Genomic DNA, 72,089 nt, shown 5'->3' with positions numbered 1-72,089 from the left:
ACTTGCTCAAAATGTATCATCCTAGTGATAACTTGTAATCATTTTTCTAAGATTTTATTTAAGATTTTTGCATCTATATTCATTTTTTGTCTGTTTTAACTGTTCCTGGTTTAGATGTCAGCACCATATTGGTTTCATAGAAAGAGTTAAACAGAGTTCCATCTTCCACTATTTTTCTAAAGAGTTTATATAGAATTGGAAACAATTGTTCCTTAAATATTTGGTAGAATTCACTTGTGAATCCATCAGGCCCTGGAGATTTTTTTTGTTAGGGAGTTCAATGATGGCTTGTTGAATTTCTTTTCCTGAGATAGAGTTGTTTATGTATTTAATCTCTTCTTCATTTGACCTGGAAAACTTATATTTTTGTAAATATTCATCTGTTTCACTTAGATTGTCAAATATACTGGCATAGATTTGGGAAAAATAATTCCCAAATTGTTACTTTAATTTCCTCCTCATTGTTGTTGAGTTCACCTATTTCATTTATAATACTAGCGAAATGTTTGTTTTTTCTTGTTTTACATGAAATTGACCAGAGGTTTATCAATTTTATTGGTTTTTTTTTCATAAAACCAACTTTTGGTTTTACTTATTAATTCAATAGATTTTTAAATTTCTATTTTATGAATTTCTCCTTCAATTTTTAGAATTTCTAATTTGCTATTTAATTGGGATTTTTAATTTGTTCTTTCTCTAATGTTTTAGTTTTATATTTAGTTCATTGATTTCTTCTTTAATTTATTCATGTAAGCATTTAAAGTTATATCTATCACCTGACAGCCACTTTGAGTGAATCCCATGGGTTTTGGTATGTTGTTTTATTATTGTCATTTTCTAGGATTAAAATAATTAATTATTTCTATAATTTGTTATTTGATTCACTCATTTTTTAAAATGAGGTTGTTCAGTTTCCCATTAATTGTTGGTCTATATCTCCCTGGCCCAATATGGCATTATGACTTTTATTTCATTGTGATCTGAGAAAGATGTATTCACTATTTCTGCCTTTCTTTTTATTTTAGGTTTTTGCAAGGCAAATGGGGTTAAGTGGCTTGCCCAAGGCCACACAGCTAGGTCATTATTAAATGTCTGAGGCCAGATTTGAACTCAGGTACTCCTGACTCCAGGGGCAGTTGATCATTAGGTTTTTATGCCCTTAGTATATGGTCAATTTTTTAAAAATTTTTTTTTTTGTAAGGCAACCGGGGTTAAGTGGCTTGCCCAAGGCCACACAGCTAGGTAATGATTAAGTGCCTGAGATCAGATTTGAACCCAGGTACTCCTGACTCCAGGGTTGATGCTTTATCTACTACGCCACCTAGCTGTCCCCAATGGTCAATTGTTTTATAAGTGCCATTCACTGCAGAGCAAAAGGTATATTTCTTTCTGTCCCTATTCAATTTCCTCAATAATTCTATCATATCTAGTTTTTCTAACAATCTATTTATCTCCTTAACTTCTATCTTGTTTATGATTCGATTTATCTAGATCTGAGAGTGGGAGGTTGTGGTCTCCCACTAGCAGCGTTTTGCAGTCTATGTCTTCTTGTAGTTCTTTTAGCTTCTCCTCTAAGAATTTGGATGGTATCCCATTGGGTGCATATATATTCAGTACTGAAATCAATTTATGATCTATGGTAACTTTTAGGAGCATATAGTTTCCTTCCTTATCTCTTTTAATGCTATCTAATTTTGCAGTTGCTTTGTCTGAGTTAGGGATTTTTTCACTTCAGCTGAAGTAAAATATATTTTACTCCAACCTTTTACCTTTACTCTATATGTATTGTAGAATTCTGGCATTTAATCTACTCTGCTATTCACTTATGTTTTAAAGAAGAGTTCATCCCATTCACATTCAAAGTTATAATTACTAACTTTTTTATTGCCGTCCTTGCAATCTTCCTTCTGTTTGTATTTTCCCCTCCCCCCTTTATCTGTATTCCCAAGTATTTTATTTCCAAATACCACCCCCTTCAGTGTGTTTGCCCTCCTATGTCCACCCCCTTCCCCTTTTTTTCCTCTTTCCCTTTTCCATTTTCCTTTCCCTTACTTCTGTTAGTTCCCCTTTTTTCTCCCCCCTCCCTTACTCTGTCCCCCCTCCCCTTTTCCCCTTTTAATTCTTGAAAGGTTAGATGCTTTTTAAGTTACCTGAGTATGTATGTAAGTTAACTTTCAGCCAAGTCTGATGAGAAGAAGATTCAGGTGTTTGTCATCTCCTCCCTTCTTCCTCTCTATTACCATATCTATTTTGTACCTCTTATTCTAATGGGATTTACTCCATTCAATCCCCTCCCTCTTCCCATCTCCTTCCTGTCCCCCTTTTTAAGGAGGAGGTGTTTTTAAATCATTCTGTCTGTGTCATAGAAAATTCTGAGTATCTGTCACTTCTAGCTATATACATTCTATCTAACAGAGTTACAATTCTTGAGTTATTAGAGTTTTTCTCCCATGTAGGGTTATCGTCAGTTTCATCCCACTGGAAAGCAGTCTCATGGATAAGTCATGAGTGTCCATAAATTCTGGCTAGGTATATTCTCTCTCTTAGAGTTACAGTTCACAGTCTGTATTTTTTTCCCCACAGCTGCTACTGCTAATTTTATTTCCCCCATTCCTCCTCACTCCCTTTTATTCTATTCTCTCTCTCCTTTCACTTTGACCCTCCTTAAAAGTATGCTATGGGGAGCCAAGTGGTGAAGAGGACAGAGCACTTACCCTGGGGCCAGGAGGACCTAAGACCAAGTCATGCCCCAGACACCCAATAACCACTGTGGCCCTAGGCAAGCACCCAACCCCACCATCTTGCAATAAACAAAAATGTATGCTGTATCTGACTAGCCTTTCTCACAATCTACCCTCCCTTCCCCTGTTGACTTTCTCCCATCCCTTCCTCTCCTTTTTCCTCTAGGGTAAGATCAATTTCTATACCCTATTGAGTCTGTATGTTATTTTCTCTTTGAACCACTTATTTTTTTTTTGGTTTCCTTTTTTTTCAAGGCAATGGGGTTAAGTGACTTGCCCAAGGTCACACAGCTTTTTAATTATTTTTAAGTGTTTGAGGCTGGATTTGAACTCAGGGGCTCCTGACTCTAGGGCTGGTGCTCTATACACTGTGCCACCTAGCCACCACTTTGAACCACTTCTGATGAGAATGAAGACTCCCTTATAATCATAAGCTTTTTCTTGACTCTTTCACATGAGAAATTTTATCCCCATTTTGCCTCTCCATTTCCTTTCTTCCAGTATATTCCTTTTTGACCCACTGACTCCATCTTTATAATATTTATACTTCCATATTCATCTCTACTTTCTATCTTGTCTAAATATGTTCTTTTTAACTATTCTAATAAATGAGATGGTTCATATGAGTGTTATCTGTATCATCTTCCCATGCAAGAATACATGCAATTCAACATCATTCAATCCTGTATAATTTACCCTTCTCATCCACCTTTTCTATGTTTTACCTGAGTCCTGCACTTGAAGATTAAACTTTTGGTTCAGCTCTGGTCATTTTAATGAGAAAGTCTGAAATTATCCAATTTCATTGAATGTCCATCTTTTCCCCTGGAATAAGATGCTCAGTCTTGCTGGATAGTTGATTCTTGGTTCTATTCCAAGCACTTTTTCCTTTCAGAATATCATATTCCAAACTCTAGGGTCCTTAATGTAGATGCCACTAAGTCCTGTGCAATCCTGACTGTAGCTCCACAATACTTGAATTGTTTCTTTCTGGCTGCTTGTAATATTTTCTCTTTGACTTCAAAGCTCTAAAATTTGGCTTTAATATACTGGGTGTCATTTTGGGGGCTCTATTTCAGGAAGAGTTCAGTGTATTCCTTCAATTTCTATGTTACCCTCTGCTTCTAGGATATCAGGGCACCTTTCATGTAGAAATTCTTCAAAAATGAAACCAAGGCTCTTTTCTTGGTCATGACTTTCAGGTATCCCAATAATTTTTAAATTGTCTTTTCTGATATGTTTTCCAGATCAGTTATTTTTTTCCAATGAGATATTTCACAGTTTCTTCTAGTTTTTCATTGTTTTGTTTTTATTTTATTGTTTCTTGATTTCTCACAAAGTTATTGGGGTCCTTTAGCTCTTCTCTCATTCTGGCAGGGTATTCCTACTGATCATCCAAGTGGTGTTCACTTTTCCCAGGGTTGGGAGATCTAGAAACTGTTTCTGCTGCCATAAGCCCAGATGCCCCAAGGGAACCAGGAATCGCTTGGGCTGTTCCTGGAAGGCTGGAGCTCATTAGTTCTGACCCAGAGTGATCCTGGCTGTACTGCTACCCCTTCTGACACCAATGGAACAAAGCTTTCCCATGGATGTTCCAAGTTACCTTGAGTTGGAGAATTGCTTCATTGGGTCTTTAGATTAGTTCTGCCTCTCCAAAATTTAGTTAGAATCATAATTTTGAGTCATTTGGAGTTTCTTTGTAGTGAGTCTCTGGAAAATCCTGCCTTCACACTGCCATTTTGGTGCTACCTCCTGATATCATATTTTAAGAAAATAAAATTGTCCCTATATCTTAGATCTAGACAGAAAGTAGAAACTGAAAAATATAACCTGGCCATATCCCAAAAGAAATTACAAAATAAAACTTGACAAGAATATTATAATCAAAATACAAAGGTCCTAGGATCTTGGAAAAAATAGTTCATTCATCCAGAAAGAAGTAATTAAAGTTTCATAGTGTCACAGTCAGGAACATTCAGATTCAACAGTGTCCATAATGAAAAGATGGAAGAGAGGGTTTGGAGTTTGATATTATGGAAGACAAAGAATCTAATATTGCAATCTACCCTGCAAGACTAAATATAATCCTACAGTCGAAAAAATAGACACACAATGAAATTGAGAATTTTCAAGTATTTCTGAAGAAAAGAAAAAAAGAATACAAAATTTGATATTCAAATGCAAGAATCAATAGAAACCTAAAAAAGGAAACACTAGTAAGACATGATAAGTGATTAAAGGTTAAACTCTATTTATTGGATGATGATAAATATAATCCCCAAGAACATTATCACATTATAATAGTAAGGAGTCTGTTTACACAGAGAGCATGAGCATAAATCTGTTATGATTTGAAGATCTCAAAAAAAAAATGAAAGTATAAGTAAGAGGGATGCACTGGATGAAGGAAAAAGGGAAAGGAAGGCAAAGGAAATTTGTTTTCATATTAAAGTGTTTATTTAATGGAGCAAAAAATAGTTGAAGCTGAGCAATAAGTATTAAAGTCACATTATTGACTAAAATGGCTCAATAAGCGAAATATATATTTACAAACAAAATTGGGTATAAGAATTAATTTCATTCAATAGAGTAGTAGAAGGAAAAGGAGCTAAGAAAAGGGGTGGATAAGAGAGTGGAAGTTTGAAGCATGTAGTTCTTAGAGGCAAAACGTGCTTGAAGAGGGATAAATACAGAAAAATAATTATGAGAATATAAAGGATAGAAATGCATAGATAGTGATCCTAAATGTGAATAAGATGATAGCACTGGTTTAAAAAGTCAGAACAGGAGTTCAAATTCAGCCTCAGACACTTGACTCATACACTCTAGCTGAGTGATCTTAGGCAAGTCATTTATCCCTTATTGCTTCATATTCATGTTCATCTCCAGTTATCCTGACTCATATCTGGTCAATGGAACCAGAAGGCTCTGGAGGAGAAAGTGAGACTGGTGACTTATCACAGCACCCCACTCAAATAAAATCCACTTGCTTATCATGGCATCTCCTCTCTGATGTCATGGTCTTCTTTGAAAATGAAGGACAAAAACATTTTGAATGGAATGAACAACAATAAAATGGAAAAAAGAGAGAGGAATGGATTACAAACAATTGATTGAATCAGAATCCAATAATATTTTCTTAATAAGAGACACTGGAAATAGGAACCAGGAAAATTCAGCTGAGCTAAAATAAAAGGGTAAAGAAGAATTTTTTTTTATATTTCAGCCAAAATTATAAAGGAAAGAATAGCAATCATGACTTCATACTAAGCAAAAAGTGTTTAAGCCACACTTGACTAAAGTAAAAAAAAATAGATAAACCTTTGGTTAACTTGATTTTTCAGAAAGAAAAAAAATGTAATTATTGGTATCAAAAATGAAAAAGGTGAAAGCACAACTAATCAAGATGAAATAAAAACAATTTTAGGAGTTATTTTCCCTATTATATATCAATACAGTTGACAGTCTAAATGAAATGGATTAATATTAACAAAAATATATTATATTCATATTACAAATTACCCAAATTAACAACAAGGAAACATATTAATTAAAAAACTGATCTTAGAATGGAAACTGAACAAAATTTAAATGGGCTCCCTATGAACAATACCTCAGAACTAGATGGATTTTAGAAGTGAATTCTACCAAATATTTAAAGAATAATTAATCTTAAATATTATACATTATTAAAAATTATAGTCTTACAAGATTTATTTTATGAAATATATAGGTATTATAGATAAACTAAAAAAGGAAACTCCAAATAGAGCCTATAACAGTGCTTGAAACATGACAAGCATTATAAAAATGAATTAATTTAATATATGTATGTATTATAAATATTAATAATTATATTTTATGTAACATCATATTAAATATAATATACTGCATAGACCTACTTCATAAGTATTATATGTTTATGCTTATAGTATGTATATGTTTATCTGAGTTCATATATGTGTGTGTGCACATGTGTGTGTGTGCATGCGTGTGTATGTTTATATTTGTAAAAATAGATCAACTTAGAGAGTAATACCTTGTGAAACTTCTACAGTTCACAGTGAGGAGGGGAAAGATGAAAACAAAATTGTAGGTATTTTTCAAAAGAAAGATATTGTCTAACCAAATAATTGCATATCATGGAATATTTCAACAGTGAGATAGAGTTACACTTCATTATTATACTGCTGTTCCCAAAATCAATTCTATGTCTGTATGAATCTTGCATAAATATTTCTTTTGCTTTGATGTCCATCCTCATTTAAAATATGTATAGTATCATGGCCTTTGGAGAGATGTAAAACAGCAACCCAGTTTTTGTTGGAGTTGGGGGTGGGTATGTAACAAAGACTGATGATGAGTACTGGTTAATTCTAAATTAGATCTTTCTTCAGAGGCATTCTTGTTCTAATACCCATATAGACACAATGAAAAACCCAGCAATGTTACCAAATAAATTAATGAACATAGCTCTATAATTGGGTATGTGGGGAATAATTAGTATATGAATGGGAATAAGAAGGAAGGAAATGAAAAGATAGAGATGATGCAAATATTTTGTCAAAAGAGTTCATATGTTCTAGCAGCTGCTGAAAATTGCTATCTCTGTATTTTAATGTATGGTCTCTTGCCTTTTCAGTGGTTGACTGAGATTTCTCTTCCCACATTCCAGATTCAGAAATATAGTATGGTAGTAATTGTAACCAATAAATCCAGGTGCTGACAATTGTGTTTACTGAGTGAAATTAAATTTAATCAAATCATTAATTAAATCTTCCAAGTCAATATATCATCTTTTAACAAAGAAGACTACTTTTACTGCATGGATTATCATAGTTTAGTGGGCATAAGCTTTCTCAGACCTCCTTCCCACATCCTTCCCTAACTTGTCATATACTCCCTTTTCGTTTTGACTGCAATGGAGCAATAATTTTTGCAGTTGGTTTCCTGTTTAGAGAGACTAAATAAGCAGAATTTGCCATAAAGGGAGCCTACATTGTTGCTGTACATTTTAGATAATTTTACATGCAGTATTTAAAAACATTTAACACAAACCAAAAGTGAAATAGAATGTGGCAGTAACATTTTAAAAGCAAGATACAAAGTGTATCTTCACATTTATTTAATGAATGAAAAAAATAAAAATATTTAAAATGTTAATATCTACTCCATGAAACAAATGCTTTTTAATCAAGTGTTGAAGTCAATGTATACTAAATGTCAATCAATATGTCCATTGTTATTTAATGCATATAAATAAATATATGTAAACCCATGAGACACATACAAAAACACAGAAAAATTAGTATAATTTTAAACTTTCAATATTAAAATATAAACATCCAAAATGGTTTCTTTTGTGTTTACTGTATTTATATTTTATTATTTGTATTTAATTTAAATTGCATATGTGTGTATTTGGTTTATTTGGCTTAATATGCAGAGTAGTTCATAAAAATTAATGTCATTCTCTTGTTATCTCCCCCATTAGTGATCCTTCAAAAGTAGTGCTGTTTTCTTGAAAAAAATAATAGATAATAGAAAGTAGATAATTGGATTTTAAACTGGAGGGACTTTTGAATATCACAATTCAATAATAATTCAGGATAGTAAATGAATGAAAACTGTTCTTAATATAAAGAAAAATCAGTAACCAGTCTTTTGTCATAAAGCAATTGATTGTAAGAAGCTGAGATAAGTGCTAAGGACACATGCAAAAGAGAGATTCTTTGTCATCAAGAAGCTTATATTCTTCTCAAGGGAATATCATGTGATCATATAAGTAAATATTCCACTGTTGCAAAATAAAGGCATAATTATGATGATTCAAGAACTAGTGAGCAATCAGGAAATACCTTTAGACAGAATTAACTTGTTTTGAATACACTGAAGGGAAACTGGATGAGGATACTTTAAGAATAGAAGTGGAAGACAGAATAGCGTGTGAAAGGGAAAAGTTAGCAAAACAATTTTAATGGTGAATAGAATTCATGGGATAGGGAAAGAGTCTGTTTTGATGATTCTGTGGATGTAGAGAACTTCTAGGTGATGAAACTAATTCCATGACACCATGTTTTACAACTTATTCCCTTCATGATTTGTCTTAAATTTAGCTGATTTCCCCAAGGTCACATAGTCAGCATGTGTTAGAGGAAGTAAATGAATCTAGTTTCTAAAAATTTATTCCATCCACCATAACATTATCTTTCATGAGAAATTCAAAAGAAGCAATAATGTGTAATATGTAATCACCATGGCAAGATGAACTAAAGTAGATTAAAAGGGGGTCTTAAAAAGTCAAAAATCAAAGTATTTCATAATAAAGGAAATAAAGAGTGACTGAAGTTTCATATGCAGGAGTATAATATAGTTAGAATTATTCTTTATTAATTTCAATTTGGCAGCTGTGATAGATTGGAAAGGGAAGAGACTGGAAACAGGAAATCATTGAGAGCCAATTTCAGTAGCAGGGTCAGCAGGGTAATGACTTGAAGAAGGTTGGTGGAATCAGTCAGTCCTTGCAAATGACTGGATATAAGAGAGAGAGTTAAAAATAGGAATGATTAAATTGAAAACATGGTGACAGAGATGGTTTTCCTCCTAGGGAAACAGGCAAATAAAAAATTGGATGAACTTGGGAGAAAAGATTTTAAGTAGTTGTTGACATGTTGAACTTAATATGACTCTATGGGGTTGTCAGGTAAAGGGATTCAGGAAAGGGATTCAACAGATAACTGGAAATAAACCTGCAAGACTTTTATGACTGTAGGAAAGGTTGAAGTTTTTTTTAGTAGCTCTGCCTCAAAAGTACAATTCATACACAAGTCAAGATATCCTGTGATATCATCACTCCTCTTTGATATTGAAGGATGAATAATAAGGACAACATCCAACATTGTGATGAATATTCTTTTATTTTACAATGAAAAAAGAAAGATGAATCATGAATTCCTGAATAAATTTTCTTAAAATGCTATACCACCATAAAAATATTTCATGTTATTTCAAAAATATTTCAAAGTTCTTCCAAATTACCTTTCAGAACATTTAATATAAGTTTTCTAAAAATGTATAACAAGAACAAAAGTAAAATCTTGACATCAGAGGTTGTCTTAACAATTTTATGAATTCTGTTCATCAAAGTCTTAATTTTAATTTACATTTGTTGGCAGATGTCAATGGAAATACTGCACATACTATAGCTTATCCAATAGATTATTTAATTCACAATAAATAAAAAAATTCAAATCAAAATAGATTGTTATAAAAATTATATTGATATTAACTTTCAAAAATAGAGGACTGTACATTGTAGAATCTTCTTCCTTCCCTAAAATTATTTAAAGAAAAGTAGAAAATCACGTATCAGAAAAAGTTTAATAAAACCTGTCCAGAGACAAAGGAAAGGAGTTGATGAGGCCTATAGATTCCTTAAACACTATGAAGTACATTGATTTCTAAGTGTGAGATAACACTTTTTTTGTCCTTAAATTTTCATGGTATAAGGAATTTAAAAGAAAAGTAATGCTTTTATTTATCATAGAACTGTAATGTTAGATTTGAAAGAGACTTTAGAAATCCTCTCGTCTAAGTCCTTCATTTTACATTTGATGAGGAAACTGACTCACAGAGGTTAAAAGAATTAAGGTCTGCCAGCTAGTTAAAGTAGTTCTAAACATCACATTATGTCCCTATACTAATGGTGTAGCTTCTCTATTTTCGACAAGAAGGATTAATTCTTGTTTTTTAATTTTTTAAATTTATTTTAAGGTAATGCGGTTAAGTGACTTGCCCAAGGACAAACAGGCAATTATTAAGTGTCTGAGGCTGGACTTGAACTCAGGTCCTCCTTATTCCTGGACCAATGGTCTATCCACAGCACCACCTAGCTGCTCCAGGATTAATTCTTCTTAAGTAACAATTAGCTGCAGATTTACACAAGTCACTGTGGAGACTTAATATAAAGATTTTAGCATGAAGAGTAACAGAAGGATACAAATTATTTCTCAAAAGACAGTATAGGAGTGCTGGGCAATATTTTCAACAATCTGAATCTAAAATAAACATTAGAAAAATACTTGGAAAAAATGCCATCCTTATTATGCAAAATCAAAAGCTTCCACAAAAGAATACTGCTTAAACTAAGAGGATTAGTTAGAGAGAAAGGAGAAGCAAAATGTAATCTACCTGGCTTCCAGAATAGAGTAGGTATTGTTTTATAAATGAATATAAAATTTTAAAAAATGTAAACCTTTCTGTTACAAGACATAACACAAAAAAACTAATAGAGGAGTCACAAGCAAAACAAGTAGAGCTAAATAAAGTTCTAATGAATTTTTCAATGAGTAAGTTGAATAGCAAATCATAAATAAGTTAATATGTAAAAAGGAAGTAATTTTGAGACAATATTCAAGCATTGGGTAAGGGTAGAATATAGTGAAATCATAACTTACAGGAAAATCATTTTTTTGGAAATGCAAGTTCACAAAAATAGAGAAGATGAAGACTGATGAAATAAGCAAGAGAAATTTAGAGAATCAAAAAAATTAACATCAAAGAACCACAAAAAGAGAAATCTATGCAATTAAGATAGATGGACAGATAGATAGATAGGTAGTATAGGTGTGAGTTTTATAAAGAAATGACAGGAAGTCATGGCGGGGGTGGCTGGATCTGGTTGGACATAATTAGCCTTCTCCAATTTGACAAGACCTAGGGTTACATATATATAGGTCAAGATGCTTTATCAAGACTGGTAGCCTGAGAATATTACAAAGTTGACATTGTCAGTTGGTTAAAGCTAATTGAATATGAGCAATTCTCAACAATCTTCAGCATGTTAAATTGATTCATCACCAAGGAGAAGATTAGAGGACATGGGAAAACAATCAGATAAGTACACAGATGAAAAGTTTATTTTTTTAAATTTTTTTATTAAAGATAGTGAGTTTTACAATTTTCCCCCCAATCTTACTTCCCTCTGCCCCCCCGAAAGCAATCTGTCAGTCTTTACTATGTTTCCATGTTGTACATTGATCCAAATTGAGTGTGATGAGAGACAAATCATATCCTCAAGGAAGAGACAAAAAGTCTAAGAAATAACAAGATCCAACAATAAGATATGTTTTTTCTAAACTAAAGGGAATCTTATTGTTGGATCTTGTTATTTCTTAGACTTTTTGTCTCTTCCTTGAGGATATGATTTGTCTCTCATCACACTCCACGGCTTCAAACTCCACGGCTCTTTATCTGGATACAGATGGCACTCTCCTTTGCAGACAGCCCAAAATTATTCTCAACTGTTGCACTGATGGAATGAGCAAGTCCTTCAAGGTTGGACACCACCCCCATGTTGCTGTTAGGGTATACAATGTTTTTCTGGTTCTTCTCATCTCACTCAGCATCAGCTCATGCAAATCCCTCCAGGCATCCCTGAAATCCCATCCCTCCTGTTTTCTAATAGAACCATAGTGTTCCATGACATACATATACCACAGTTTGCTAAGCCATTCCCCAGTTGAATGACATTTACTTGATTTCCAATTCTTTGCCACCACAATCAGTGCTGCTATAAAAATTTTTGTACAAGTAATGTTTTTACCCTTTTTCATGATCTCTTTAAGGTATAGACCCAGTAATGGTATTGCTGGGTCAAAGGGTATGCTGATTTTTGTTGCCCTTTGGGCATAGTTCCAAATTTCTCTCTACAAAGGTTGAATGAGTTCACAGCTCCACCAACAGTGTAATGGTGCCCCAGATTTCCCACAACCCTTCCAACAATGATCATTATCCTTTCTGTCATATTGGCCAGTCTGAGAAGTATGAGGTGGCACCTCAGAGAAGCTTTAATTTGGATTTCTCTAATAATTAATGATGTAGAGCAATTTTTCATATGGCTATGAATTGCTTTGATCTCCTCACAGATGAATAGTTTCTAAATAGACAATTTACTTCCTTTTACTGCCTCCTCCCCACTTCACATCACTTGCCTGTTATTCCATTGACAAGTAAAAAAATAGTTAAGATAAAGAAAAGTGATCAAATGTATATGGAATAATAGAAGGAAAGTTGGGAAGAAAACATAAAATAAATGACAAAAGAAGTGCATAAAAATATAACCTAATTCTCAGGAATATTACTGCCAATAGTACCTCTTTGACTTAAAATTGAGAAACTATCAATTTGTTGGAACTAATTTTTCCCTTTCACTGAAAGACCAATAACTATTGAAATATACTTGAGCAGGCATTATCAATATTCACTTTGTTATTGCCATGTAACACTTTCAAACTTGACTACATGTCTAAGTAATGGAAGATGAAATGCTTTCACATTGTCTCCAAACCCACCTAATAGGGGAATGCCACTAAACACAGATAATACATTTTAATAGAGGGAAATCATGCTTAGTAGCCTGCTAAAAATTAATAAAATATCCTAAACATGGAACTGTTCCTCAATATCAAGTGATAACAATCTAGTATAACTAACTTTAATTAAGAAACAATACCACTGGTGATAAAAAGGAAGTAGGGTCACTTTGCTATATTTCCAAATTTGCTATTAGCATACATTAAGTGTGAAAAGTTGTTTAAGTTCCTTAAACAATTTCAGACCTTCCTATTTTCGCTATCAAAACATGTGTTTATTCATAATCTTATATATATATGGGCATTTTATTTCTATATTTTTACCTTTTCAGAGCATATACATAGTATTGGGATTTCTGGATTAAAGGGGATGGACATTTTAGCTATCTGACTTTGTAATTTTACATTATTCCAAATTTCTTTCTGGAATAGTTCACCAATTCACAGTTCCACCCATGGGATTTTAATATGTCTGTCTTTCCACAATCCCTTCCCTATTGATTGCTGCTATCTTCTGTTATTTTTGTCAATTTACTGGTCTCACAGTTGCTATTTTAGTATTTATTATTAATAATTAGAAACTATCTTTCATATATTGTTAATAGTTTTCAGTTCTTTTATTGATGCTTTTTAAATCTCCTTTGAACATTTAACTATTAGGGAATGACTGTGTCTCATATATATTACATTGTGTCTTTTATATATATATGCATATATATATAACACATACACGTGTCTTTCATATATATATATATATATATATATATATATATATATATATATCAATGTAACTTAGATATTAGACTCCTTCTCCTATCCTAGTTCATTTAATTTTGATAGTGTAAAATCCTTTAATTTCATGAAATATATTTAATTTTGTAAATGTCTAGAACAATTGTTTATTTAATAATTCATCTCTTAGAGTTGTGAAGGATATATGAAAAGATACACTTCTATTTTTCAATAACATATTATTAATCAGTTCTTTTTTTTGAGCTTCTTGTTGGCATATGACATAAAAAAAATTGTCTAATGGATTACTTACCTAATACACATCACTTCTTGAAAATGAAGTTTGATTCTTCCCTTTCATACAGCACAGATATGTCCTTTGCTTCTAGTTGATTAAAAACTTTATTTTGCTATTATAGATGCTGTTAAAGTTATCCACTGTGAGAAATAATTTCAGAATCACAGAATTTCAAAGTGGTAGGGAAACATCAAAAGTCATCTTATCTCGTATCTGAAAGATATGTCCAATACAGGATTTCTGACATATTGTCATGGAGCCTGTGCCTGAAGAACTCTAATGAGGGAGAATCTTACTCCACTGTTGAAAAACTCTAATTATCAGTGAGGGTTTTTTTTTCTAAAATTTCTACCTATTACTGTGACTTCTATTGCCTGATGTCCAACAATATGATAATCTTTCAAATACTTGAAAATTTCGATTACATACCCCAAAACTTGAATCCTAAAAGACTAAACATTCCTAGTCCCTTCTGATGCTCATTGTTAGACAAAATATCAAGACTGTCATTATTGTGGTTGCTTTCCCCAGTATACTCTCTAGGTTGCTAATGACCTTCCTGGACTGTGGCATCCAGAATTTATAACATTTCTACAGATATATCTGGCCTATTTTCTTCTCCTTATTCCCAGAAACTTTATCTCTATTAACACAGTTCAAGATAGGATAACATTTTTGACTACTATATTACATTAGAGAATCAGAAAAAAAAAACAAGTTTGATGCAACCACAAATGTCCCCCATGGAAGATTCTTTTGATCTAAGGACCATAAAAAGTTAGTGTAGTAGATAGAGTGCTAAGCATTAATTCAGGAAGACCTGAGTTAAAATCCAACTTTAGACACTTAATAGCTGTGTAACAATGGGTAAGTCACTTCACTACAGTGTACCTCAGTTTCTTCCATCATAAGTTGGAGATTATAACTACAGCTGCATTGTAAGGTCATTGTGAAGATAAAATGTGGTAATATTTGGGAAAAAAGCACTTAGCACAATGTTTATCACATAATAGACACTAGATAAATGATTATTCTACTTCATCCCCTATGCCATTTTAGTTTTGGTAGCACCTCCAAATTTAAATTTAACATCCAGTTATGTCTAAAATGCTGTGCGTAGGCACAATTCATGACAAGGTAAAGAAAAGGGAAATCGGGATGGTATAATCAATGGAATAACATATTAATGGTCCTGACTAGTGGCTAGCCATGGCACCTTGAATAAGTCAGTTAATATCTCTAGGACTAACTTTTTGGGAAATAAAATGAAGGGTTGTGCACTCTCTCTCTCTGTCTCTCTCTCTCACTCACTTTCTTATATATACAAAAACACACACACACACACACACACCAATGGACACATTCATATATATACTTATATATAAATATTTACACACATATTTATATATATATGCATAAAATAGTTATATACATATGAAAGGATATATAAATACCTTTACACACACACACACACACACACACACACACACACACACACACACACACAAATATCAATCCCTGAGTCAACAAGTTCATTAGAAATGGAATCAGGAAATGTGGGTTTAAATTCTGCCTCAAATATTTGCTTTTGAGGTGACCCTGGTGAAGTCTAATAAACTCCATGTGCTTCAATTTTCACAATAAATCTATTGTTAAAAATATGGTTTAAAAGATAAGGATTTGAAAGAATCAAAAGTGGCAGCTTTCCTTTAGTATGCCATTTACTAAAATGATAGATGTTAAATAATAATAATATTAATAATAATAATAATGATATAATTAGAATTTTAAGACTAATAGCAATAAAACTCCTAAATAGACTCTAAAATGTTTCTCATATCATTTTAATTGAGTTAATTGTCTCATTTCTGTTAAACTGACTATGGATTTAAATCTCATGAGCTTTTCATATTTCATTATAATGTTAAAAGTAAATGTGTTTGCAAACTCTTAAAAATAGACTATTATTATATCACTAGATTATTTAACCCTTTTCCATTAAGAAGAAAAAGTCAAGAATTAAATATTTTAGACTCTCTCCTTGAAGTAATATGTTTGGGATTTATTCTTCAGATCAGAATTAGACTGCAGCTTTAAAAATAAGTATCCATTTTTATTTTTTCTCAAAATTCTTTCCAATAAAGAAATCATTCTCAAAGGATTTAGTGATTTTCATTCTTGTCAATGTTCATTCCAGTTTTATGCCCCCTTAATACTTTTTTGTTCATGGACCAGACAAATGTATCACTACTCTTAGAGGTACTAACATCTAGAATTTTCTCTATGCTGATCCTCATACAAGTTTCCCTCAGTAGCATTTTAAATGATCTATTCTTTTTTTTTTACAAAGTTCAGCAGAATCCTTTTCAAATGGGAAATTGTTCTAACTTGCCAAAAAGGATTTTAGTTTTTAATCAATACACTTTGTTAGCAGGATGTGTTCTGTTTCTATTAGATTTCAGTTTGTTTCTAGGTATAATTATTAAACAAACATTCATTCCCAACTCAACAGATTGCTATTTGGAACAATCTGCACACATATTTTTTATTTAATCTTTTCTTTCAACCCTACTTCCATCTCCACCAAGATAAAAGAGAGAAAAAATTTCAATACTGAAATTTTTTTCCCTTAGACATTTCTTTTGTAGAGAATGGGGAATGTGTTTTGAAGGTTACTTCAACATTTACACTATTTTTGTAGAAAATTACCAAAGACAGTTATCTACCTTAAACAAAATTAAATGGCTAGGAAAATTAATGAAATCTTAAGATTTATTAAAAAAGTTAAAATGAGTTGGTGTGTTGGCTCATGGCTAAGGAAGTTTAGGCTTACAGATCTCTCTTTAGAATTTTAGAGTTCTAAGCTTCAGTGGTGGAGGAATGTAGGATGTTTGACTTCCACAGAAAATAAGAGGAGCATGTTAGTTTAATATATATATGTACATACATTACAAAGACTGGGGTCTGCCTGTGGCTATTGTGGCTATTTGTAGGTATGTAAGTGTAAGACAAAAGGAGAGACAAAAGAATTGACCCTCAACCTGATCAGACATGAGATTAGCCCAGATCTACTCTATTTGGTCCTGATTTGACCCAGAGTCCCTGGCCTCTGCAAGTGCACCAGCTTAATGAAGTCCATATATATTACTATACACTATACTATGACCAGGGTAGGGAAACCATATAACTAGAGAAGGGTATGAGGTGGGAAAATAGATTTTAGATTGTTACTCTGATGATTCAAACCAATGACTGACTCAGAGGGGAGGAGAAAGTCTTTCAAACTTCATATGAGATTAGACATTGTCACAATTCGAGGCCTTTCCCTCTAGGGGAAATAGTACTTTTCAGCAGAAAATTTAATTAATTAATTAAAAAACTATTTTAATCACTCTGGAATTTTTTATAATTATGAACCATATATAAAAAGTGGGTTTTGTTGATTTAATATTCTCAGTACAATTTGAATGCTCTTATCTGCAGGTTCTGCAGAAACTTAGGAATGAAGTCTAGGCTCTAATGTAAGAACCTTTGATACTAGTCTGATGATTCTGCCCTAAAGTCTCTCTTTTGGAAAAGAAAAAAAGTTGCAGACATTAATTCTTCTCAGTTAAGTGAAAAAAGAGAAAGGAAGCTACAGCTGGAAAAGAATATGGGAAGAGAGAGAGAGAGAGAGAGGCAGACAGACAGAAATACAGTGAGAAAGAGAAGCAGATAGAGAAATACAGGGAAAGCACCTGCCTTCAAAAAATTAATTTTCTAACAGAGGAAGAGAGGAGAATAACACATAGAAGGGGACTAGTGGTCAATGAGGGGTACTTTGGTCTGAAAAGTTTCAGGGAGGGGTCATGAATAGAATCATAGGACAATTAATTGATTCATCTTGTGAGGAATTGTAGTGTTGATTTTCCCAGAGCCTGAAGAGGAAAAGGAGGTTGCAGCAGCCTATTCTGGGGCAGAATAACACATAACATGAAAATGGTGTTAAGAGGAACAGTTGAAGCTAATCAGGTCAGTTTTCATCAATGAAACGTTCAGGGTTGCAAGTTGGGCATTGGAATGCTGGGTCAAGAAACTACTGAGTTTCTGAATGGATGAAAATTCTTATGTTACAGATCTCAGTTTGTTGTGGATGAGATTCGGGATCACCAAATGAAGATTGAGTCAGTGAGAAGTGAATGAATTCATGTAAATTAAAACTGCTCAGCATTCATTATAGAAGTCTTATAAAGTGAAAGATATTTTTATGGTTTTTTTTTTTTTTTGCAAGGCAATGGGGTTAATGGCTTGCCCAAGGCCACACAGTAAGGTAATCATTAAGTGTCTGAGGCGGATTTGAACTCAGGTACTCCTGACTCCAGGGCTGGTCCTTTATCCACTGCGCCACCTAGCTGCCCCCTCAAAGTAAAAGATTAAAAACTTTTTTCTTCCTTGAAAAACATCAAGCACTTTGAGGACAGGCCAGGGGAAGTTAGAGAAAAAGTATAGACTGCCATTAGGGATGCCTTAGCTCGGCTACATAGTACAGGGGTCCATTGGTGCTCCATAGGGCCTAGACCTGGAGCACATGGCCTAAGAAAGAGAGTCATCCTTGCAAGGTGGAGGTAAAGTCCAGGAAAGAGAGAGAGAGAGAGAGAGAGAGAGAGAGAGAGAGAGAGAGAGAGAGAGAGAGAGAGAAAATTGAGGAGGGGCTGATCCTTCTCTTAAATGTACTTCTTTGATGGGTTGGACAAAGGGTGGCACTTGGGGAATGATTTAGCACCTGACTCTAGGTGTTCTCCAATGGGCAAGCTACATACTTGTCTTTCCTGCCCCAAGGTGCATGACCTCTAAGTTCAACATGTCATTTCTTGTCATGCCAGAATAAGTTTAAGCCATCAATGGCCAAGGTAAGGTAGCGGGAAACGTGAAGTTGGAGGAAGGGAAATGCTGTAGGAAATGTGAACAATCCAATGCCACTTCCATCCTGGAATGGAGTCATTTTGAACAACAGATTTCTTACAGAACCTTCCCTGCATCAAGTTCTCTTCAAATATTGGCTAACAGTAATTTCTTGTACTTCCCCTTAGCTGGAGATATCAGATCCTTATGGATTCTGAAATAAGTTAGGGGAATAGACTAGGCAAATGAAGAAGGTATTTTCCTTATGGTGGGTCTTAGTGACTTGTTCAGATTTTAGTCTTCATATGAACAAATCAGGCCTTCTGAATGTCCCTTTTCCTGCTACAACTCATCATATCATTATCTTTTCCCAGATGATTTGGAAACTGATTGATTGCAATTTATTAAGATTTGTATTTTAATTCTAGGTTTGTACTATATCATATTTAAGACTAGAACAAACTCTTAAAAGTCACCTAATCAAAATAAAGGAAACTGATGTTCATAGAGATAAAATAATGTATTTAAGATTAGACAGGTAATGATTCATCAAGGCAGAATTGGAACTCAAGTCGACTCAGGTTCAGCACTCTTTTATGAAAGGAGGGTAGTAAAAATTGGGGAAGTCATAAACTTACAAATGGATGAATGCTGAATACTAATTTTTTACTTCCAGGATGAGTCAAGATGGCAGCATTAAGCTGACATGCTCCCAGTGCTTTTCTCTATAGCAGCTAAATGAAGCCTCTGCACAGACATTAAAGTAATGGATCCCAACAACAACAACAACAAAAAAGACAAGACTCAAAGAAGTTTTCAGTGGTAGAATTGTGGAGGATCTTCAGGGAAAGTCTGTCTCTTTGGGGGAAAGAGGGAAGTAAAGTGCAAAGAGGTTGGATAGTGGGAATATCAGTGGCAGGCTGTTAGTCACAGTGCAGTCCAGATCCTAACAGCTTGACAATAGTATATCTCCTGGCAGCTAGATAGCAAGCCAGCAGGGAGGGTCTCAACTCCAAAAAAAAGTCAGAACCCTGGGAACAACAGACCAAAAGACAGGACTGGGATGGGAACAAACCACAGGATCTGCAGAACCTGTACATAAAGGAAGAAACAAACCTCAGTAAAGGCAAGATTCTAAATAGGCAACATCTAGGGATCAGACCCCAGTCCCAGCATTGAAAACTTGGGTCTATACTCCCTACATTCCAGGATGAGAGCCCAGACATTTTGAGATGAACAAAAAAGCTAAAAGAATGCTCACTACAGAAAACTCCTATGCAGATAAAGATAAAAATAATGCCACCTCAGAAGAAGAAAACAGTGAAAAATTGCTCAAAGGAGAAGTGTCAAAGTATCTATGAATTGCACCCAAATTCAAAAGCTCATAGAAGAGCTTTAAAAAAAAACAAAGAATAATATAAAAGGAAAAAAAGAAATGATAGTAATGCAGGAAAATGATGAAAAATTGAGCAAAGGAATAAACTCCTCTTTTTGGGTTTTTAAAAAATATTAATAGTATTTTATTTTTTCCTCAATTACATTTCAAAACAATTTAGCATTCTTTTCTTTTTTGCTCTTCTAATTTGTTTATTTTTTGTTTTTTTATTAAAGATATTATTTTAGTTTTACAATTTTCCCCCCAATCTTACTTCCCTCCCTCCACCCACCCATGGAAAGCAATCTGTCAGTCATTACTTTGTTTCCATGTTGTACATTGATCCAAATTGAGTGTGATGAGAGTGAAATCATATCCTTAAGGAAGAAACAAGAAGTCTAAGAGGTAACCAGATCAGACAATAAGATATCTGTTTTTTTCCTAAATTAAATGGAATAGTCCTTGAACTTTGTTCAAACTCCATGGCTCTTTTATCTGGATACAGATGACACCCTCCTTTGTAGACAGCCCAAAATTGTTCCCAATTATTGCACTGATGGAATGAGCGAATCCTTCAAGGTTGAACATTACCCTTATGTTGCTGTTAGGGTATATAGGGATTTTCTGGTTCTGCTCATCTCATTCAGCATCAGTTCATGTAAATCCCACTAGGCTTCCCTGAAAGCCCATCTCTCCTGGTTTCTAATAGAACAATAGTTTTCCATGACATACATATACCACAGTTTGCTAAGCCATTCCCCAATTGAAGGACATTTACTTGATTTCCAATTCTTTGCCGTCACAAATAGGGCTGCTATAAATATTTTTCTACAAGTAATGTTTTTACCCTTTTTCATCATCTCTTCAGGGTATAGACCCAGCAGTGGTATTCCTGGGTCAAAGGGTATGCTCATTTTTTGTTGCCCTTTGGGCATAGTTCCAAATAGCTCTCCAGAAAAGTTGGATGAGTTCACAGCTCCACCAACAGTGTAATAGTGTCCCAGATTTCCCACAACCCTTCCAACAATCATAATTATCCTTTCTGGTCATGTTGGCCAATCTGAGAGGTGTGAGGTGGTACCTCAGAGAAGCTTTAAATTGGATTTCTCTAATAATTAATGATTTAGAGCAATTTTTCATATGGCTATAGACTGCTTTGTTCTCCTCATCTGTAAATTGCCTTTGCATATCCTTTGACCATTTGTCAATTAGGGAATGGCTTTTTGTTTTAAAAATATGACTCAGTTCTCTGTATATTTTAGAGATGAGTCCTTTGTCAGAATCATTAGTTGTAAAGATTGTTTCCTAATTTACTACATTTCTTCTGATATTAGTTACAGTGGTTTTATCTGTGCAAAAACTTTTTAAAGTAATGTAATCAAAATCATCTAGTTCATTTTTGGTGATGTTCTCCAACTTTTCCTTAGTCATAAACTGCTCCCCTTTCCATATATCTGACAGGTAAACTAGTCCTTGATCTTCTAATTTGTCTATAGTATTGTTTTTTTTTATGTCTAAGTCCTGTAACCATTTGGATCTTATCTTGGTAAAGGGTGTTAGGTGTTGGTCTAATCTAAGTTTCTTCCATACTAACTTTCAATTATCCTAGCAATTTTTATCAAAGAGGGAGTTTTTATCCCAATAGCTGGAGTCTTTGGATTTATCAACAGCAGATTACTATAATCGTCTCCTGCTTTTGCACCTAGTCTATTCCACTGGTCCACCACTCTATTTATTAGCCAGTACCAAATGGTTTTGATGACTGATGCTTTATAATATAATTTTAGATCAGGTAGGGCTAAGCCACCTTCTTTTGCACTTTTTTTTCATTAAGCTCCTGGAAATTCTTGACTTTTTATTTCTCTATATGAATGTACTTATAATTTTTTCTAACTCATTAAAGTAATTTTGTGGAATTTTGATTGGTAGGGCACTAAACAAGTAGTTTAACTTTGGTAGAATTGTCATTTTTATTATATTAGCTCTACCTATCCATGAGCAGTTGATATTTGCCCAGTTATTTAAATCTGATTTAATTTGTGTGTGAAGTGTTTTATAATTGTTTTCAAAACGTTTCTGAGTCTGTCTTGGCAAGTAGACTACCAGGTATTTTATACTATCTGAGGTTACTTTGAATGAGATTTGTCTTTCTAGCTCTTCCTGCTGTTTCTTGGTAGACATATATAGAAAAGTTGAGGATTTATGAGGGTTTATTTTATAACCTGCAACTTTGCTAAAATTGCTAATTGTTTCCAGTAGTTTTTTGGATGATTTCTTGGGATTTTCTAGGTAGACCATCATGTCATCTGCAAAGAGTGAGAGTTTTGTCTCTTCCTTCACAATTCTAATTCCTTCAATTTCATTTTCTTCTCTAATTGCTAAAGCTAACATTTCTAATACAATATTGAATAGTAGTGGTGATAATGGGCACCCTTGTTTCACCCCTGATCTTATTGGGAATGCCTCTAGCCTCTTCCCATTGAATATAATGCTTGTTGATGGTTTCAGATAGATACTGCTAATTATTCTAAGGAACAGTCCATTTATTCCTACACTCTCTAGTGTCTTTAGTAGGAATGGATGCTGTGTTTTGTCAGAAGCTTTTTCGGCATCTGTTGATATGATCATATAATTTCTGATAGTTTTGTTGTTAATATAATTGAGTATACTAACAGTTTTCCTTATATTGAAGCAAACCTGCATTCCTGGGATAAATCCTACTTGATCATAATGTATTATCCTAGTGATAACTTGTTGTAAGTGTTTTGCTAAGATTATATTGATGATTTTTGAATAAACTCCTTTAAAAGTAAAAATAACAAACTGGAAAAAAGAATTTAACTCTTCAAAAAAGAAAATTAACCAACTGGAAAAGAACCACAAAAACTAATTGAAGAAAATAAAATCCTAAAAATTAGAATTGGACAAATAGAAGCCTATGAGATTACAATATTCTAAGAAATAAAGCAAAAAGTCTAAAAAATTTAAGAAAATGCAAAATACCTTTTAGGAAATGCAAACAACCTGAGAAATAGATCCAGGATAGATAATTTTATGAATTATTGAACTACCAGAAAGCCTAGATTAAAAAAAAAAGAACCTAGATAACATCTTCCAGGATATTATCAGGCTAAATTGTCCAAATCTACTAGAAAAAGAAGATTAAAATAGCCATTGAAAGAATACACACAGAAATCCTCCAGAAAGAAACCCCACAATAAAAACTGCCAGAATTCTCAAATAAAAGAGAAAATACTGCAAGCAGTAAAAAAATAGCAATTTGAATATAACCAGACAGGTATTATCAGCTTCAAAGCTGAAGGATGGGAGGACCTGGAAAACAACATATCAGAGGGTAAAGGACTGTGGATTAGAACCTAGAATTTACTACCCTGCCAAATTCAGCATATAATATCAAGGGAAAAGATGAATATTCAACAAAATAGAAGAGTTCCAAAATTCCCTGATTAAAAATCCCAGAACTGAACAGAGAATTCAATCTCCAAATGCCAGACTAAAAAAAAAAATCACAAAAAACATAAAGGAAAAGGGGAAGAAAAAAAAAGAAAGGAAAACAAAAAACTAAATGCTACTCAAGAATATAAAATTGGAATCAACTCTCTAAGAGAATATATAATGTAATTCTTGAGAATTGCATTTTTCTTAGAATAGTCAAAGAGTTGAAAATAATTGAAGAAAGTAGATTTAGAGGATATGGATATGATTGGTTCTTGTCTTTTCATTGAAGAGGACCAAGATGACATCACTATATTTGAGACAAAAAATCCATATGAAAAGTAAGGATATTTAATTTAAACTTATGTGTCTCATTTTCCTTCATTCATAAAGCTTAGCGCTTTCTCTGATGAGGGAATTCTCATATAGCCTGGAAACACTGTCTACCATACCTTACAATCAAGTGTAAAGTAAATATTTTATCAACATGACTGTTCATCAGTGAGGGAAGGATGGTGGAAAGGGAGGGTGGAAGAAAATTTTGTAATTTAGAAATGTGCATAGGCATATGGAGGAATGTAAAAAGTACTTTCATAACATGTATTTGGAAAATAAAACATTAATAAAAATAAATTATTAAAAATAAAGGTGAAGCACACAAGAACCTTTAAAAAACAACAAAAAATCAAGTGTAAAGTTTTTGAGAGATGTTTAAAGTTTCTCAGAACTTAGAGCACTTAAAGAATCTATAATTAATTAAATCAGAAGTGACTTTAGTGTCAGAGAGTGGGAACATACTGAGAAAGGTTGGAATTAATTCCTAATTCAGTTAACAAGTTACCCTGGTTGGAGAGCAAAAAAGTGGAAATGTGGGAGAGAATAAACTTGGGGGGTACAAATAATTCATGAAATGATTTGGCCTTAGATGATATTTTGACTCATGAGGATTATTTATCCTTGGAGGGTTTTGGAAAAGGGGGTAAGGTATAGAATGATTATAACTTGATATGATTCATAACTTTTGAGAAGTATATTACAAATGAGACAGAGGAGAGGGTACTTCATGTCTATGATGCAGTGTTGCTTATTAAACAGTCAATCAATCAATCTGTGATTGTACTTTGATTGATAGTCCTTTGAGCTTATCAAGCAATCAAGTAATTAATTAATCAAGCTTTGACTGGTGGTAATTTGATTGGTGATTCTTACTGATAGCACTTGATTGATATTTCATTTATTTATAAGTAACATCAAGTGAAGAATCACAAAGACCTATTATATTAGAGGGAAGGAAGGAAGGTTGTTAATATTTGAGGAAATTCTATTCAATAGCTTTGACCCAGGGAGGGAATAACACAATCTCATATGAGTTTAAAAAAAAAATCTATGCTACTGTACAGGGAAATGGTGGGGGGGAAAGGGAAAGAAAAGGAAAGAAGGGACTGATAGAAGGGAAGGTAAAGGTATAAATGAAAATGAACTGAATATTAAATTTCAAAAGAAAAGTTAAAGGGGAATGAGAACAAAACAACATGGAGGGAAATGCAGAATTCATAATATAACTATAAATGTGAATGGGATGAACTCTTCCATAAAAATGGAAGTGGATAGCAGAATGAAATAAAAACCAGAACCCTACAATATTTTGTTTACAAGAAACACATTTGAACCTGACAGAAACACAGAGAGTAAAGGTAAAATAGTGGAGCAAAATATATTTACATATTTACAGCTTCAGCTGATGTAAAAAAGGCAGGGATAACGATTCTGATTTCAGATAAAGTAAAACCAAAAATAGAGCTCATTGGAGGAAACTACACTTACTTAAAAGGTACCATAGATAATGAAGTTGTATCATTATTAAAAATCTATGCACATAGCATCCAAATCCATAGAGGAAAAGTTGAGTAAATTATAAGGAGACATAGCCAACAAAACTTTAAAAATGGGGGGGGAGGCTTCAATCTCTCTCTCTCTCTCTCTCTCAGAACTAGATAAATCTAATCACAAAATAAACAAGAAGGAAGTTAAAAGGTGAATAAGATCTTAGCAAACAGATATTATAGACCTCTGGAAAAAATTTGATGGGGATAGAAAATAATATACATTTTTCTCCACAGCATATGGCACCTATATCAAAAATTGACCATGTACTAAGGCATAAAAACCTTTTAATCAAATGGAGAAAGGCAGAAATAATAAATGCATGCTTTTCAGATAATGATGCAATAAAAATTACATGAAATAAAGGGTCATGGACAGATAAACCAAAAGTTAATTGGAACCTGAATAACTTGATTTTAAATAATGAGTGGATCAAATAGCAAAACAGAAATAATCAATAATTACATCCAAGAATTTGATAACAATGAGACACCATACCAAATTTTATGGAATGCAGGCAAAGCAGGTTTGAGGGGAAATTTTATATCTTTAAATGCTTATATGAATAAAAGATAGAAAAAAGAGATCAATGAATTGGGTATGCAACTAAAAAAAAGCTAGTACAAGAACAACTTAATGATTCCAAATTAAATATCAAATTAGAAATACTGAAAGTCAAGGAAGAGATTAATAAAATTAATAGTAAAAATTTGATCTCATAAAATAAAATAAATAAAACAGATTTGCTTTTATGAAAAAACCAATTAAATAGATAAAATTTTTGTTAATCTGATTTTTAAAAAACAAGATAACCAAATTACTTGTACCAAAAATTAAAAAGGTGAACTAACCACCAATGAGGAAGAAATTACAGATAATTTTGATCTATTTTGCTGACCTGTATGCCAATAAATTTGATAACTGAGAGAAATGGATGAATACTTACAAAAATAAAAACTGCCCAGATTAACAGAAGAGAAAATAAACTACTTAAATGGTTCCATTTCAGAAAAAAATAAATTGAAGAAACCATCAATAAATTCCCTAAGAAAAAGTCTCTAGAACTATATAGATTTACAAGTGAATTCTACCAAACATTTAAGGGACAATTAATTCCTATTGTACATAAACTATTTTAAAAAAATAGGAGTTCTGCCAAACTCCTTTTATGATGTCAAAATTGTGCTGATACCTAAACCAGGAAGAATCAAAACAGACAGAAAAAATAATGCCTAATCTCCCCCATGAACATTGATGCAAAATTCTTAAATAAAATTTTATCAAAGAGATTACAAGCTATCTCTAAGATAATACAACATGGTCAGGTGGGGTTTATGCCAGATATGGCAGGCATGGTATACTATAAGGAAAAATATTCAACATAATTGAACATATCAATAACAAAACCAAAAAAAATTATATAATTATCTCAATAGATGCTGAAAAAGCCTGTGATAAAATACATTCATTCCTATTAAGAACAATAGAAAGTATCGGAATAAATGGAGTTTTCCTTAAAATAATGAGTAGTATCTATCTAAAACCATTAACAAATATTATATGAAACGGGGATAAACTTGGAGCAACTCCAATAAGATCAGGGGTGAAACTATTATCTCCATTAGTATTCATTATAGTATTAGAAAGTTTAGTTTTAGCAATAAGAGAAGAAAAAGAAATGGAAGGAATTAGAATTATCCATGAGGAAGCAAAGTTTTCATTCTTTGCAGATGATATAATGGTATACTTAGAGAAACTGAGAAAATCATCTTAAAAACTCCTTGAAACAATTAATAAATAATACATAAGTCAGAAGATTTTCCATGGCAAGGCCTTATAGTTTAACTACAGAGATTTACTGACCCACCATTCATCCCTGATATATTGGTAGAGGAGATGAGCAGGGATTGATCTTATGCATATATTTAAAATAGCTTGAGCAATTTAAAAAACTGCCGAATGTCCTTGATGAGTCTTGGACAGACTCTCAAGGCTGTAATACTGCCTATCTTTTCAAGAACTAGTCATTTCTGAATGGAAACACCATAATTTGGGGGGTTTGGGAGGGGTAGCTTCTCCTCAGACAACCTGGAAAATTTGGTTTTATTCCACCAAAAAGCTGGCAAAAATATTTTCTATATTCTCAAGCTATATAAGATCTAATTAGATCTTATCCTAACTGGAGTCTTACCCACAGAGAGGACGCTCTGCCTGGGACCTTTCTGATTGGGACTCTGGAGGCTGTACCCTGAGACTCCCCAACCAATGTTGATTCATATGTTGAAACTCCCTCAAATCAGTGATGTTTTCTCATAATGTTTATGTTTATGTAGGCTTTGTTCTTCTTTTTATTATATTAAGACTTACAGTTACTTTTGCTATGAAACTGATTTATTTCTATATGTTTTGTAATCACTTTATTAAATATATTTTTAAAAAAATATTTTTAATTTTACAATTTTTCCCTAATCTTGCTTCCCTCTCCCTATCTCCCACTGTTATTCTTTAGATTGTTTCCATGGAATACACTGATATAATTTGGATGTGATGAGAGAGAAGGCAATCTGTTAGTCTTTACTTTGTTTCCATGGAATACACTGATCTAATTTGAATGTGATGAGAGAGAAATCATATCCTTAAGGAAGAAAAAGTATAAGAGATAGCAAAATTACATAATAACATAACTTTTTTCTAAATTAAAGGTAATAGTGTTTGGTTTTTGTTCAAACTCCACAATTCTTTCTCTGGATATAGATGGTATTCTCCATTGAAGATACCACAAAATTGTGCCTGCTTGTTGCATTTATGGAATGAGCAAATCCATTAAGGTTGATCATCACATCCATTAAATATATATTTTTTTAGTTTTGTTGGTGTGCATGTCATTTTGCAGGAGTGAATAGAAGCCAAACTCATTAATCAAACAAATTCAGCAAAGTATCAGGATATAAATTAAACCTTCATAAGTCATCAGCATTTCTATATATGAACAACAAAATCCAAGATCAAGACATCCAAAAGAGAAATTACATTTAAAATAACTGAATACAACACTAAATACTTGGGAATATACCTCCCAAAGCAAACCCCCAAACTTTTGAACACAATTACAAAGCACTTTTCAAAAAAATAAGTCAGACATAAATAATTGAAAATAAATCAATTGCTCATGGTTAGGTCAACTTAATATAATAAAAATGATAATTCTATCTAAATTAAATTGCTTATTCATTGCCATACTAATCTATCAAATAATCATTTTACCCAGCTAGAAAAAATAGTAACAACATTCATCTGGACTAACAATAATAGCAAAGGGAACTGATGAAAAAATGTATAGGAAGATGATATGGATCTACCTGGTACTGGTTAAGAGATAGAATAATGGATTAGTGGATTAGGATAGGTTTAAAAGAAACCACAGCAATCTATTATTTGACAAACCTAAAGACTTTAGCTTCTGGGATAAGAACACACTTGGGAAAACTGGAAAATAGTATGGCACAATCTAGGCATAGACCCATATCTTAGAACTTATAGTAAAATAAGGTCAATTAGCAGATCAAACAATACTATCTGTTAGATCTATTGAAATGGGAGAAATTTATAATCAAGCAAGAAATAGAGTACATTATGAATTGCAAAATGATGATTTTGACTATATTAAATTAAAAATGTTTTTACAGTAATAAAATCAATGCCCCCCAAATTAGAAGGAAAGCAGAAAGCTGGAAAACAATTTTTCACAGTTAGGGGTCCTAATAAATGTCTCATATGTAGAGGATTGCATCAGATTTATAAGATTACAGATTATTCTCCAATTAATAAATGGTCAAAGGATATAAACAGTTTTCAAATGAAGAAATGAAAGATAAATTTTAAATTCATATGAAAATATGCTCCTAATCATTGCACTAATCATTACTGATTGGTGAAATGAGAATTGAAACTACTATGAGATATTGATCACCTCACACCTATCAGATTGGCTGAGATGACAAAAAGGGAAAGCATTCAATGTTGGAGAGGTTGTGGGAGGATTGAGTCTTTAATGCATTATTGGTGGAGTTGTAAACTGATTTAACCATTCTGGAGAACAATATGGAACTATGACCAAAGGGCAATAAAATCAATTATACCCTATATATACAGAAGAAATCATAAAAAAATGGGAAAAGTCCCCCATGTTCCAAAATATTATAGAAGCTTTTCTTTGTAGTGGCAAAGAATTAAAAATTGAAGGTATGCTTATCAACTGACAAATGCCTGAACAAGTTATCGTATTTGAATGTTATAGAATATTTTGGCTTTATAAGAAAACAAATAGACTCTAGAGGAGCATAGAATGAATTACAGGAACTGATGCTGAGTGATGGGAGCAGAATTGAGTGAATATTATACTCATTTACAACAATACTGTGAGTTGAACAGCCTTGATGGATGCAACTCCTCTCAGCAGTTCATAGAGCTAGGACAACCCTAGGAGATTGGATAGGGATAATGTTATCCCTCTCCAGAGGAAGAAAAAAGAAACAAAAGAAACCCCTTCAGAATCACTTTTTAAAAATTTCTCTTATGTATTTGTTTTCTACTTCATTCTCTTAATTCTAATTCCTCATACAGAAAATGACTAATCTGTAAGCATGTTAAACCCAAACGTGTATGTACAATATTCACCTGACTGTTCATATTTGAAGGGAGGGAAATGGGAAGGAAGTGTGAAAGGAAATTATGTAACAAAAATATGCATTCATATATGTAGATGAATTTTGAAAAACTTTCATAGAATGTTATTGGAAAACTATAACTAAATATCAATTAAAAACAGAAAACTACCTTTGCATATAGGTGGAAAAATAAAATAATTTTAAAATAAAAGATAACAGCATGATATAGATTACAATAAAATATTATGTAGATGGAGTTATATCTAAGATTAGTATTTCATGAGAGAAAACTCTGGACTTTTGTGAAATAGTCTGCAACTATAGGTATTCCACAAATAACTAATCATTCACAATTTGCTTTGGGATAAAAGAACAAATGACTCATTTCACGCATGTTTTAGAACTGTTTCATATACTTAAAGCTTCAGTTTATCTCTCTAGGAATATGAATTTTAGCAAGTGATTGTCTATGATAAAACATTCATAGATCATTATATAGATCTTATATCTATCTTGCAGTGTATAATTCCTGGATTTGAGATAGGATCTAAGAGAATAATGAGGTCTTGTGAATATCTGATTATACCATTCTCTCTTTATAGCTGAATTTTTAAAAACAGTCCACTACCAGTAGTGATGAATAAAATTTTATTCATGAGAGTCAGTATCTTCCAAATATTTTACTATTTTTCCCATCATCCTAGATTCATTAGTGATGTACATACGAATACTGAGTTTTATTCCTTTATTCTTTGTACAGCTAGGACCCCTCCCCATTTGAACTTTAAAATTTTTTTAAAGTATTTTATAAAATATTATCTCAATTGATTCTCTCAACAACCTCAAGAGGTAAGTGCTGCTACTGCCAATAATTTACAGCTGAGAAAAACTGAAGCAAACAGATGTTGAGACTTGCCCAGTGTTACCCAACTAGTAAATGTTTGAGGTCAAGCTGAATTTTACACTAACTAAAATTTGTTTCTTGCATGAACTGTAAGTCATTTAATATATCTAACATTCAGTGCCCTCATCTATAAGATAAACAAATTTGTAATATTTAACTTGCGGTAATATAAAAAACATATCTGTCTCCCTTAAAATGCTAAAAATATATATAATGATTTTTATACATAAAATGCATGAATGATGTTATATAAGTGTCAGGATCAAGATTAATCAAATCTGTACAAACTAGGAAATACTTACATTAAATATTCAAGAAAAGTATTCCTTTACATTTTTATATTTTTTCCATATCATTGAAATCAGAACTAATTTTCTATACTGTACTCTCTACCTTTAAAAAATTCATAAAATGTAAAAATAAAGGCATAAAAGCTTAAAGACTTTGATTCCCAGTCTTTTCCTTCCAAATCCCTATTTAATAAAAAAGAAAATCACTTCTGATTGTGACATCATAATTTTAAAACAAATTTCTGCTGCAATAAAGTTTCTTTTCTCTGTTTTTAAAATAACTAATCAAACTTACTCTAGGTTTTACTTTAATGATCCAATGCCTTTCTAAAAAAAAGTAGTAAAAAGAAGCAAAAGTGAGGATTATGGAGGAAAGTGTTTCTCTGTTACTAGCACATTAAAAACAATGTTCTCAGACAACCCTGCTAGTGGAATGTATAGTACCATAGAGTTGATGATATTCATAATTAACTTCCATCTCATAAGAAATAAGGATTCATTTGAAAATCTTTGTTTTGAAAATTTTCTGCTTTGAATTTGTAAAACAAATCTATTTTGTTAGGGTAGAAAATATATCATAAATCACTGGTTATAGATGGAAGCATGAATTTTGATTGACAGCTGAATAAAACATTTTCAGTGATAAATAAAAAATTCAATTTGTGACTTTTTTGTAATGGTAATATATGATTAAGTTATGAAATACATTTTAATTGATAAAAGTGGTGTGAATAAAAGCAGATCAAGTACATAATCTTAATATATATATTTATTCATATAGAACACATAGATACACATAAACAAAATGTATGAATATATGTATATATAATGCTAAAATGAAAAAAGTGAAAGCAGGAAATAGAATATAACTTTCAGGAAACAAAAAATCAGAGTAGAAGCTCATTCTTTAAATATATTAGGAACAAGAAAAATATTGATTCAGCCTAAACAAAACAAAATTGGATTTTATTGTTTTTGTAACCTTTATGCAAAAAGTCAATTGAGCTGGCATCCAAAATATATACCAAAAGACATGTGATAGTAGAAAAATGGATACTCTAGGGGAACGTATTAATTTAAAGAATAGGCATATTAAAATCAGACAATTTCCTGTCTTGATATCCTAGAAGTCTAAACTATTATTAATTCTAACAATCTATGGAACATTAGAGGATTTATTCTTCAGAAGGAAGGTAGTCAGTTTGTTGCCAGCTCTACTTTAAAAAAAGAGGATATCTAAGATGTTATAATGTTATAGGGTAAAATCATACCATAGAGAAATTAGGATAGCTACATGAAATAACACTGAGTACAGGGGTTATTAAATTTGCCATGTTACCAAGATGTGTTTGGATGTACTTTTTTGTGTGGTTGATGAAAAATAGGTTAGATCCCAGTTTGTGATGATCAATAACATACCATCCTAAATAAATGCAACAGGGTTAAGATTAGGTAGAGAAACTAGCATTTTAGCTATAAAATCATTTTAGTTATGAATATATTTTATATTTGTTACATGTTCAGCTATTTTTTAAACATTTTTTTGCAAGGCAATGGGGTTAAGTGACTTGCCCAAGGTCACACAGCTAGGTAATTAATATGTATCTGACACCAGATTTTAACTCAATTCCTCCTGACTTCAAGATTGGTGCTCTATTCACTTCACCACCTAAGTGCTCCTTGAATTAATTTTTTTAAAAAAAGTAATTAAAGTATATTTGAGATGCTATTACCAATAGTAGTCTCATTTATTACATTGAGAAAAATTTGCTCCAGAAAAAGAACATTTTCATGAATAGGTTATGAAAATTAGTGATAATTCGCCAGGAAATGAATGTATATGCCAATTCATGATAAAAATCCCAAAAAGTTTATATCTCATGATAATAGTGATACAATAACATATAGAAATGAGGAATAGACAATAAGTACAGTCTACAAATATAACTGGAAGATATTTGACATATTTTAATATTGTTCCTCGAATACAAAAATTGTCATTCATATCTTTCCATTATCAATGTCTTATGCATAGTAGGTCCTTAAAAATATTTCAAATATTGAAAGGCTGATCTAGTTACCAGATGATGCATCATTTTTATTTTGGCACATTACATAAACTTGACAATTCATTATTTGTGTTTCAATCTAAGCTTTACAAAGCACTTTCCTTATAACAACTCAGCAAGTAATTAAAGCAATAAAGGATCAGGAAATTGAGTCTCAGAGAGACAATGTACCATATGAAGACTCAAACAGGAAGAGTCAGTGAGATACCTGAGTCTCATGGTTTGTGACATCAGTTTTGCTTTCCCATTTAGCCTCGGAGTCCTGAATTCATGCAAGATGACCTGTATCATTAGGCAATTGGGAGGAGGAAGGAAGCATTCAAAGAACTCATATTTTCCTAGACCTCAATTTCACCAGGAACTGGAGTCTCTGACCATTTTGTTTCATATAAATTAACAGCCTTTCCATTCTATAAAATGTTAGAAAACACAGCTATGTCATTTTTCTTAAAATGTAACAACATTTTCCTTTGTAAAATTTTATTCATTTATTTTTCCAATTATATCAAAAGATATTTTTCAACATTAATTTTTGAAAATTATTCTTCCTCCCACCCTTCTCTCCTCCTATCCTGATACAGATTCTTCAAGGTTATTTTGGATCCATGGATATCCATCAATATTTCCATATTGATCATACTGTGAAAAAAAATCAGAACAAAAAGGGAAAAACTTCAAGAAGGGAAAGAAAAAAATACAAAATTAAAAAGGTGAAGACAGTAAGTTTTTAATTGCATTCAGATTCCATAGTCTTTTCTCTGCATGTACATAGTGTTTTCCATTGCAGTTCTTTTATTGTCTCATATTGCTGTATTGTTGAGTAGAGCTAAGTCCATCATAGTTGATCATCACACAATGTTGCTGTTAAAGTGTACAGTTCTGCTCACTTCACTCAGCATCAGTTTGTTTAAGTCTTTCCAGGTCTTTCTGAAATCTGCCTGCTCATTGTTTCTTATAGAGCAACAATATTCCATTATATTCAAATGTCACAACTAGTGCAGTCATTCCCCAACTGATGGGCATCCCCTCAATTTCCAATTCTTTGCTTCTACAAAAAGATTTGCTATGAATCTTTCCCCCTTTTTTGTTATCTTTTTGGTAAACTGATTGGTAGTATTATTGTTAGATCAAAGGGTATGTACAATTTTATTATCCTTTGGTTAAAGTTGCAAATTGGTCTCTAGAATGGTTCGATCAGTTTGCAGTTTGATCAACAGTGACTTAGTGTCCCAGTTTCTCTACAACCCTTCTGATATTTATCATTTCATTTTTCCTTCATATTAGTCAATCTGATAGCTATGAGAACACCACATTTTCTTTCTTAATTTCACTATCTTTTGGGCATGGATTTCTTTGTATGTAAAAGAAAGAGCATAAGATCTGTTGATATTGGTTTCACAAGGAAGACCCTCACAGAAGATTTATTTTCAAAACACAATATAACAAATATACCTATGGGAGGCAAAACAATGACATGGGACAATCACAAGATATGGAACTAGAGATATGGGTTTTAGTCCTATGTTTAAAACCTGGGCAATTTTGTCAAAGAACATCAATTTAGTTGAGTGCAGTCTCTTAATTTATAGAATAAGATTTGAATTATATGGCTAATGACTAAGGGAGAGAGACAGAAGAGGAAAAAAATGAATGGGTACTTAGAGCGAAAACCAATTATCCATGTATTTTGAAGGTTGGACAGCTTTTGAAACATATCTTTTTCTAGCCATTTATCTATCTATCTATCTATCTATCTATCTATCTATCTATCTATATCTACCTATCTATCATCTATCTACCTATCTATCCACCCATCTATCTATTCATCTATCCATCCATCCATCTATTTATCTTTCTAAGTATCTATTTCACCACAGTCAGGCATATTAATAAAAAAGAATAACATGGAATATTTAAATTATTTTAGGCTTAACTTTCTGTAGGAAAAAAATTCTTTTGAATTGTTAAATATGGAGATTTCTAGATTTTGTTCAACTCAGCAAACCTATGTTAGTATGGTCTTTAGCCTTATGATTATTTTTTTTTACTGAAAAGGTAGAGCAATATCTTTGCATCTCACTCTTTCTATAAGCAATTTTTAAGTATATTCCTTTTTTTTAGGTTTTTTCCAAGGCAAATGGGTTTAAGTAGCTTGCCCAAGGCTAGGTAATTATTAAGTGTCTGAGGTCAGATTTGAACTCAGGTACTCCTGACTCCAGGGCTGGTGCTCTATCCACTGCGCCACCTAGCTGCCCCTTTTCTGAGTATTCTAACTTCACAAACAGCATAGACATCTATAATTAACTTTATGTCTGACCAAACCAAAAAATCCAAGTTGTTACTTAACAAATTCTAGAGTCTGAAAAGGTTGTAAACCATTTTTGGGAACTGTCACAAACCAACAGGTTTAAATTTTAAATTACACCATTGTGGGTTTATATTATAATCAGATGTCAGAATGAAGAGACATTGAATTTACTCCCTCATTCAAAATAGGAGAGATGTTCAGGACTAGGTATGTCCAGATATCATCTGTATTTTCATAAAGAGAAAGAACTGAATTATTCCAACTATAGGTAAGTGAGCTTAAACTCAATTTCTGGTAAAATTTGAAATGTTATTATAAACATGGCTTGAAAGGGAAGTGATCACTGCAATCTTAAGCCACAAATACAATTCTTGCAAATCATGATGGATAAAATTCATTCAATATGGGAGCAGAATAAAATGGAAAGGTTACTATCAACTCAAAGCACATGGATTTCACTAATGGATTTGACAAATTCTATCTAGATAGAAACTCTGCCCTTGCAGGTAAGATAGAAAAATGTGTACTATAGTTAAGGGTTATCAGAATTATATAGATAAGTGTTGTCAGAATTAATTGAAGTGTCTGATCCAGATTAGTAATGGTTATACCAACACTGGTTTACAGGTAATCAATTTTGGAACTTGGTAGATATTTCATATTTTATTCAACATTTTAATCAATTATTTTGCCAATGATAACAATATAAATTCACAGCTTTCACTGAAGTGGGAGGGATAGTTAATATGCTGTGTGATAGGATCAAGATGCCTGAAGATCTTCACAGTGAGATTTAGTAAGATTAGATTTATTATTGTCTTATAAATGGATTTAAACAATCAATTGAACACATATGTTTAGAGATCTGAAATTAGACACTAGATCATGGAAAATGCATCTAGGATTTTGGTCATTGTGTAGCTCAGTGCATAAAATATTTGAAATATGACAAAAATTAATGATGTAGTTGATCATGTTGATAATGAAAATGATAATAACATAATCAGAGGCAGAAGTAAAAGAAACATTAAGGCAAACCAAGTGAGACAATGAGTATACTGTACTCAATTCTGATCATAAGAACACATAAAGTATTGAATTCAAGTTTCTAAAATTTTGGGAGGATATATTCAAGATGGAATATGTTTGGATGAGTTTAACTGACATAGATTGAAAGAAGTCCTATTAACTCAAATGCAAAGAAGTATGGAAATTTTTTCTGGAGAAGAATCATCATGATAGTTTATTTTATTTTATTTTTCCCCAGTTACATATAAAAACAAGTTTTAAAATTCATTTCTAAAACTTTGAGCTCCGAATTCTCTCCCCCCCTTCTTCCCACCCTACTACCCCTCACTGAGAAAACAAGTTATTAGATATTAATCAACAATGTGAAATCATGCAAAATATTACCATAAAACTCACAGAAATAGTTGTGAAAGTAAACATAGTACTCCTTCTTCCCCCCCAAAAAAGAAATCTAAAGAAAAATAAAGTGAAAAAAGTATGCTTCAATTTGTATTCAAACACCATTAGCTCTGTTTCTGGGAATGGATAATATTCTTTATCATTAATCCTTCAAAGTCTTCTTGGGTCACATATTCCTGAGAAAAAGTAAGTAATCCACAGCTGATCATCCTCCAATAATGTCATTACTTTTTATATAAGACTTTTCCCATTGCATCCACTCATATAAATCTTTTCAGGTTTTGCTGAGAGCATTCTGTTCATAATTTCCTATAGCAGAATAGCATTCCATCATAATCAAATACCATAATTTGTTCATCCATTCCCCAAATTATGGGCATCTACTCACTTTCTAGTTCCTTGTCACCAGAATAGAGTTGCTATAAATATCCATATACACATAGGTACTTTTCCTTCCTGTTTTTCATCTCTTGCATTCCTAGGCTAAAGGGAAGGTGTGGTTTCATAGCAATTTGGGCATAGTTCCAAATCATTCTACAGAATTGTTGAATTCTGTCACAACTTCTACCACAGTCCATTAAGGTCTCATTTTCCTTACAACCCTTCAAATATTTTTCATTTTGTCTTTCTATACTAGGTATAAGTTAGTACCTCAGAATTTTTTTACTTTGCATTTCTCCAATCAATAGATTAGGACAATTTTTGTATTATGGTCAAAGATAGCATTGATAACCTCATCTGAAAACTGTTGATATCTGTTGATCATTTATCAATTGGGGAATGGACCTTTTAATACATTTTTTATGTTTTTCTCTGTTTTAGAAATGAGGTCTTTATCAGAGAAACTTGTTTCAATATTTTTCACCACAGTAACTATTGCTAACTGTATTGTATTACCCTCTAATTTATTCCCCTCCCACTCCTATTTATTCTATTCTCTCACTCCCCTTTCATTTTCTCCCTCCTCAAAAGTGTTTTGCTTCTAGTCTACCCCTTCCCAGAATCTTCCCTCTCTTCTATCACTTCTCCCATCTTGCTATCCCCTATCACTTTCCCCTCCACTCTATGATAGATTTCTATACCTAGTTATGTATGCTATCCCTCTCTGAGTCAGTTTCGATGAGAGTTAGTCTTACTTACTCTCTCAATTCCATCCGTCTCCAATTCCACTACAAAAACACTTTCTTGCCTCTTTTAGGTGAAACAATTTACCGCCATTATATATTCCCTTTCACTTTGTTTTCTCAACCTTTAATTCCTTCTGTCAAATATATTATCCCTTCATACACAACTTCCAACTGCCTTTTCTATACATACCCTCTTTCTAACTGCCCTAATAAATAAAAAAGTTAATTTGACTTGTCAGTATTAACTTCCCATGAAGGAGTATAACTAGCTCAACATCATTAGATTACTTATGATTTGCCTTTCCTGATTATCTTTTTATACTTCACTTGAGTTTTGCATTTCAATATCAGATGTTCTGTTCAGATCAGGTCATTATGTCAGGAAAGTTTGAAAGTCCCCTATTTCCTTGAATGTCCCCTGAAAGAGTAAGTTCAGTTTTACTGGATAGTTGATTCTTAGTTGTAATCCAAGCTCTTTTGCCTTTCAGAATATCATATTCCAAGCCCTGCAATACCTTAATATAGGAAGCTGCTAAGTCTTGAGTTAACATGACTGTTACTGAATGATAACTGAACTGTTTCTCTCTGGCTACTTGCAATATTTTCTCCTTAGCCTGGGACCTCTGAGATTTGATTGTAATAGACCTGGCAATTTTTATTTTGGGATCTCTTTCAGGAGGTATTGGCAGATTCAATCAATTTCTATTTTACCCTCTGATTCTAGATTATTAAGGAAGCATCTTTGAAAATTTCTTGCAAGGTGATGTCTAGCATCTTATTTTTGGTCATGGTTTTCAGAGAATTCAATAATTTTTAATTATGTCTCCTGGAACTATTTTTTCCAGTCAGTTTATTTTAATGAGCTATTTCACTTTTTTTAAATTTTTTTGTTTTGTTTTATTGTTTCTTGATTTCTCACAAAATCATTACCTTCCCTTTGTTCAGTTTTATATTTTAGGGAATTATTTTCTTCAATATGCTTTTATATCTCCTTTTCTATTTGACCAGTTCTGCTTTTACAGGCATTCTTCTCCTCATTGGCTTTTTGGACCTCTTTTTTCACTTGGCCAGTCTAGTTTTTAAGATATTTTCTTCAGTATTCTTTTGTGTCTCCATCACTAAGTAGCTGACATAGTTTTCACAATTTTCCCACATCACTCATTTTTGTTCCAAATTTTTCTTCTACCTCCTTTACTTGATTTTCAAAAATCATTTTTGAGGTCTTTCATGGTCTGTGGTCAATTCAAATTTTTCTTGGAGTCTTTGGATGTAGAAACTTTGATTTTGCTATCTTCTTCTCATTGTGTATTTTCCTTTCAGATTTATTTTCTTCTTTTGTTTGCTCATTTTCCCTAGGCCATGACTTGATTGCAATGCTTTGTTAAAGAGGGTTCTGTTTCCAAGACTGAGGGGATACAATCCAAGTTCTTGAGGTTTTTGCAACTGTTTTCAGAGATACTTTTTTGGGACCTGCAAGTTTTCAAATCTTTCATGATCATATGATCTAAGTGGAGGCTTTTACTACTAACCTTTTCTGTGTTCAGTTCTGTGGGTGAACACAATCATTCATTTCTGATCTGGAACTGTGAAGAGGATCCCTGATCCACTATGGCAGCAAGTTCTCCTGTGACATTGCTGCTCTTCTTCCCGAGACTGCAATCTAGGACTGCGACCAAAGAGTATGGGCAAAGTCCTGTCTCAATGATAGCAAAGAGACCTCTTTAATCTCCTTCTGCCCCCCTTACCATATGTGGACCAAGAGCTCTGGAGGTAACTGTCTCTGCTGATGAAGTGACACCTAAGGACTTTTCTTGGTCCAGGTGTATGCTACTCAGGCCTGCACTAAATTATGCTCCACTTTCACCCCAGTGTGGTAGACTTTTCCTGCTAACCTTCCAAATTGTCTTTGCCAATCTCTGGGCTGAGAGGACTGGAAACCACCACCACTGCCATTGACCCAATTGCTCTGTTGTCTGTTCCTGGATCACTGTGGCCAGTTTGCTCTGGCTTGGACTGTCCTACAATGCATTATCTCACTCTGGTGCAACAGATTTTTCCCACTGATCTTCTAAGTTGTCTTGGCCTGGAAAAAAGATGATTGGATACTATCCTAGTTCTGACCATAAACAATGCTGACTAGCAAACTAGTGGTATCATTTCTATGATCTGCTAGGAAGTTTATGGGGATCCCAAATCTTTGGGTTCCAAGGGGATTATGGTTGCAAAGTTGAATAAAATATACTGCAATGAAACAGGCCATAATGATCATGTAATCTATAATGAGTGGAACTTTAGTTTCATACACTGAATGTAGCTACTGATGATTTTTTTTTTTTGCCAAAAATTGGATCTAACTACTGATAAAGATTAAATGGATGCAGCTACCAGTTGTAGAACCTTGACTGATTATTAACTCAAAATTCCAAGCCCAATGTTACTGTAAAGCTATGGTGGCTTGATGATCTGGGAAAGACCTATTGTATCTAGACCAACATCAGAAGTCCTGTTCTATATACTATTAGGCCACCGTGTTAAAATAGTGATGGAAGAGGTAGTAAGAAGAATATCTTTGCACAATATTCCTTCACTTTAATCAAAATCATATAGATGTCTTGTCTTCAATTATGGAAGACAACAATCAATCAATCATGCAAATTAACCATAGAAATGAATTTTTTTGTTTGAGATTTCTGATTTACCTGATTCCAGTTTCTAGATTTCGGTGACCTCTCTCCTTTTTAGTCCTTTGCGTTTGACTTTCTACATGAATCTATATGAATAGAGAAATGATAAATATTCTTTTCCTATTAACTGTATATCAGAGAACAATGAAGCAATATACAGAAGGTATTGGGATAAAGCAGTGTCATCAGCTGCCTTCTGTAGTTAGTCATCAGTATAAATTCTAGCAACATATTAAGCTTTACTAAGCAAAGTATTTGATCTAGTCTCCTCTAAACCAAAGTGGTTGCCATGCCTCTATTAAAACTAATCAAGTAATGCTTTATTTTGCATAATTGATTCAACACTTCTACTGAATTTTAAGGATTTTCAAGTCATTAACAATTATGTGTTTTTAATTTTAATACATTATTTTTGTCACTGACTATTCCACTACATCCTTAGAATTTCATGACATTTATAATTATCCTAAAATCAAACTCTATATTTATTGTTTCCCCTAATTAGAGTAGCAGTTACTTGAGAGAAGGAATTTGCCTTTTTCTTTTATTTTCCAGCATCAAGAATAGTTCTGGGTAAACAGCAAGCACTTAATAGTTGTTTTATTAATTCAGGTCCAAGAAATGTATTTTACATACACATCAAACCTCCCATCTCTTCCTACTCCCCCCCCTCAACATGTTACATATGTTCATGGTTGTGTGTGTATAGCAAATCACTGTGACTGACATTTAAAGAGGTATTAATAGGCTATAGACTGTAAATTCAATGTAATTTCTAATCTAAGAAATTGGTCTACCCTTAAAATTTAGTCATATGTATATGGAGGAAAAATCACAATGTACACATTTTCCTCTACTTATGAAAATAAACATTTTTCAGAGGTTAAATAAGAGCAATTTATTCATTCTAAGAGAATCCTCATATATCAAAGACAAGACTTGAATACAGATTCTCAATGCTATGTCCAGTCCTCATAGTGAATTCATGCCATTCTTTGATTCAAAATTAAATATTGCATAATTGAATAAACTTTGACTGGTAGAACATTTTACATCCACTAAGCATGGGATTATTCAGTTTGGACATTTCACAATAAAACATAAATGGGAAGTGACTCAATGATCACCAGATTTCATATTCTCCTCAAATGGTAGCAATCTAATCTCAGAGGCACAGAGTTAAATGAATGACAATATAAACAAATACTGTGTTTGTGTATGTTTGTGTGTATGTGTGTGTGTGTGTGTGTGTGTGTGAAAAGAAACTCAAAACAAAGTCTACATTCAAAGGTATAAAAAATAAGCATTGGAGGGAACCTTTACATTTCAATACATGTTATTTGCTTATGCATTTGAATTTACTAATAAAAATATTGTTGACTTCTTATATCAATGACCCTCTGCCTTGTCTTATTGAATGCTATTTTTCCTTAAATGAAAATATTTAATTAAATTTGCCTGACTCTAGAGCTATTATTCACTCACTTTCTTCTATATCTTAGAGTTTCAATTGTACTCAATGAAATCCCTGAAATTCTGATACTTTGGGAATTTTAGACAAGTATTTTTGTTTAGATTGTCACACAAAGGCTTCTTAATTTCCATTCTCATCATATGTTGAAAAAGGCTTGCTATACAACTATGAGGAAAGACTTCAAAGGCTATGAAGATTGGTGCCTAGAAAAACTCTTGTTAAGTATGGGAAGTTTATTTTGAAAAACAAAACTCCTCCAAAACCTAGGGGTAAAAGAAAATGGCTTGTTCATAGTTCATATCTTAAACAAATAATGGAACTTGGACAGCTCCATCTGTATGTAGCCTCGCCTGAAGCTAAGTTAACACAAGGGTATATGAAATGTGCAGGGGTTACTTAAGGTGACTATTATTTTATTCCTTGTAAGTTATATATGCACCATTTCAGTTTATGAAATAGTACACAACAGAAAATCATACACAACAAAATATATTTTAATATTGTTAAAGGATATTGGTTAAAGAATATTAACTCGAAACTTAAAATTTCATCACTCTCCCAGCTACATATGTACATATTAAACATTCAGCAATTTTCTTCAAGGGAACGGAAATTGGTCCCCTTTCACTATATTTGCCTTTCTGTGCCATCCTGCAAATAGAAAATTTACAGCTGGTCTCTCTTATGCTGTCAGAGCAATTTAGTAGTGCTCTAAGGATTTGACAAGAGGGAATATTCTTGTCTTGATTGACATTAATAGCAATGTTACACATGTGCATCAATTGTGAATGAACCTCAAATGCTTTAAATAGGTTCATGTAAAGAAATACTTTAAACAAAGAAAGCTAAAAAATGACATCAAGGAAGGGGAGGTGGCTGCCTTCTGCTACTATACATAAAGCTACTTCAACTGATGCTTTTTGTAATTAAAAATAAATTAAATCAAATTCAGTCATATGAAATAAAATTAAAAATTTACTCTTGGATGTATACTTGGATTTTGTAAGTGCTTTTTTTGTACAAACGTTAGAAGGATTTTAATCATGAAAAATATCAGGGATCCCTTCAAAAAGAAAATTAAGTTCTCTACAGTCAATGAGAATACTTTATGCTTACAATATGATTATTTCCATCTTTATTAAATCATTGTTTCTGAGTATTGACTAAAGGTCTGGTGAAATGTAGGGAATGATCTAATTCTTTTCTTAAGATGTATACTCAAAACACCATTCCATTTATGCTGAAAATAAAGAGAGACAAAATCATTTGCTTCTAAACATTTATTCATGTTCTCTTAAATATATGATAGAAATAGAATACCATTAAGTTACTCAGAAATTTTGCTCTATATAAAAGAATGAATGAATGAATGCATTTGTAAAAAAAAGTGTTTCTGAATTTTGATCATGTGAAATGCATTGTGCTAAAAATTGAAATTAGAATTTTTTTTACAGAGATCCCATTCCAATGTGGAAGATAACACATATGGAAATTTTAGATACGAAGATGGAAAAGTCCTATTGTTTTTGAAATGAAATGGTACCATCTCCTACCTCCTTTGGTTTATATAAATATTGCATCAAATTTGAAAGAGATTGGTCTAGCCATTCACAGTAGAAGAATAAAGTGTGCAAAAACACATTTTACAAATCACAGAGCAATAGATTTAGGACTGAAAAGAAAATCATGAATCATCCAATTCAACCTAACTTAAAAATGAGAAAACTGAGCCATAAGTGATGTCACTTCTTGAAGGATACTAAACTAGTAAGTATCAGAATAAAGATTTCAATCAGTTCCTTTAACTCCAAATTCAATATTTAAAACACTGAGTTAATCTATAAATATGTGGGAAAGAAACATATGGTCATTGATATGGACTTAAAATTACAGAAGAAAATATCAATATTGCTTTAAATGATCTTGATTAATTCAATACAGCACAGGCTCATCTCTATTTAACCAATACTTTCCAGATGTTGATAAATATCCATGAATTATAAATTCCATTATTTTATTTCATCTACATCTTTCACGATTTTATGGAATTATGATCCCCCAATTACTAGACACATTTTATACATTTACTTATACTTTTACAAGTTTGTCTAGCACCCCTCAAAATTATTTTGTATATAATTTGCATTCATTTTTACATGTAAAATGGAAGTTCTGTATGGAAAAAGTACTGTATCATTTCTTTATTTCTTTTTAAAAAATATTTATTGAGGGGCGGCTAGGTGGCGTAGTGGATAAAGCATCGGCCTTGGAGTCAGGAGTACCTGGTCAAATCCAGTCTCAGATACTTAATAATTACCTAGCTGTGTGGGCTTGGGCAAGCCACTTAACCCCATTTGCCTTGCAAAAAACTAAAAAAAAATATTTATTGATAATGTTGGTCCATTTTTTTGGGGGGGTGCAAGGCAATGGGGTTAAATGACTTACCCAAGGTCACACAGCTAGGTAATTATTAAGTGTCTGAGACCGTATTTGAACCCAAGTACTCCTGACTCCAGGGCTGGTGCTTTATCCACTGTGCCACCTAGCCACCCCTTTGATTTAATTATTATGGAGAAAATAGTGAAGAGACTACCTTGACCTACCTTTAGTAATATAGATACAGCAAGTTGCCTGGGCTACTGAGTGATGAAGTGTTTTTTACTGTCAAAGATATTTTCTCATTAAAAATTGGTATTACATTTACAATCCTCTCAAAATTCTACTATGAGCACTTTTTTGAGGCAAATTAATTCTAAATATTAACATTCATTTTCTCACTATCATCCTCCTTTATTATATATATGCTCTTTGCATAATTTAGGCAACTTTGCACAGATATTTTAGAAATGTCCCCAAGATCTTGGCTAGAATCAATAGAATTCCAAGTATACTTTAGTACTCTGTCTAACATTCAAGTTTTAATTTTCACTATAAAATGTTTTCAGAAACGATTGTACTTCTGTATCTCAAATGATGTGTCAAATGTAATAAATAATTGGTTTCTCTCTGATATAAACTTAGATTTCTTTCACAGAAAAGAGTGATCATTATTCAAATGGAGGAATTATAGTTCTATGTTTACAAATAAATGCATGCTTTACCCCTGTGGATTGAGAGGAACAACAATAATAAACAACAATATAATGTCATTTATGTATTTGAGAATAACCAAATCCCTAACTGAATGAAAAAAAATTTTATAACCATCAAAGAAAGTTTTTTTATAAAGTATTTTTTCTTTGTTTAAATGTTCCCTCAGACATTTATTATTTCTGTCATCTTAGGTGATTCATAAAACAGCAAGTATTTATTAAATACCTACTATATGCTAGAGTATAGACTATAGACATTGTATTAATGTTACAACTATAGACATTGTATTAATTGTTAAGATATAAAAGTTGAAGGAACCCCTCCCCACAGAAAGTTAGGGGAAGAGACAAATACATATGTGTATATATATATATATATATATATATATATTTATATATATTTATATATATACAGACTATAGACATACATATGCATTTGTATATATGTAAGCATAAAATAACATATATATATAGTATCAGTCTAAATTAATAAATAGAAATATATATATATAATATATATATATTATATATATTTTTTATATAGATTCCCCATAAAAGCTAAACAGGTTTCCTCTGTTTCCTTTAGGATATTTAAACGTTAGGTGGATACTCAGTATACCAGCTCTTAGTCAAGTGATTTTGTTTTTCCTTTGCACTCCAGTTTTAAAATGTTTTTACATTTTCTGCTTTAGTTATTTTGCTTAACAAAATGTCAAGGTAGAAAAATCTTTGTTTGCTTGCCCTATAGTGTTTTCTAATTCCCATGGTGCAAATGAAATCTAGATAATGTGAGATTCTGTTAAGGCCAGTTCAGTAGTTTACTTTCAAACTAGTGAAAACCAATATACTCAAAGAACAATATGACCAATTAAAACTCACAAACACTTTGTAATTGTCTTTTGCTTAAAAAAAAAAAAACCAAACTTTTTCATTTCCCTGCTACCACCAAATCATGGAGAATTGATTAGGAATACCCTGGTGATTAGTCTGTTCTCTGAATGTCTATAGATCTCTTTGCTTGATACCTGGCATCTCAAACTATAATTACATTTTTACATTTAACTGATCCCATACTTTTACTAAAGGATAGCAGTGGAATTAGTATCAAATTCCTTTTTTCCACCATAGGTTGCCACGTATATGCTTTGAAAATATTTTTGTATTTATTTTTCTGTACATATGGCCCATTATTCTCTTAAAGTGAAATAACTAAGGACTTTAATTTTTGTCTTTTTATTTCCAGTACATAGAACAGTGCCCAGCACAAAGTAGGTATATCTCTGTATCCAGTTAATATCTAAACATTTTTTTTTCATCTTTGTAAAAGTCTTCAAAAGTCAGGAGTAGCTTGGTGGTGCAGTAGATGGAGAAGCTGCCCTGAAGTTACAGGACCTGATTTCAAATCGATTCTCAGACGCTTACTAGGTCTGTGAGCCTAGGCAAACACCAGTTACCTCTGGAAGAATATTTGAACCCAATGCTCATCTATGCAAAGAATGAAAATTTTGATATCTCAAACTCACAATCATCCTATATCAATATTGACATTTGTGTTTTTTTGTGCTTTGTTATTGATTTTGTGTTTCTTTTGTTGTGTCTATTTCTTAAAAGTGAGGCAAAGTAATACAACCCTCAAGTTGCAAATTTCTTGAAGGTAGAAGTCATATGCATTGCATACAGCACAATACTGAGTATATGAAAAGCGCTCATTTGTACTTTATATATCATGTTGTCTTACTGACATGAAGAAGATACCACTAACATCTCCATTAGTAAAATAAAGCTTTAAATTATTGTTACTGTTGTTGCTATTATTATTATGGCCACTTATAATAAAAACAATATTCATTTCATGCATTTTATAGTTTTCAAAGTGAATTTACATATTTTTTCAAAACAGAAGGTTTTAGGCAAAGTAACTTTCATTTTATATATATATATATACAGATAACATATATATATACAAACATTATTTATATATATATATATACATATATATATATATATGTATATATATATATATATATATAGTTACATAGACATATGTGTCTATGTATAAGAGAGGTGACAAAACTAAACCCAGGGAGATTAAGTGGTTTAACAAGGCCCAAGGCCACGATGCTATTTAATGACAGCCCACTTGTAGCTTGCTCCTGTTGCTTCCTATAACTCAGAGACTATTAATTCAAAATGACAAATATATATATACATATATATATATATTTATATATATCCCATTCTTGCAAATTAGCAAATTATGTCTGTTGGTGGTACTTCCCAGGAATCAACAATTAAGTGTGGTTATTTCAAGTTATATTTTAATTGGCTTGCATAAATTAGCATGAGATTCCACAATGAAAATCTGTTGCTTCCTCCTTCCAGTACCATTCTTTTTTTATTCAGTTACTCATTTTTAGCTATAAGTTTTAAAATAGTAAATTACTTTTTCATATTGAGGGAAAAATTGTCTAGATTATATGAAATATAAACTTACATAGTTAAACTACTATTTATTATGAATATTTTTCAATATCAACACGAAGAAACGACTTTAAAGAAATGAATTGGTTAAAAAAAGTTGGGCTTTTATTATATTGAAAGAAAAAATGTGATTGCTGAAGAGTTGGCATATTACATTGGTATGCCCATCATGTCAAGGGAAAGTAAAGTCATATTAAGTATACTACCACCACTAGCTCAGTAAAGAGCTTTGGGAAGAATATAGACAAAAGTCATAAAGGATAGAAAATCATGGATGGATTGTATTCTGAAATATGTAAACAAACCATTCACATTAAAGACATGCAGTTAGCTATCAAGGTAACACCTACTGAGAGAAGCTTTATTTATTTATTTTTTGCTTAGAAGATTGAGGTGAATTCACAAATTGAATCAACCCTCACAAATAGAATATGTATCCAGTTGTCAATTCATAAACATTCATCAAGTGACAACTCTATTTCAGGAGCTGTGCTAAGATAAGAAGAAAGGTAAAAAAGAGTTTCTATTCTCAAAGAATTCATAATCTAATAAAGGAAATAACATGCAAACATCTATGAACAAATGATACACAGGAATACAGGGAATAATCAACATAGAGTACTTTAAACAATATATTTCAAAATGAACTCAACATGACCTAGTACCATCCAGGAGCAATGTTATTGATATTTTATTTTTCCAAATCATGTTATAAAAGTTTTTCAATGTTCATTCATGTGACTATGTATATTTTTAAGTTACAAAATTTCCTTCCATTCTACCTTCCCACCCTTCTCCCTCAGTGGCAGTCAGGTTAAAATTCTAACATTTGTGTTAAACATGATAACAGATTAGTCACTGTAGTATGAGGAATTAGAATTAAGGGAAAGAAATACAAAAGAGGTATTTTTTAAAAAGTAAAAGTAGTGTTCATCAGATTCTGAAGGATTTTTTTTTTGTTTTGTTTTGCTTTGTTTTGTTTTGTCTTTCTTCCTCTGAATGAGGATAGCATTTTCCATAACTGGTCTAATAGGGTTGTCCTAGCTCTCTGAATTGCTGAGAAGAATGTTGTTGTTAATGTGTATTTTGTTCTATTGGTTCCGCTCCCTTTGCTCAGCATCAGATACTATAACTCATTCCATGCTTCTCTAGAATCTGACCTTTATGGGTTCTTATAAAACAATGGTATTCCATAATATTCATGGACCATAACTTGTTTAGCCAGTCCCCAATTGATAGGTTTCTTTTCAATTTCCAGTTTTTTGCCACTACAAAAAGAGCAGTTTTTGAATATTTTGAAACATGGGACTTTCCCCATTTTTCATGATTTCTTCTGGATATAGGCCTAGAATTGGAATTGCTGGGTTAAAAGGAATGAACAGTTTTATTGCTCTTTGGGCATAGTCCCACACTGCTCTCCAGATGGTTGGATCACTTCATAACTTTGCCAGCAATGCATCATTGCCAGCAATGCATCAATGTCCCAATCCTCCCACAACATCTCCAAAATGGAACAATTTTCCTTTTTGTCATCTTAGTCATTCTTATAGGTGTGAGGTGATACTTCAGAATTGTTTTAATTTCTATTTCTCTAATCAATAATAGTTGGAAGATTTTTTCATATGATTTTATATATATATCACTTTAATATCTTCATTTAAAACTTTATTCATATCTTTTGACGATTTTTCAATTGGGGAATGACTTGCACTCATATTTTGATTTTGATGCAATTCATTATATATTTGGAAATGAAACCTTTTTCAGAACTAGTTGTTAAAATTGTTTCCCAGCTTTCTACTTTCCTTCTAATTGTGGCAGCATTGATTTTATTGGTGCAAAAACTTTAACATAATATAGTCAAATCATCCATTTTTCAGTTTATAATGTAATTGATTTCTTGACCAATCATAGATTTGTTCCCTTTCCATAGATGTGATGATAGAATATTTGTTGGCCTACTAATTTATCTATGTTGTTTTCCTTATGTCTAAATCCTGTACCCATTTTGATCTTAATTTGGTAGAGGATGTGAGATGTGGGTCTATTCTTAGATTTTGCCATTCTCTTTTCCAGTTTTTCCCAACAATTTTTTTCTATTAGTGAGTTCTTATCAGTATTATGACTTAAAACTTATCACTCTTACCCCAGAAACTAATGCTTTTGAGTTTGTCAGATCCTAGATTACTGTAGTCATTTACTACTGTTCCTTTTGAACCTATCCTAACTGCCTCTTTATAGTATAACTTTAGATCTGGTAGAGCTGGGCCATCTTACTTTACATTTTTTTTCCCATCAGTTCCCAAAATTTTCTGGACCTTTAATTGCTCCAGATGAATTTTGTTACTATTTTTTCTAGCTTGGTAAAATAATTATTTGGTAGTTTGATTGGTATGACACTGAATAAATAATTTAATTTGGGTAGAATTGTCATTTCTTTTATATTAGCTTGACCTAACCCTGAACAATTGACATTTTCCATATTATTTAGCTCTGACTTTATTTGGGTGAGGAGTGCTTTATAATTATGTCCATAGTTTCTGAATTTGTGTCAGGAGGTAGAATCCCATGTATTTAATGTTGTCTACAGTTACTTTGAATGGAGTTTCTCTTTCTATCTCCTGTTCTTAGGCTTTGCTATTAATATATAGAAATGCTGATGATTTATGTGGTTTTATTTTATATCCTGTTACTTTGCTGAATTTGTTCATTGTTTTTAAGATGATTTTCTCGGGTTCTCTAAGTATGTCAATCATATCATCTACATAGAGTAAATGCTTTGCTCCCTCATTGTCAGCTCTGATTCCTTCAATTTTTTTTTCTTCTCTTATTGCTACTGCTAGCTTTTCTAATACTACACTGAATAGTAATGGTGATAATGGGCATCCTTGTTTCACTCATGATATTTTTGGAAATACTCTGAGTTTATTCCCATTATATATAATATTTGTTAACAATTTTCGATGGATACTACTTATTATTTTAAGGAACTCCATTTATTCCTTAACTTTCTATAGGAATGGATGTTGTATTTTAGCGATGTCTTTTTCAGCATCTATTGAGATAATCATATTATTTCTGTTGGTTTTGTTATTTGTTCAATTATGTTTAGTGTTTCCCTAATATTCAACCATCTCTGCCTACCTGTCATAAATCCCACTGGATCATGTTGTGTTATCCTAGTAATAACTTGCTATAATCTCACTGTTAAAATTTTATATAAGACTTTTGCATCAATGGTCATAAGGGAGATTGGTCTATAATTTTCTTGTTTGTTTTTGTCCTTCATGGTTTAGGTATCCTCACCATTTTGGTGTCATAAAAAGAATTTGGCAAAATTCTTTCTCCTGTTTTTTAAATAGTTTCTAAGGAATAGGAATTAATTGTTCCTTAAATGTTTGGTAGAATTCACTTATAAATCCATCTGGACCTAGAGACTTTTTCTTAAAGGAATCTATTGATAGTTATTTCAATTTCTTTTTTCTGAAATAGGATTATTTGAGTAATTTATTTCCTTTTCTGTTAATGTGGCCAAATATTCATCTATTTCATTCATATTATCAAACTTATTTGGATAAAGTTTGGAAAAGTAGTTCTGAAATATCTCTTTAATTTTGTCCATGGTAATTTGTACATTCTTTCACTTTTTTGAAACTGGCAATTTGGTTATCTTTTTTCTTTTTTTTATTCAGACTAACCAAAGTTTATTCTATTTTTTTTCATAAAACTAACTCTTAACTTTATTTATGAAGTCAATTGTTTCCTTCCTTTCAATTTTATTCATCTCTCCCTTGATTTCTAATTTGGTATTTAATTGGGGATCTTTAATGTTTTTTTCTTGTATTTTTACTTACATACACAATTCGATGATCTCCTCTTTCTCTATTATATTCATATAAGCATTTAGCGATATGTTTCCCCTCAAAACTGCCTGGCCTACATCCCATAAATTTTTGTAGGATGTTACATTATTATTATTTTCTTGGATATAATTATTGTCTATTTCTTTTTTAAATTTTTCCCCCAGGGCGATGGGTTTAAGTGACTTGTCTAAGGTCACACAGTTAGGTAAATATTAGGTGTTTGAAGTCAGATTTGCACTCAGGTCCTCCTGACTCCAGAGCAGGTGCTCTGTCAACTGTGCCACCTAGCTGCACCTAATTATTGGTTATTTCTATGATTTGCTTTTTAATACATTTATTATTTAAAATTAAGTTATTTAGCTTCCAATTAGTTTTTGGGTTATCTTCCTATGGTGCTTTATTACATGTAATGTTACTGCATCATGGTCTGAGAATTATGCATTTATTATTTATACATTTCTGTATTTGATTATAAGGTTTTTATGCCCTAGTATATGGTCAGTTTGGATATGGGTACCATGTACTGCTGAGAAAAAAGGTATATTCTTTTCTATCCCCATTAACTTCTAGGAATATTTACTCCTTAAACTTGCTCTAGGTAATATAGAAAGACTCTTCATAACAAAAGTAATCAAACCAAAATAAAGCTAGTTTGATTTGTCAGTTAGGATTTTAGTTTTGACCAAAGTGGGATACACAAATGCCAATTTGATTGAATTGGGAAAATACAATGGCTACAATGTTGCATTGATTTTATCGACTAGTTTCAAAAGTACAGATTAGCTTTCTATGAAGATATATTATAAAACACAATTTTAGAGATATAACTATAACTATATACATAGTATTATTTATATTAAGTTATGATAAATTTTAAATATGTCAGACTGCTAGATTTATATTAGACTACTTGATTCTATTAAGGGTAAGCACAATTAATAATGTTTTAAGTAGATAAAGTATGAGATAATAAATTAAGAGAAATTTCTTGTTTTACTCATCTTACATATGAACTGATTGTTGGTAACTATCTAGACATACTTAAAGAAAAGATCAACAAATTGATTAATAAGCATTTATTAAGGTTTAACTATGTGGCAGTCATTTGACAAAGGAAAATCTTTGCCTATGAAGACCTTACATTCTATAGGGGGACAAAACATATATATAAAATATGCAAAATATGAAAAGTAAATGAAAGGCATTTTAGTAATTACTCTAGCAACTAGAGAATAGGAAATATGAGCTGATGCTTGAGCTTTGGATGCAAAAAGTATACAAAGAAGCAGTGGTAAAGAGGGAAAGCATCACAGAAATGAGGGACAGCCTGCAGAAATATGGAGCTGGAAATTGGGATATTGTGAGAGAAACAGTAAATAAGTTTCTTTCACTTGCCTGTAGAATGTGTGAAGAGGAATAATGCTGGAAAAATAAATTAGAAGTAGATTTTGAGGTCTTTAAATGCTAACAAAGGAGTTTGTAAACCCAGAAACCAATAGTAAGCAACTAGACATTTTTCTTTTTAAGTTTTTGCTAGGCAATAGGGTTAAGTGGCTTGCCCAAGGCCACAAAGCTAGGTAATAAGTGTCTGAGACCAGATTTGAAGCCAGGTATTCCTGATTCCAGGGTTGGTGCTTTATCCACTGCACCACCCTCAACTAGAAATTTTTGAACAAGGGAAAAACATGATCAGTCTGTTTTTATTTTTTTTAATTATTCAGGTGGCTAAAAATGGTAAGGTGGCAGAGTAGACATTAAAGTCTGATTTCTAATCATGTCTCACAAACTCATTTAGCTGTATGACTTAGAACAAATCACTTAAAGGACCCTCAGACTCATTTCACCATCTCTAATATAGGGACATTATTAGTATTAATGTCAGAATTATTATGAGGATATGATGAGAGAGCACATGTATAATTGCTTTATATACATTTAATCCTATATGAATTTGATATTGATAATAAGGGGGATAGGGAGTATGATGAAGATTAGAAAGGGGAGAATGTTGAGGAAGATTAACCAGATATAAACCTATTTCAGTAATTAAGAGCAAAATGAGAAGACCTAGAACAGGCAGTGGTCATGTTATGGTAGAAAGTAAGAAAAACTGAGAAAGTTCTAAGCTCAATCAGTTTATTAATTAGGTGATTAGTAACTAATAAATTTAATCATTGTCCTCTCTTAGTGACCAGGGATATCGAATATGGACTGACAAGATCTTTTATAACAATTACCAAGGTGACAGAGAAAAATCTTGAGCAATTTTTTAATGGCTTCTGATTGACAATTAATGATATAGAATTCAGAATACATCATTTAGATCTTTCCTTCTTAAGCCCCCTTAAATATAGCCAAGCCATGTGATTGAAGACACAATATAAAGTTTCTCAGGTAATGGGAGTTGCTTCATCATTATCCAGTTGTTTCAATTATATTAGACTCTTGGTAACTCAACTCCCAAAAAGTTCCGAAGAAGCAATTTCGAAGCCTAAGACAATTTCAGAGTCAGCAGGGAAGGTCTGTCCCTCTAGAATGATGACTGAGTTATACTTTGCAAACTTCTCTATTACTCCAGAGCAGACCTTGAAGACAGCTGCTTTGGTTGCTATAGCAACTTTGAAGATCTCAGTCCATGGATGGTGGAGGTTTGGACAGCTTGTGAGAAAAAGATTGCAGGTGACCTTTCTTAAGGCACTAAGTTAAGAACCCTATTACATAAATGCAATTCTGTATTGAAGTCTACGGACAAAAGGAATGACAGGATTTGCTCTCCCCGAGGAAAAGCAGACATAGTTGTGTTTCCAGAGTGGAGACTAATGCATATAGCTGTTTACAGGGGATTAAGGACCCTAATATTAATTCTAAGAAGGAAGGGTTAGCAGTTGCTCATCAGGAGAGCAAGGGACCTGATCACAATCCTAGAACCAGGAAAAGTGTTATTGTTGGTGACTATATTAGAGATCAAGTGTCTTCTAGGTAACAACAATGGAAAAGTCAGAGAAGCAGTGACCACATGTTTCTCCAGATCTCACAAATTGGGAAGCATCAAAAACATACGAAGCCTCAGGACTAACTCTGAAAAAATAGCAGTGAGAAACACATTAAGCATAGGAGAGTGCCCCTTGAACTACTCGCTAAAGTAAAAAATTAATATGAATGTTAAAAATAAAAAAATAATATGGAAAAATGATAAAACAAGAAAAAGGCCTGAACATAACAAGCTTCTCTGGTGACAGGGAGGATCAAAACAAACCCAGAAGAAGACAAAGATGTCAAAGCAGCTACAAGGAAATCTCAAAGGAAAATATGAATTGAAAACAAGCTGAAGAACTTAAAAAGGATTGCAAAATCAATTATGTAGAAAAAAGTAAATAAAAGTAACACAAAGGAATTATGAAAAATTGTTAATAGTTTTGAAAAAGACATAAAAATGAAGAAAACAACATCTTTAAAAACAGAATTGACCAAATGACAAAAAAGACATAAAAATTCACTGAAGTAAAGCATTCCTTAAAAAGCAAAATTAGTCAAATGGAACAGCAGATAAAAAAAATCTTACCAAAGAATATGACTTCCTATAAATTAGAGCTGGGAAAGAGGAAGCTATTGACTCCATGATAAATAGATACATACATGCAGATATATATATTATATATATATATATATATATATATATATATATATATACAAAAAAAGTCAGAGTAATGGAAAAAACAGAGAAGAAAATAACTTACTGACCATGGCTTTAAGGTATACTTAAAAATTACTTAAAGCCATGATCAAAAGAAAAAGAACCTTGATATGATATATCAAGAAATTGTCAAGGGAAACTAATCTAATATCCAATAACCAGAGGACCACAGTGTAGACTAGAAAATGAAAGAATACACCAATTATCTCCTGAATAAAATCCCAAAATGAAAACTCCCAGGAATATTATAGACAAAATCCAGAGTTCCATGTTCAAGGAATAAAATAATGTAAGCATCAAGGAGAACACAATTCAAATTTAGTAGAATCACAGTCAGAATCAGAGGGGATTTAGCACCTTTTGCAATAATGCATCAGAAGGTTTGGAATGATATTCCCTAAGTCAAAAAGTTAGGATTAGCAAAAATGAAGCATGATCTTTCTGGTTATTAGATGGATATTTAATGGGCATTTAATGAAATAGAGGAAAAGGGGGAATGTGGCAGTTAGTAATTTAAGTTTATTCTCATCGGAATTGACTCAAATACAATATAATTTGCACATTCAGTATGGATACATAAATCTATCTCACCCAATAGGGAAATAGGAATGAAAGAGGAAAAAGATAGAAGCGAGGCTAATATAATAGAGGGTAGTTTAAGTAAGTCAGTGGGCAGAAGCTAAAAAGATTTTGAGGATGGATGGTTGGATGGAGGAAGAGAGGGAGGGAGAGAGCTAGAGAGTGAGAGAGCAAGAGAGAGAGAGAGAGAGAGAGAGAGAGAGAGAGAGAGAGAGAGAGAGGAAGAAAGTTGAAAGGATTTCCAGGAGCCAAGATAGCACAATAAAGAATAAATTGCTGTAACTCTCCCATAATTACTTCCAAACAGCCATAAAATGGAGCCCCCCCCAACAAACTCTGTGATAGCAGAACCAGCAAAAAGATGGGGTGAATCAATTTTTGAGCCTAAGAAACTTGGAAAATCAACAGGAAAGTTATGTCTCACTCTGCTAAAAGGGGAAGCTTTCCAGCAAGGCAGAAGCAAGCTCCACCTTAGCAAATCAATGAACAAAAAACCTGAATCCCAGTTACTGATGGAACAGGAAAATCTCAACACCAGCATTTCTCAACTCCACACAGTACTCCCCCCAAGATACCTCAGCATAGCCAGAATGATCAGACTCCAGGTCTGAGATGACCATGTGCTTAGGCATGGCCCCCAGCAAACAGAAATGCAGAAACATATCACCAACCACAGAACATTACAAAGATCAGCATAAAGAACCCCAGTTCAGCAAAAGATAAGCAGCCAGCCCTGTATGGCTGCTAGTACCACCAGCTAGCCCCACCCATTCAGCACTGCAATGGACTGTGAGTAAGACAAAATCAAAATGGTACCAGGTAAACAAGGAAGGTCTGTAGCCCCAGAAGTAGAGATCAAATTTTTTTAAAAGGAAAAAAAATAAGGAAAAAAAGAATCAAAAAAGAATCTGACCATACAAAGTTATTATTGTGACAGGGTATATCAAGAAACAAACTCAGAATAGGACAGTATTGTCAAATGTGGGCAAAACCTGAAAGGAACATAGTGGTCTCAAGCCCAGAAAAAACTCATGGGAGAGTTCAAAATGGAGCTTTATAATCAAACTGAGAAGTAGAAGAAAATTTGGGAAAGGAAATTAGAGTGGCATAAGAGACACTGAAGAAAACCACTCTATAAAGTTGAATTAGTCAAATAAAAAAGAAAGTACAAGTGGTACTTACTAGCTCTTTTCAAAAGAATGAAAAAAATAGAATAAAATATAAAATACATCATGGGAAAAACAGCAGATCTAGAAAATAGATCTAGGAAAGATAATGTCAGAATTACCTGAAAGTCACAATCAAAATGAAGACCTGCACAGCATCTTTTAAAACATAATCAGGGAAAATTTGTCCTGGTATCCTGGAATCAAATGGGAAAATATGCATTGAAAGAATTCACCAATCACTTCTTGAAAGCAAATCCAAAATAAAAACTTCAAGATACATTATAGCCAAATTTCAGAACTATTAGGTAAGGCAAAAAATACTTTTAAATGGTCAGAAGGATAGAAATAAAATATCAGTGAGCTACACTCAGGATTACAGTTAACTTGGTAGCAACAAAATTAAAAGATCAGACAGCATGGAATATGATTTTCCAGAAAGCAAAAATTCTAGGACTACAACCAAGAATCACTTAATGAAATTATGCATAATCTCTCAAGGAAAAAATGATAATTCAATAAAATAGATGGATTTTAAGTTTTCATAAGAAGGTCAAAATTAAACCAATAATTTGATCTCCAATATCAAGAACAAAGAAAAAATAAATAGGTAAAAGAGGAAAATAAAACATGACATTCAATAGAGCAAAGTTATTTACATTGCTATATGGGAAAATTATATTTGTAATTCAATAAAATAGGTAAAAGGAATATACATAGACATAAGGTAAACTTGAGGAAATTATGTCCCTACATTGTCAGTAGCAACCATAGATCATAATCAAAGAATGAGGAGATGAAGAAAACTCATCATGTTATATGGAAGTATAATTATGTTGCCATGGACAACAAAATATGATTTCAGATATGGTTGCAAGACCCATTGAAGAATTAAGAAGTAATGTTATCAGTACCAAATATTGAGATGTAATGTAAACTTGCTAAAGATAATTCAATTTGGATTAACATTATGAATAAGGAGAATATCCTCCAGGAACTTCAAGTTGGTAGTTAAATAAGTTTAATTTAATGGAGGACATGTGTGCCCAGGATTCCATGGAGCTCCTAATGACCTTGGGAACCCAGTTTATAAAGCATGAAGAAGAAGAAAAAATTGAGAGGGGGCAGCTAGGTGGTGCAGTAGGGAGGCTAGGTGGCGCAGTAAATAGAGCACCAGCCCTGGAGTCAGGAGTACCTGAGTTCAAATCCGGGCTCAGACACTTAATAATTACCTAGCTGTGTGGCCTTGGGCAAACCACTTAACTCCACTGCCTTTCAAAAACCTAAAAATAAAATTGAGAGACAGTATTTTTCAGAATTTCTCATGACATTAGACAGGTGTGTTGTGGGAGGGTGACAAATAGCTTTCATTTCACAATGGTTATGACTTTTTTCTATTTAATCAAAATCCTTACCAACTAAGTTGCCTGAAGAAGACATGGACTTCTGGGAGAGCCTCAAGTTATTCTTCCTGATCACTTATGGCACCAATATCTCATAAAGAGCTGCAAAAAATCAAAAGTGGCCTGTAGGAAGTGGCTGAGCAGCTGGTGTTGGAGCAGATAGGATCACAGCACTAAGTAGGATCCAACTCAGTACTAAATGGGATGGCCTTTTGCAAAATGAGAAATATGTTTTTTGAAGATCACATTTATACTGTCAAGTATTTTGAGCACTTGTCTGGTCTTAATGTGGGCTCCCATGTACAGAATGCTATGGGGAATGTAAATGAAGAGGAAGTCAACAAGCAGTCATGATTTCCCCAATTGATAAATGGTTAAATGATATGAATAAACAGGTTCCAAATGAAGAAATTAAATCTAAATATAATTATATGAAGAAATGCTCCAATTCATTACTGATTAGAGAATGAAAAGTAAGGCAGCAATGAGACATCATCACCTCACACCTATCTGATTGGGCAAGATGAGGAAAAGGGAAAATGATGTTGGAGAGGTTGTGGGAGGATTGGAATATTGCTGCATTGCTGGGGGGAGTTGTGAATGGATCCAAGAGTTCAGGAGAGTAATATGGAACTATGCCCAAAGAACAATAAAAATGTTTATTCCCTTTGAGCCAGCAATTCCACTTCTAGGTCTATATCCAGAAGAAATCATAAAAAAGGGAAAAGTTCTATTTGTTCCAAAATATGGAAGGGGCAAAGAATTGGAAATTGAGGGGATGCCTAAAAATTATGATACATGAATACCATGGAATACTATTTTTCTGTAAGAAACAATAAATGGTCAGACTCTAGAGAAGCATGGAATGAGGTACAGGATCTGATGCTGAGTGAAAGGAGTAGAACCAAGGGAAAAATGTACACATTAATAACAGCATTGTGAGATGAACAACCCTGATAGAAGAAGCTCCTCTCAGCAGTTCAGAGAGCTAGGACAACTGTATTAGACTGGCTATGGACAATGCTATCCCCATTCAGAGGAAGAAAAACAAAACACAACAAAATATAGCCAAAAAACACAAACCTCAGCCCTTCAGAATCTGCTGAACATTTTATAAAAATTATGTCTTATGTATCTCCCTTAATCCTAATTCCTCTTACTGTAATTAACTAATCTGTAAACATGTTCATCTATCTATCTATCTATCTATCTATCTATCTATCTATCTATCTATCTATCTGTATACAGTGTTAAACTAACTGTACACCACTGAAGGGAGGCATGTAGGAAGGGAGGGTGGAAGGAAAGTTTTTAGCTTAAAAAGGTACATGTGCATGTGGATGCAAACAAACAAACAAACAAATGAATGAATGAATGAATAAATAAATAAATAAACAAACAAACAAACAAACAAACAAACAAATAAATAAATAAATAAAAGCAGTCATGATGTGAAATAGATGGACACGAGGCCTTGGATATAGGTTTATGCACTTGCATATAGGTATTCTCCAGTTACATCCTCTGGACAGTAGAACTTTTTCCTTTTTTGCCCTCCATTTTCAAGCCTTTTTCTCTTTTGCCTTTCAGTACTAATTATTATCATTCTTTTGACACATGCTGATAAATATAAGCGTCTTCAGGTTACATTTGGCTTTATAATTAATCCATCTGTTAGCATATGTGTGGCCAAGAGAAACATCCATATCATGCACAATCTTTTGGTAAACGTATCTAATTGGTCTTCATTTGTATTTCAAAGTACTTCCCTCTATTCCCAGAATAACAAATATTGACTATAACTTATAGCCCTGTTTTATGTCTGTTTCATGTAGTAAACGTTTAAGCTATTTGGAATTATAGATCATAAATTTTGCTCTTTAGTGAGTGATTCAGATGCCCCATTTTAATAGAAGTTTGGATTTTCCTTGCTTCCAGCCTGAAAGTTGATCATTTGCCAGTTTTACACAGTACCCTTTTGTTTTGGACCTATGAACCAGAGTCTATTTACTGTGCTACAAATTGATGACTTGATAAAGTTCCCCAGAAAGCATTCCTGAAGAGTTGAACTCCTTCTCATGGTCCCTAAAGGACTTTGGAACTCACTCACCAGATAGGTTTTGGATTGGTCACTTTATGGGCTTTGGGACTGAAGAAGTGCTTCATGGCAACTTTGGTTTTACCCCTCCATGGCTATCTCTCTTCATTTCCCCCCTAATTGAGTCATAGTTAACTAGTTCTTGTTTTAGCAACTCCACAAGTCAGTAAGCCCAAAGTTCTGTTTGCAAGATTGGCTTGTTCCCTTGTAATTTTCTGCTTCAATTGTGAAGCTATAACTGGGTGATCTTTTAGTGAAGTTACTCTAAAAACAAAAGGTATCATTTGTTTTTAAAGTTTTTGTAAACAAAGGCTTCAAAAATGTTTTCTTAGATTTAAAACAAGGTACTATAAACAATGAAACAATAGCCATACTAAACATATATATATATATATATATATATATATATATATATATATATATACACACACACCAAGTAGCATAGCATCCAAATTATTACTGAAGCTTAAAGAGTTATGGGAAGATATAGCAAAACTAGAGTAGTGGAGGATCTCTACTGTGCCCCTCCCCAATCTCAATAAATATAAGCAAAAATAAAGTAGGAAGAAACTAGCCTATGTAGATAGAATATTTGAATAGTTAGATATGAGAAAACTAAATGGGAACAAAAAAGGAATAAAACAATTTTTCTTGGTAGTTCATAGTACCTGCATAAAAACTGACTATAAAAATCTCAAAACCAAACATAGAAAGGCTGAAATATCGAGTGCTTTTTAAAAGAACATAAATAATAAAAATTATATTAAAAAAGAATAGTGAATAATGGAAAGATAGATTAAAATAAATTGGAGGTGGCAGTTAGGTGGTGCAGTGGTTAGAGCACCAATCTGGGAGTCAAGTGGACCTGAGTTCAAATCCAGTCTCAGACACTTCATAATTATCTGTATGACCTTAGACAAGCCACTTTGCCTTGCAAAACCCCCAAAACAATTAATTTGAAATTATATAGTATAATTTAAAAGAATAAGTTGGCCAAAGGACAAATCATAAAAACAATCTATATTCTCATTAAAGAGAATGATATCAATGAGACAATATTTCAAAATTTATAAAATTTAGTCAAAGCAATAGTTAGGGGAAAATGTGCTTCAAAAAATAGAAATAAAATAAAAAGACCAGATCAATCAATTGGACATCCAACTTTAAAAAAAAAAAACCTATGAAAAGAACACATTAAAATCCCCCAATTGAGCAGTTAAGTGGAAATGCTGAAAATCAAGGTGAGAATACTAAAACTAAAAGTAAAAAAATGATCCCTGGGAAAGATTTTATGAAAAAAAAATGAGATAGATAAGCCAATGGTTAATTTGATTTAAAAAAAAAAGAAAGAAGGAAACCAATTATTCAGTATCAAAAATGAATAAAGTGAATGAAGAAGATGAGGAAGCAACTGGACCAATCCTAAGGAAATATATCATCCAATTACACGCCAATAAATCTGGCAATTGGAGCGAAATTGATGAATATTTACAAAAATATAAGTTACCTAGATTGATAGAAGCAGAAATAGAATGTCTAAATAATTTTTGGAATAAAGAAATTTTAGAAAATTTAGAAAATTTAGCCATCTCCATAGTCAAATGGATTCACAAGTGAATTCTACCAAACATTTAAAGAATAATTGAATTTAGTACTTGATAAAGTATTTGGAAATACTGGTAAAGAAAGAGTTTATCCAAACTACCTTTATGACACAAATATTGTGAAAAGCTAAGGAATAGCTAAAGCAGAAAAATAAGTTTGTAGACCAGTTTTACTAATGAATATTGAAGCAGAAATTTTGAACCATAGAAATAGATCAAAAGGATTATAGACTCTGACCAGGTAGGATTTTTATTAGGCATGCAGGGTTGGTTCAATAGTAAGAAAGTACCAATAGAATTGATTGCATCATTCCAAGGAAGAGAGACAAGGGAAGTTAAGAGAGAGGGAGTAATATCATAAAACACCAGAGAATTGAAAGTATCTAGAAGGATGAGGTACAAAATAGTGACCAAAGCTGTAGAGTTAAGAAAAATGAGACATAAGAAAAGATCATTAACTGCTTTTTTTATTGGGGGTTCATTGCAAAAGTAAAGAAAGATAAATTTAGAACAAGAATATTCAACAAATAAGCATCTCTTAAAGATGTAGGATACCTGGACATATTTATAGAGATCAGAGATTCATAAATAGAGAAAATGTGTGATAAATTATAGTAGCAAACTCTTCAATAGGTACTGTATCATGACTGGTCATGCTAACAAGAAGGGGGGATTTCTTACCTTATCAACAATATGAGTTCACCACAAATAAAATGATTTTCCACAAGAGAATGTGTGTGTCTCTTCCTTGGAATTCTTTCAGCAGAAACAGACCAAACATCATTGGCATGCTCTCCTCTCTCTCTCTCTCTCTCTCTCTCTCTCTCTCTCTCTCTCTCTCCATACATATATATATATATATATATATATGTATATGTATATGTGTATATATATATATATATATATATATATATATTTATGTTTTTGCAACACAATGGGGTTAAGTGGCTTGCCCAAGAGCCACCTAGCTGCCCCTCCACTGCACCACCTAGCTGCCCCAATATATGTTATTTATTAATTGTATCATTTTTATTTTAAAATTTACATTTTCATTTATTTACACATTACTAAAATAGTCTTGTAAGAATAAAAATAATCCCCCATCCCCCACAAAAAGAAAAACACCTCAGGAGAAATAAAGAGAAAAAAAATGTGCTTCAGTCTGTGTTCTGATACCATTAGCTCTTTCTCTGGGGTGGATCACATTCCTTATCTTAAGTCTGTCAGAGAATTTACTTCCATATTTTTCCACACTTGCTGTTGCTCATTGTAATTCCATCCATCCATTCCTCTCTACTACCATTTATTATATTTTTTCTCTTTTTTCATTCTGTCCCTATTCAAAAGTGTTCTGTGGGGCAGTCGAGGTTTGAAGCCCAGATCCCACCCCAGAGACCCAGCAACCACCCCACTATGGGGTCCCAGACATGCCACACAATCTCACCACCTTGCTAAAAGTAAAAAAGAAAACATTATATCTGACTATCCTTTCCATGATTTATACTCTCCTGTATTACTTGCATCTCCCCTTTCCTTGTCCTATACCCTTTCTTTCTTTTTCTTTCTTTTTTTGCTTTTATACATTAGAAAAAATCTAGTGTATAGATTTCTATACACTATTAAGTATCTATGTTGTATCCTCTCTGAGCCATTTCTGATGAGAATGTGGGCTCCTGCATTTCCACTCACCTTCCCCTCTTCCATACCATTGCAAAAGCTATTTCTTGACTCCTTTACATGAAGTAACTTAGCCTATTCTACCTCTTTCTCCCTGTACTTTTCCTTTTCATTGACTCAATTTTTACAATATTTTATAACTTCAAAATCAGCTCCCTCCTATGTCTTATCTATATAAACTCTTTCTAATTGTTCTATTAAATTAGATGATTCATATGAATACTATCAATATCTTCTTCCCATACAGGAATACAAGAAGTTCAACATCATCCCTCATAATTTACCCTTCTTGTCCACTCATTCTATGCTTCACCTAAGTCCTGTCCTCTGACCATTTTAACAGGAACATTTGAAATGCCCATTTCATTGAATGTCCATCTTTTCCCCTGGAAGAGGATGTTCAATTTTGCTGGGTAGTTGATTTTCGGTTGCACTCCAAGCTCTTTTACCTTATGGAATATCATATACCATGCTGCTAAGTCATGTGTAATTCTGACTGTAGCTCTACAATATTTGAATTGTTTCTTTCTGGCTTCCTTTAATATTTTCTCTTTGACTTGATAGTTCTCTTTTGGGAAGAGTTTGGCAGATTCTTTCAATTTCTATTCTGCCCTCTGCTTCTAGGATATCAGGGCAATTTTCCTGTAGAAATTGCTTTAAAAATGAAGTCAAGGCTCTTTTTCTGATCATGACTTTCAGGTAGTCCCAAAATTTTTAAATTGTTTCTTCTGGATCGGTTTTCCAGAAGAATTGTTTTTTTCAATGAGATTTTCCACATTTTCTTCTGATTTTTTCATTCTTTTGATTTTATTTTGTTTTATTGATTCTTGATTCCTCACAAAATCATCAGCTTCCATTAGCTCCATTCTACATTTGAAGGATTTGTTTTCCTCAGAAAGCTTTCTTATTTCCTTTTCCATCTGGCCAATTCTGCTTTTTAAGGTATTCTTATCATTAACTTTTTGGACTGCTTTTTCCATTTGACCTGGTTTTTAACATGTTGTTTTCTTCAGCATTTTTTTGTATCTCCTTCACCAAGCTGCTGACTTGGTTTTCATGTTTTTCCTGTATTGCTCTCATTTCTCTTCCCAATTTTCCCTCTGTTTTCCCTTACTTGATTTTCAAAATATTTTTTGAGCCCTGTCATAGCTACAACTCAACTCACATTTCTTGGAGGCTTTAGATGCAGAGACTTGAACTTTGTCATCTTCTGAGTGTGTGTGTTTTGCTCCTCCATAGGACCAAAGAAATTTTCTAAGGGCAGGTTCCTTTTTACTGTTTATTTATTTCCCCAACCTGTGCTCTGATTTTGGTGTGTTTCCTGAACTTTTAAGTATTATTGGGACACCCCTACAGGGACCTCAGTTCCTTCAAGATCTTATGAGATTCTCTAACTGCTCTCCTGGCCTGTGTTTTGGTCTGTGGATGACCACAAGCACTCCTTTCTGCCCTGGAGCTGGGAGGAGGGTCCTTGCTCTATGGAAATGGGGGGGGGCACTGTGACCAGCATATGAATATGGACAAAGCACAAAAGTGCTGTACCAGGGACAGAGGAGAGACCTTGACATTCTCCCCCCATTCCCTTACCTTCCGGTGGCTGAGTGCTCTGGGAGCAACTGCTGGGCTGGGAGACTCCACAGGTCTACTTCCCTTTCTTGGGATCGGGGCTACACTGACAGCTGTAGTTGTGCTGAAGGCCAAATTTGCCTGGGCATGTGCTTGCTCTGGCAGAGGTTTCCCCACTGATCTTCCAAGTTGTACTTTGTGCTCCCTGGGTTGACAGTTCAAGAAACTTGTGCTTCCAGGATCCTGCACTCCCAGGGACTCAGCTGCCCCACTGGTTGTTCCTGGAAGGCTGGAGCTCCTTCACTCGGGCACTTGATCCTGATTGCACAGTCACCCCCTCCAACTCTGTGGAACAGAACTTTCCCAAGATCTTCTAGGTTACCTTGGGCTGGAGAATTGTATCACTGCATCTTTATATGGGGTCTGTCTCTTGAAAATTTAGTTAGAGTCATAATTTTAAGGTTTTTGAAATATTTCAAAAGCCTGTTCTGGCCACTGAGGTCACTTCTAATGTTCAAATTATGTTATGCATTGTTATATAAGTTGAGTGAAGAGAGAATGAGGAATGATGTCAGGAGTTTCTGACATGTATGATGAGGGAAAAAGAAAAGGACCCCAGGGCAAGTTATCTCTATTTTCTGAATAAACTCTGAGGTAATATACTCAGCTGAGAAGCTGAGAAGAGAAGGTGTTATGGGAGGCTTGAGAAGAGAAGGAAAAAAAGGGATGGAAAAAAGGAAGATAGGGAGGGAGGAAGGGAGGAAAGATAAAGAAGTAACTGTTTTGAAGTACCATCAACTCTCTATTTCAGATATAATTTTATAAATTTAGTCTGTTATGTGATAGTAAAATGAAATATATTGCTTCTCTGAGTATGTCTTGACCATTTTATTTGTTTGTTGAAATAAACTTTTACTGAAAGTTGCCATTTCTAAGCCAAATTTTTAAAAAATGCAAAATAAAATAGATATTCATCCTTAAAAAGAAAGATGATAAAAATTATACAATTAAAATCAATGGAGTAGTAAAAAGAAATTACTTTCTCTGTAAGTACTTATTTCTCTTGTTTTTAATTTCATTTATCTTTGTTACCCTTAAATCTACAGGAGATAGTATCCATAAGTGCTATAAAAGTACAAGTTAAACTCTTTTTTTAACACGAAAATTCTTTCAACCCAAATTTCTGAATTTTCCATTATTTAAAGTGCACTTTTATTTTAATTATTTGGGGTTACACTTCTATGTATTTTTCTCCACAATTAAACACAGAATAATAAACCTAAATAACTTTACCTCTACTCTAATTAATGCAATCATAGGAGGCTCATACTTAAATTAATCAATGAAAGTATAAATTAATATAAATAGCTAGAATTCATATTGCACTTTGCAAAGCACTGGGTAAATATCATATAATTTTATATTCACAACAACCCTAAATAGTATTCCCATTTTATAGAGGAGGAAACAAGCAAACACAACTTAAGTGACTTATCCAGTTTCACAAAGTACCTAGATACTATTAAATGTCTACAGCAGGAATTGAACAGAAGTTCTCCTAACTGTCTACAAAATATTTTGTGAATACTGAAAAAATAAGCCATGCCTTAAAGCTATAAAGAAAAACAAAAAAGTTAGTTTGAAGGCAGTCAGGAAAGTGATGATTGAATTTAAAGGTGAGGGATGTCTGAAAATCTCCCATGAGGCATGGAGGAAAGTTTTCCTTCCTTTTCTCATTGATCAGGTGAAAAACTTAATAATTTTTATAGGATATCCCATGGACAGTGCTATCAATATATACTAAAGGTATATGCTATACAAAGAAAATACATCTTCTGAATTAAAGTGACTAAAAGGACCTAAACCTCACAGACCAGCAGGGAGCAACACAAAATAGTTACTTTGTGAGGATTCTACAAAGGGAGAAAAAGATACCCATTAATCAGGAATCCAGGAACTAGATGCTTACTATTTGGCGCAACTGATCTCCTTAGTACTCAGGAACTTTGTGTTTGCAAGGGTGAAGTTCATCTAGTGTTTAGGAATGTATCTCTTTTTATTTCTTTTTTTTAGGGTTTTTTTGCAAGGCAAATGGGGTTAAGTGGCTTGTCCAAGGCCACACAGTTAGGTAATTGTCAAGTGTCTGAGATCGGATTTGAACTCAGGTACTCCTGACTCCAGGGCCGGTGCTTTATCCACTGTGCCACCTAGCTGCCCTAGGAATGTATTTCTATAGCAGCTATCCTTACTATACTAGCATAACATCATTTGTAAAAGATGTATCTATAGATATATTCCTAAGACATCTATATCTATTACAATTTTTCAACTTTTTGCTTTGTAAAATCTATTTAGTTAATGTGGAGCATATTAATCAGAATTTTTGAGTGAGAATATTAGCAAACCCCATCCCCATCAGAGCTGCCCCTATAACCAGGAGGAGATTAGTAACTCTGGGGAGTTGATATCATTAATTCAAAGGGTAGCAAGGGACATTTGCCTAGGAGAAGCATTACATATGTTACATCACTAAAAATACCATTGAATATAATAGCTATTTCTGCTCAAATAAAGCAAGAATAGAATTTTAAAATGAAGACAAAGGCAGCAAAACAAAATGAAGGCTCATTTTAAGGAGAAACAAAATTAAGTTATATTGATCAATTCATAGGCAAGATTATAAATTGAATATCAGCTTGCCCAAATAAAAGTACATTCAAATTTGGAATAAAACAGTAACTTAATTTGTTCCTCTCTAATTGAATGAAATCAAGTCGTAAAAGAGAATGATTCAAATTCAAACATCCTTGGAAATATAGCATGATATAGCATAACAAAGGAGAAAATGCAAGTAGTAAATTTCCTAGATATTAAAATGAAATTTAAAATTGCATATTTTTATAATGCAGAAAAATTCTGACAAAGAAGTTTATTGTATTTAACTCCCAAGGCCAAATCCAAGCATAGATAGAGTCTTAAAATATTAATCTCATGAAGAATGCTTTAAAAGGAAAGAGATCTGAACCCAGCTCCTAATTCAGAGTCCAGTTCTCAATTTTCTATGTGATTCTTTCTTTCAAAGACATTTCAATAATCTAAACTAATAATGATGGGAAAAAAGAGCTTCAAAAATACCTTAGTCAGCCCATACTTGATTTGCTTTTCAATTGGATTATTGTGGCAGTCAAGGGAAATGTCATTTTAGAATATAAACTCATTCATAAAATCTCACAAAGAAAGATTGTGAAAATTCATAATGCAGCAAAAATCAGTGAAAGGAAAGCAAGTTTAAAAAAAGTTTGGCAAAACAGCCAACTTAGCAAAGTCATCCTTAGCACATTTGCAGATGAAATGGGGAGATAAATATATGAACAATGAAGGAGAGAGAAATCTTGTAAAGGTTTTGTAACAATTCCTCCATCAACAATGACAGTAGAGTCATCACATTTAGAGTCTGTGATTGTTCCAGATGTGCTGACAGAAGTTAAAATGGTACTGAAACAGAAAAATATGGGGAAAAGCAGCTGTAATAGAAAATACATATACAGAGGAAGAGATAACACAATCCTAGAGATGCTCATAGATTATTTCTGAAGGTTGATTACAAAAGGAGAAGACAGTCAAAAGGCATAGAGAAAACAAAACAAAAAAACTAGAACTAATTATTACAAATAATTTTAAAATGTTTCCTGAAGGCAAAGAAATACAGGTCACATTAATAGATCTCTTTTTCCATCTATATAAAATTTTCATGAAAATGTATACATATATGGAATGCATTCCTCATGGTAATAATATAAGAATTGAATAAACAGACTTTCAAAGGAAATATTCCACTAGATGGTTTATTTTTAACTAACAAAGAGCTGAATAAAATGATGCAGAGAATATAAGATTTTATTGTATTGGCATCCACTAAACAAAATATTATTTTGACAAAATTCAAAATTCCTTGAAAGATATAATTGTTCCTAAAATCATTACCATCAAATGTAGCATAACATTGGTACATAAGATGACATAAAGTTTGCTATTGTTCCATTTAATTCAGTGTAGAATTCAATAGTAAAAGGAGTTTCTTATAGATTTTGATGTTTTTCTGTTGTTTCTCTGGAACATGAGACTGTGCTAATTGCATCGAAGTCAAAATAGTGCAGATAAACACAGAACACATGAGATCCATATTTGCTAAAATGAATATGACTTAATTATTCAGAAATGGAGAAAAAAAGCCTCAAATGTATGATGGATGCTTAATGTCCAGATATAAGGATGATACAAAAAGTTTTTCCATCAATATAAATAGTTTGGAAAGAAACTGCGTATAGACAATAATCTGAGCCAGAATTGAACAGAATAGGTTTGTTTGTGTTTGGGAAATTGCAAAGTTATTTTAGTGATGCTAAAGGTCCATCTTGTTAATACCAATATTTTTTGGTGTCATCATATGGCTTTGAGTTATGCAATGCTACTATCTTTGAAAATATGAAGTTGAGCTTCAACAAAAGGTCAATGGAGAGAAACAGAATGGAAATAACTAGTCTGTTACACAATTTAAATAAGGAAACTTGCTGAAAAAGCTGTTTTTATAAACACACATTCACATACACACAGACATTCTATATCATCTATATCTATATCTATATCTATATCTATATCTATATCTATATCTATATCTATATCTATATCTATATCTATATCTATATCTATATCTATATCATCTATATCTATATCTATATCTACATCTATATCTATATCTGTATCTGTATCTGTATCTGTATCTATATCTGTATCTGTATCTATATCTCTATCTCTATCTGTATCTATATATTTATATCTATATCCCAAAAAAGAAAAAAATCATGTAGCCAAAGAAAAATTTGTTAACAGATACTTAATTGGCACTCTCCATCTGAACTATAATGATATGGACTCATAATGATATGAAGAGAATCAAGGAAGACTTCTAGCATAATGGGCACGTCTTATGTGTTGATCTTATAGGAGGATATGGCCATGGTTTAAATAGGATAGGCAGCTAGTGATTTGTTTGCAAACTGAATGCTCAATTTTATGAAATCACAGATCCAATTGGTTACAAAATACTGTGCCATTTAGCTCATAGAGAAAGCATTTTGTCACATATAAGACTTTATGAAAACATAATATGAAGTATTTATTATTATTATCATTAATATTGGTAGTAGTAATAGTAGTAGTAGTAGTAGTGGTAGTAGTAGTAGTAGTAGTAGTGGTAGTAGTAGTAGTAGTGGTAGTAGTAATAGTAGTGGTAGTGGTAGTGGTAGTTATAGTAGAAGTGGAGTAGTGGTAGTAGTAGTAGTGGTAGTAATAGCAGTAGAAATAATTGAGGTAGAAGTACTAGCAATAGTATGTTTGCCTATAGCTAAATTTTTAGGGAGATACATAGTCTACATAGGCATTCTCTCCTTGGAGAGAATATTTATCATGAAACCAGGAGTATGTGTATTCAGATTGTGTCTCTTACACTTTCTAGCTGTATGACTCTAGGAAAATCACATAATTTCTCTGGATCTCAGTATCTTTAACTCTAAAATTATATGGTTAAATTTAAGCATTCCCTAGTTCTTTATCACTCCTAAATATATGAAATACAAGGGAGGCATTTATTCTATGGAAAACTTACAATCTCAAAACTCTTTTTATAAAGGTGCAAGATTTCTTTCTTCAGAAACCTAGTTTCAGATAACTAGGTGTTAAGTAGACATTGTGAATTTATACTAGAAAACCTGAAACTCATTGGTACAAAGAAACATTTTTGCATCTTGACAATTAACTTACTATTTTTCTTGCCACAGTACATCTTCCAAATCTTTTCATTCCTCCTCAAATCTCCAATAGCTATCCCTTCAACTAGCTGCAAAGTTTTGCTGAAAAAACTAAAGCCATTCATCCAAAGCTTCTTTTTCTCTCCTCCTCCTCATCTCATATCATTTAGATGCCTTCTGTCACTATTTCCTACTGTTACCTTGTCTCATATTAAGAGGTGGTCCTTTTCATTTTCAAGGTTAGCCCTTCTATAGGTACAAGTGGAACTCATTTCACGTCATCTTCTCCAAGAGAATGTCTCCTTTTATCATACCCATTTTCTCACTTTTCACCCATTTCTCTGTCTACTGGCTGAAAAGACATCTTA

General features: G+C 32.7%; 1 pseudogene; it reads left to right on the top strand.

The window, feature by feature from the left end:
- Nucleotides 1–54,665: 54,665 nt before the first annotated feature.
- LOC141505138 (CCR4-NOT transcription complex subunit 7 pseudogene) lies at nucleotides 54,666–59,323 on the top strand (annotated as a pseudogene).
- Nucleotides 59,324–72,089: the final 12,766 nt, after the last annotated feature.

Source organism: Macrotis lagotis, chromosome 1 (genome assembly GCF_037893015.1).
Source record: "Macrotis lagotis isolate mMagLag1 chromosome 1, bilby.v1.9.chrom.fasta, whole genome shotgun sequence".
Taxonomy (NCBI): Eukaryota; Metazoa; Chordata; class Mammalia; order Peramelemorphia; family Peramelidae; genus Macrotis; species Macrotis lagotis.
This window is presented reverse-complemented; position numbering and strand designations above follow the sequence as displayed.